This window comes from Vigna umbellata, chromosome 3, assembly GCF_029865625.1.
Source record: "Vigna umbellata cultivar VRB3 chromosome 3, Vumbellata_1.0, whole genome shotgun sequence".
Taxonomy (NCBI): Eukaryota; Viridiplantae; Streptophyta; class Magnoliopsida; order Fabales; family Fabaceae; genus Vigna; species Vigna umbellata.
Window position 1 is genome coordinate 33,560,327 of NC_142167.1, and position 60,948 is coordinate 33,621,274.

The following is a 60,948-nucleotide window of genomic DNA, read 5'->3' on the forward strand; positions in this document are numbered from 1 at the left end:
AGATTGCTTGATTTTTTGTAACCTTGTTTTCATCCTAATCTTTACAGAGCAACTGGAGTTTGTTCGGTATGTTTTCAATTGAGCAGTGTTATTAATTCGAACTGCTCTCTCACTCATCTCACTGCATGACCCACAAACTACTTGAGCCAACACAAACTTTTAAATGGCTCAGATTCATCAAAATCTCACCATTTTGTTTTAATAACTTTAGTAGAAAATATCATTTTTTTTTGGAAGCCAAGAATATAAAGCAAATAAAAACAAAATCCAGCTGCTTATGTCTCATCTTTGTCTCCCTTTTGTCTCTGCCATAGATTGACCTGAGGATGGAATACGTCAGGCCAGAAGGACTTCGACTGGATGGTCGCAGACCCATGGAGGTACAGCTATTATTTTTTTCTTGGGCTTTTTTTTTCCTCCTTTTTTCTTCACTTAATATTCATTCCAAAAAAGGTTCCTTTAGATCTTTCAAGAATACTCATGAAGCGTATGAAATGCGGAGTATTAATAAATAATAATATCCTACATGAATTCTTACATAGTCATGAATCACTGAAGCTTTATGTTAATTAGTATATATAAGATCTGCAGATAATTCTGCATATGGGTTATACATAGATGAGTGATGGACAAATTTGTAAGCACCAAAATATGATGTCACAAACTTGTTTCACAATCGGCAAGTATGACCGAATCGTTCAAGTAATAAACTTGGTAAGACCAAGTATCGTTCTTCCCAAAGGACTCACGGCCTAGTTTAGTTATGTGATTTGTTGATTAGCTAAGACTTACAAACAAAATAATTGGATTTTAATATGCAAGACGAAAAATAAACATGTATGCATGAAGTTTGATCAATGGCAAAGACAAAAGATAAACACTTTCAATGGAATATATGAATATGTTGTTGGGGGTCAATTTCATCTCATCCACTCTCATACATTTTAGGAATTCAACATTCAAATCATCATTGTTAATGCCACTCTCTAAAGTACCATTCTAGATGGCTTCTCCCTAATCACGAGTTCATACAATTCCTAGCATTCCTAATGATTAGTTCATAAGCGCAGGAGCTTAACGACAACCAATATAATATTGGGAGAAATTCCCCGAATCTAGACTTCCCCGTACGTGCCCGTATCGACAAAACCAATAATCATGCATTAGAATGAGTTAAACAATGCAAGCATTAAGCAAAGAGGAAAAACCCTAACTAATGATGAAAGAAAGCATATATCTTAATTCAAAGATGCAAGCATAAATTCCATATATGAGAGCTTCAAGAGATTACATTGATTCCCCAACAAACATACAAGGTTTAGTTCACCATATTCATGGTGAACCTAGATGAATTACAATGAAAGTATGAAAGAATAAACCCAATAAAGGTGAAGAGGTAGCCTGAGCATCCAAGATCCTCCTTCAAAGGGGTGGAAGAGAGAGTGTTTGCCTTGTTTCTGCCAAAGATGTCTAACCCTAGGACGTGCAAGTCCTTATATACTATTCTAGAATTACAAAAGATTACAAAAGCCCAAGTCCATAAAAGTGCCGCTCAGCGGTAAATACCGCTCAGCGGTGGTTGCGCTTCACGTTTCTTCCCCTCAGCGGCCAGTTTGCCCCTCAGCGTGACTCCCGCAACCTCCTGAGTGCCGCTCAGCGGTAAATTGCCGCTGAGCGGTGCCTTCGGCTTCTACTTTTGCACTCTTTCTTGTCTTTTCTAATGTCATCTCTCTCCTTCTTCACTTCTTTCACCAAATTCACCTCAAAACCTGCACAAAAACACTTAAATCAAGCATAAACCTGTCCAGCTCTCTTATTTCTGAAAATATGGATAAAAGGCATGATTTCAAGCTAGTTTCTAAGTCTAAAGGTTGCTTTTAGTATCAATTTTAAGCATGAAAATAACAGTTTTTCAACTGTTATCACAACCCCAAACTTAGAACTTTGCTTGTCCTCAAGCAAACAAAATGTAACTCCATCTCCAACCAATTCATATGATGGTTCACTCATTCAAAATTCTCTTTTGAAGATAAGTAACAACTTCACTCAAACTTATGACCAAGAGTTCAATTAAGATGTGCACATGCTTTAGTGTTTCACAAAGTCATCTAGATTCCAACAAATGCTATTTTTCATGAATGATCAATCAATTAAGCATGGATGTTCATGTACTTATGGAATATTTCCTCACTAGGTAAAGTGTTTCACTCAACACACAAGTGTATAAGAGGTAAAGTGTTTCACTCATTCACTCTACTATCACAATGTCACATGAATCAACTTTGCCTTTCATTTTACCACAATCAAAAACATTCACAAGCATGCATCATCACAAGGACTTTTCAATGGCTTATAACGTGGCTGGGCTAACAAGAAAATTGGTTTTTCTGGATCACAAAATCCTTGAGTTAAGAGAATCATAACAACACAATCATCTTATTCATTCCCAACTTGCCTTTTTGCTTTTGCATTTGCATTTGCATTGAGCTTTACTTCTTTTTCTTTTCTTTTCTTTTTCTTATTCTTTTCATATTCTTACTTTTTAGCTCTTAGCTCAATGCTTTTCCTTTTTCATGTTTCCCCAACAACCCCAAACTTGAACATTTAACAATACCACATAAGATCTTCTACTTAACTCAAGGTAAAGATTTTCAATCAAGGGTGTTCAGTGTATGTTCAAGGCTTTGGGTTCAAAGGATAGAACACAAAGTGTTCTCTTTTAGTAGGCTAACTTTATGAATTTGGCCAATAAAAAGGGTTTTAAAAACACGGCCTTGATCACATGATGCAAAACAAGCAATTGATTCAATCATAGAAAACCTGGGCAAAATCATTCATGCTTTCAAAGTAATAGCATTCAACAATAACAACTCTGGAGCTCAAAACCTCACATACAAGCTCATTCACATTTGACATACACATCCTGCTTAATTTCACAATCACAATCATGATATCATGCATTTGTTCACAAAGCTTGTGAATCACCTGTATAAGCATTTAATGTGCACATCATCTCAACATCAATCAGTCAATAAGCATCATCAAGCATTACTCATCAAACAATCACAGTTAATAGCAAACCATCATAATAAACCAGATGTTCAATAGAGTACATCAAACCCTAATCTAAAAACAAAAACAAATAAGTTCAGAAAACTTAAACCACAAAAGCATAATCATATGATAGCATTCATCAGTAAATGCTATCTCAGCTCCTCATCAGTCTGAGCTGTCCTCTGTATCTTCCTCTTCCTCTTCATCATCATCATCATCAAATGCATCCTCCTCCTCAGCTTCATCTTCTTCCATATCTCCTGCTGAAGCTTCAGCTGCTCCAGCTCCTCCATGTACTGGTTCTTCTGGCCACGCTACCACATTATGGAATTCATCCATAGTCCACCTGTGGGTTGGAGGTGTATCATACATCCCCACTATCATTTCAGCAGTGGCCACCTGCCCTCTGTGGATGGACTGCAACTGAGCACCTATAAGAGACATATACATGTCCCTCATCTGGAATGGTTCTGCTTCATGTGTATCAGCAGATGTCTGGCTCTGTGCTGATCCTCTCTCTCTACGAGCTCGGCGTGGTGGAACTGGCTGAGCTACATCCTCACCTCCACAGTACTGTCTGTAATAGGCCTCATCAATAGCTTTTCTTGGCCTCTCAAATGGTGGAGCAGAAGTGTCCACCCCAGCTAGTTTGCAAAGGTGAGTGATCAAAGAAGGATGTCCTAGTGGTGCTTTGTTGTTTGAGGTATTCGCGCACACACTAATTTCATCAGCTATCACCTGCCCAACATTAACATTTAAGTTCCTGATAGCACAGTATATGAATAGTGCCCTGCTGAGAGTAATATCTGACACATGTGAACATGGCTGAATGTTGGCATGAGAAAACGCCATCCAATACTTTGCAAGAGGAGTCAAATCTGTCCTCCTAATGTTAACCACTGCGCCAGATCTATTCCTTTGGAAGTGTCCTCCAGGTATACACAACACTCTCTCCACATCCTCAAAATCAGCACCTTCCTCCATGCTAAGAGCAAACTGGCATTGCTCACCAGCCCACACAGTATCCAGGAAGTTGTTGATAGAATCAGGATCATACCTAATAGCATGGCCTCTGACATATCCCAAATAATTCTCAGCTGGATAGTCACCAATCTTCTTTGCATTGGTGTAGAATTCCTTCACCACAGCTATGTTGGCAGGTGCTGGATAAGTGGCTAGCTTTCCCCAATCATTCCCTAACACTTGCTCTCCAAATTGCGGAGCAAAGTTAGGTATCATTCCAACCTTTCTCTCCATTAGAAGTCTCCTGTCCTGAACCACCCTAAAGTGCTTCTCATGTTTCCTAGAGAGGAACCTGCTAGAGTGGGGTTGCTCTGGTTCCTTTTCCTTCCTCTTGGTTGCCATGGTTTTCAATCTCTTTCCTGAAGAGGATGCCATTCCTGCATTCAGACATAAATACAAAACCACAGAACATGATGTTAATCATTAGTATAACACAGAACACAACTCCTTTCGAAGCTAAACCACCGCTGAGGGCTAGAATTTCCCCTCAGCGCCACCAGTGCCACATACCAACACGCAACAAACCAGAAAAATCAAATCTGGCAGAGTGCCGCTCAGCGGTAACTGCCGCTCAGCGGTGATCTGCAGATTTTTGAAAATCTCGTTTTAAAACTGTCCTAACTCCACCCAAATGCAATTTTCAGTTTTCCAGTTCATAATCATGCAGTTTAATCGGTTCAAACATCAAATATATAATCAAATCATGCATAGAAATCAAAACCCCTAAATATTCATGCTTTGACAATCACATTCAAATTCAAGAACCCTAGAATGAACAAAATGCATTTACTTACTTGGGTGGAGATGCTAGATGCTATGAGAATGCTTCCAAACTAGATTACTCTCTTCCAACCCCAAACTTTGATGGCACACTAGTGAAAAAGTGAGTGAAAGAGAGATTTTCTAAAGAGGGAAGAGTGAAAAGATGTGGAAAACCTAAGAGAAGATGTGTGGAAGTGTTTGTGCAGAGAAGAGCTTGAAAGAATGAAAAATTGCGCAGCTTAGGGTTTAAAAATACCCTAATGGGCTCGGGTTCCGCTAAGGGGAACTTAAGCCCAACTGCGATAGTACCGCTCAGCGGTAATTGCCGCTCAGCGGCACTTTCGTGAAGTGCTCCTCTCCTTCTTTTCTTAACCTACGTGCCTTCCCTACATGCCCCTCATGGGTTCCCTGCAATTCAATGTTAAAAATGCTTATGCAAATCCTAACTAAAATAAAACAAACAGAAACAATCAATCAACTGGGTTGCCTCCCAGGTAGCGCTTGTTTAACGTCACGAGCCTGACCCAAAATCCACCAACACCCATCAGTAGGTGTTTCAAACTTACCAGCACCCGTCAGTAGGTGCAAAATTTTCTCACCAACACCCATCAGTAGGTGTTACAAACCTAGTATCCTTCAGTAGATACTTAACCACCTAGCATCCTTCAGTAGATGCTAGATTCAACAAAATAATGTCCAGAATAATGTTCACAGATTAAAAGTTACAAAACCAAAACAAATCAAAAGTTTGTAAATCCACTGGGTTGCCTCCCAGCAAGCGCTCCTTTAACGTCATTAGCTTGACCTTGTTAAAGCTCATGTTCCATCTTCTTTATAGTTGATGTAGTCCTTCCACCAACCTTTCAACTGCTTCCTTTGGACTGTTTTGGATCCTCTAGAATATGGAGACTCTATCTCTATCATCTCCTTCTCTTTAAAGCCTTTTATAACCCACAACTTGTTCTTGAGTCTTACAGGTGTGCCAAGTTGGAGTCTTATTTTCTTCCAGTCTCTAGGAACTTCTTCTCCTTTTCCAATCTCTTCTACCTTGTTTACCTGAAAAAACAAACAATGGTTATCTAAAACTTCAAGATTTTCATCCTTACCTCTAGTCATGGGTGCATCTCGAAATGCAGCTTTGTAACTAGCCTCTTCCTCCTCTGCTTGTTTTTCATCTTTGAAGACATCCACCACCACTCTCTCCTCTCTGTCTTGGAGAACCACTATACCTTCATTCACATCTATGATAGCCCTGGCCGTTTTCATAAACGGTCTTCCAAGTATAAAAGGTATCTTCTCGGTTTCCATCTTCATCACCACAAAGTCTGCCAAGAACTGAAGTTTGCCCACACAAACTACAACGTCTTCTGCAATCCCACATGGCTCTTTTGAAGATCCATCGGCCATTACTAAATTAACCTTTACAGGTTTCATTTTAACTTTGCCAATTTGCTCCAATAGAGAATAAGGCATCAAGTTAACACTTGATCCTAAATCAAGGAGAGCTTTCTTTACCTTTTTCTTCCCTACAATGCAAGGGATAGAAAAACTACCTGGATCTGCTGCTTTTGGTGGGAATGACTCTTTCTTAACAGTTATACACTTTTCTTCCTCATCATCTCTACGTCTTCTTTTTGTAGAGGTTCCTTCATCAGATTTTGTATAAACTGCTATTTTCTGTAGAATTTGTTCCCAAGGTGCTTCATTATCAACCATTCTGAATAAATCTGTGAAGTCCATTGGTTTCTCTTGATTTATTGGGAAAAGAAAAGTGTTTCTTCTTTCTACTTCTCTTCTCTCTTCTGTTTCTTCTTCTTCTAACTCAATTATCTCTTCATTCACACTCTTGACTACTTTGCACTCTTCTCTGGGGTTAACCTCAGTATTAGCCCCAAAATTTCTGTTTGGCCTTTCTTCCAATTGCTTGGTAATCTGACCCATTTGAATCTCCCAATTCTTTATAGCAGCTTCAGTGCTCTTTTGAGAGGATTCAGTTTTCTGTATGAATTGCTGAAGAGTTTCTTCCAACCTTGTTGATCTTTCATTAAGCATAGCTAACTGTTGCCACAAGGTTGGTTGCTGCTGCTGCTTATTATATTGATTAGCCTGCCCAGTTTGACCTTGGCCAATGCTTGGATGTGGTTTCCATCCTTGATTATAATTTCCTTGACGGTATGGAAACTGATTAGCCATGAAATTAACATCTTCCACGGCTTCCACTGGAAAAGCACACTGGCCATTGATGTGATCACCTCCACATAATTCGCACAACTGGGTTTGTATCTGTGCAGCAGATTTCAACTCTTTAGGTAATTGAGCCAAAGTTTTAGTCAGAGTTTCCAGCTGTTGAGTTAGAATCTTATTCTGGGCTAGCAAGGCATCATGTGTTTGCAATTGAAGAACCCCTTTTTGTTGCATAGGAGTTCCTCTTTCACTGTGCAGCTCATTATCACTTGTAGCCATGTTTTCAATTATTTCAGTTGCTTCCTCTGGAGTTTTCCATTTGATATTGCCTCCAGCTGAGGCGTCCAGCATCATCTTGGTTTGTGAACCAAGCCCTCCAAGGAAAGTTAAGACTACTTCTTGATCTTCAAAGCCATGCGTGGGAGTTTTACGTAACAAGCTTTTATACCTGTCCCATGCATGCCCCAGTGATTCTTCCATGCCCTGCTTGAATGAAGAAATCTCTTGCTTGCCCTTAGTTACCTTAGATTGTGGGAAGTATTTATTTAAAAATTTTGTAACCACTGCTTCCCACTCTGTGAAACTTTCTTCTGGAAAAGAGTTCAACCAAAGCTTAGCATTGCCTCCCAATGAGAAAGGAAACAAGCTAAGTTTGATAGCTTCGTCTGGCACCCCATTAATTTTGACCGTGTTGCAGATCTCATTAAAGGTAGTAAGGTGCTCATATGGGCTTTCGTGAGATAACCCATTAAATTGATTACTCTTCACCAATTGAATTAATGCTGGCTTGACCTCCATATTGGCTGCATTGACTCTAGGTCTAGCTATGCTGTTGAAGTGCTGAGGTCCAGCAAGATTAGTGTAATCTGCAAGAGTTCTTCTAACATTATTATTGTTCTCCATACTCCCTGTGCTATGAACAGAACCTTGTGGTGATGATTGTAGGAGAGTTTCTGGAGAAGGGAAAAGTTCTCTAGACGTTCTGATTCTTCTCCTCCTTCTACTCTCGTCTAGACCTTCAAGAAGTGGTTCTGTTGTTTTCTTACTTCTAGTTCGAATTGCTTCCTGCATACACAAGAAAACAAAACCCTAGAAAAGATTTGTTAGCACAAAAAGATATAGAAGAAAAGATATATTCAGAAGAAAAAAAAAATTTAGAAGATAGAATCAAATAAGATAGAATAAAATAAAACCTAATCTAAAAAATAAAATCTTACCTAATCTAAAAGATAAAATAAAATAAAATCTAATAAAATCTAACCTACTCTAAAAGATAAAATAAAATCTAACCTAACCTAAAAGATAAAATAAAATCTAATCAAATCAAATCTAAAATAAAATCTAATCTAATCTAAAAAGATAAAAAGATAGAATAAAATAAAAACAGAAAAATAAAAACAGAAATTCAAAATTAAAGTCAAAGATAATCAATAATCACACAAATTAACCAGTTAAACCACGAGTCCCCGGCAACGGCGCCAAAAACTTGATGGACAAATTTGTAAGCACCAAAATATGATGTCACAAACTTGTTTCATAATCGGCAAGTATGACCGAATCGTTCAAGTAATAAACTTGGTAAGACCAAGTATCGTTCTTCCCAAAGGACTCACGGCCTAGTTTAGTTATGTGATTTGTTGATTAGCTAAGACTTACAAACAAAATAATTGGATTTTAATATGCAAGACGAAAAATAAACATGTATGCATGAAGTTTGATCAATGGCAAAGACAAAAGATAAACACTTTCAATGGAATATATGAATATGTTGTTGGGGGTCAATTTCATCTCATCCACTCTCATACATTTTAGGAATTCAACATTCAAATCATCATTGTTAATGCCACTCTCTAAAGTACCATTCTAGATGGCTTCTCCCTAATCACGAGTTCATACAATTCCTAGCATTCCTAATGATTAGTTCATAAGCGCAGGAGCTTAACGACAACCAATATAATATTGGGAGAAATTCCCCGGATCTAGACTTCCCCGTACGTGCCCGTATCGACAAAACCAATAATCATGCATTAGAATGAGTTAAACAATGCAAGCATTAAGCAAAGAGGAAAAACCCTAACTAATGATGAAAGAAAGCATATATCTTAATTCAAAGATGCAAGCATAAATTCCATATATGAGAGCTTCAAGAGATTACATTGATTCCCCAACAAACATACAAGGTTTAGTTCACCATATTCATGGTGAACCTAGATGAATTACAATGAAAGTATGAAAGAATAAACCCAATAAAGGTGAAGAGGTAGCCTGAGCATCCAAGATCCTCCTTCAAAGGGGTGGAAGAGAGAGTGTTTGCCTCGTTTCTGCCAAAGATGTCTAACCCTAGGACGTGCAAGTCCTTATATACTATTCTAGAATTACAAAAGATTACAAAAGCCCAAGTCCATAAAAGTGCCGCTCAGCGGCAAATACCGCTCAGCGGTGGTTGCGCTTCACGTTTCTTCCCCTCAGCGGCCAGTTTGCCCCTCAGCGTGACTCCCGCAACCTCCTGAGTGCCGCTCAGCGGTAAATTGCCGCTGAGCGGTGCCTTCGGCTTCTACTTTTGCACTCTTTCTTGTCTTTTCTAATGTCATCTCTCTCCTTCTTCACTTCTTTCACCAAATTCACCTCAAAACCTGCACAAAAACACTTAAATCAAGCATAAACCTGTCCAGCTCTCTTATTTCTGAAAATATGGATAAAAGGCATGATTTCAAGCTAGTTTCTAAGTCTAAAGGTTGCTTTTAGTATCAATTTTAAGCATGAAAATAACAGTTTTTCAACTGTTATCAATGAGCCATGCCATGGGTAATGGAAATGTGTAAGGGCACATTTTGAACTGCAAAAAAGCATATAAACAGATTAGAAGCAGTCAATAACCTTAGTTCTGATAAACATTAAAATCTATCATGATGGACGAACGCCCGAGGAGAGGTCGATTGAAGCTGCGCGAATACAAACCGGACCTCCTCGAAGCTTCTCCGACGAAGAATACACAACGGAAAATGACAAAAACAGAGGGTTAAACTCGATAGAAACCCTAGAAATGGAAGGAAACCCAATATGAACCGATTAATCGGTTCAAAATGAAGATTGAACGGTGGAAAAGGTTTCGAACGAATCAAAAGTAATTTTAATCGGCTAAAATCAGAGAAAATGATGAAGGATGAAGAAACCCTAGACAAATGTGCAGATGATTTGGTGACAGTGGAAGAAAGATGAAGAAACTTGTGAATCTGATACTTACGGAGGAGAAGAGATGGATTTGTGATGAAGAATGGCTGGCGACGAGGAAACTCTTGAGTGGAAGAACGAGATGTGGTTCTGCGAGATGGAGAAAAAGCTCTCACGAAAGAGAGAATGTGGCTGTGCGTGTCTGATGTGTGAGAAGAAAAGCAAATGATGTGGAATGAGGTAGCGGACGCGTGGCTGAAGAAGGAATTGAAAAACGCTGACGCATGCGAGGTGGCAGCGAAGGAGAGGTGGCGTGGAGGAATGAGTAGCACCGTGGAATTTTGGAGAAATGGAAAAATGAGAGTGTGCTTGGAAGGTGGCTAGAGGGAGTCTTTGGACTCTCTAGCCTATGACTTTCAAGAGAGAATTATTCTGATTTCAGAAATATAATTCTCATTCAGCTCAAAAGTGACAATACAATAGAGGAGCTGGGTATTTATCTTGAGTTAATTGTTTTCTTAAAGATAAGAATAACTCAAGATTTGAATTGTCATATTTTGAAAATGTTTTCATGACAATTGGTTTGAAAGAGAAGTCAAAAATTGAAAAGTAATCAATTATTGGAAAAGAAGTAAAGATTTGGAAACCTTCCCTTGTTTGTTCCACAGTCTTTGAAAGAATAGGATTTGTCATCAGTAACGATTTCTCCTTTTCTTTCTTCTCTCTTTCTTGCCTTTCTCTCTTTTCTTCTTCTTTTCTCTCTTCTTCTCTTCTTAATTCCTCTCTTCTTCTCTCTTTTCTTTTCTCTATTTCTTCTCTTCTTAATTTCTCTCTTTTTCTCTCTTCTCTTTTCTCTATTTCTTCTCTCTCTCTCTCTTCTCTTCTTCTTTCCTTTCTTCCTTTTCTTTTCTCTCAATCTCTCTTTCTCTTTTCTTATCCTTGATCTCCTTAAGTCTTGCCCCAAATTCTAATTCTCTACGAAGAAACCCATGATTATTTAAACTCTCAAGAAATAATTTTCCATCATTAATGCAATCCCTAATTAGTTCTAGGTTTCTTTTAATGCTTGAAGGCACAAACTTTCTTCTCATGCAAGCTTTTAAATCACGCCAATCACGTATGGAGGACTTTCTACCTTTCCTAACATGATATTGTCTTTCATCCCACCACTCACTTGCATTTTCTTCTAACTTAGAGAGATATATACTAAGAACATAATATTCACTCTCTTCACAAAACCAAGGATTTATTTTATCAATTTCTTTTTCCCAAGCTAGGTATGTTAATGCACCTATATCTTTACCAAAGGATGGAAGATTCCTAGCTTGTTTAAACATTTCATCAACTTTATCTAACCTAGAAGACCTATATGAACCATAAGACATCTTTGTTTTTAAAAGTTTTCTTAATCTAAAGGGTTCAAAACTTTCACTTAGACAAGTCCCAGGTAAGAGAGGTGAGCTAAAGAGCTGCTTAAGTACCAAATCTTGCCTTGCCAGAAATGTCTTAGGCTACTAACTAATTACCCCTTAAACTAAAATCACCTTTAGAAACAAAGTACACAACTCAAACAATTAATCACAAATAAAAGACTAGACTCTCGGACTCTAATGTGAAAAGGCTTAGAGTTTAATCCCTTTTAGCCTAATCAACCCTAAACGTGAACACAAAATCAAAGATACAAAAACACTAAAGAAACCAGCGGACTCTAATGACCCCTACGAGATACACAAATTAAGTCAATATTAAAGTCTACTCCTATGGTGAAGCTTGTAGCTTTGGCTAACAAGACACATTCACCTGTCTAGCTATGCTAAAAATAAAAGCAAATAAAGTTGCCAAGAGTTTGAAAGAGCACCAAGGACTCTTCCTAAACACTTGGACTTTATAAAAGGCCCTTTTACAAAACAAAAGCTAAAGCTAAGAGTAGGCTAACACAAGCCTATTACAAACAAATTGAAGAAAATAATTACAAAAGAAAAACTATACTAGGCTGCTACGGTCCTGGTCCTGGTCCACTTCATTCATTTTGATGCCAAGTCCTTCTGCCAAAAAAAAATGTACACTCCTGTTGCTGGTTCGGCCAGCTTTGGCCCCTTTTCTAGCTTCTGGTTTATCCTATAATCACAAATCACAATTGGAATCAATGTGCCTTATCTACACACAGATATCAAAAGGATTAAATTCACACAATATAAAAGATTCTTCCCTTTTCTCCTAGTCTCGTACACTTGATGCAGCTATATAAATTTCTGTTGCTCTCAAATGACAAACTGCAATCAAAGATTCACAATCAGTTCAGCAGAGTAACCATCAATGCTATCAATTTCCAGCTAAGACAGAAATAATTAAGTAATCCAGAGGCAACAAAATTAAACAACTCCCCTAATTAAATGGTTGGTCTATCTTGCTGTAAACTCTACTGATATTCTGCTACTGCTTAAAATTCTTGACTCCAAATGTTTATCAACTCTGCACACAACAACATCAAACCAGATTCCAATTCAGCAAATCACATCATCCAACAAATTGCAAGCTATAACACAAACAGTTAAACAAATAGAAGTAATATAGCTAAGCAACTTCCCTGATTAATGCTATTTCTAGTTGTTGGTTTTAGTGGACTTTGTTGTAGGTTCTTCCTTGTGCTCAACTAATCAGCAGATTCATTCTTCACTTTTTCCCTGCACTGATTCGTTTCAGATCTGCTCACAGAAATTGCACCAACTCCAGCAAAAATACACAAGGACATAGATATTAAACCAGATGCAATGGGTGTAATTCAAAGCTGAACTAAACTGATTTAAACAATCATTCAATTCTAATTTAAATTCTGATCAATCCAATGGGTAAAAGAATTATGTGCTTAATTCAACCACAACGTCAGAATTGGAAAGTAAGTGCTTTAGTCACTTCTTCAAATGGAATGATGCTTTGGCAATTAAAACAAGTTCATGCACAAGACTAATTACTCCAAGCAAATCAATTCATGCATAAATCAGTCCATGAACAACTAACTAGGTGGCATGCAAGGTATTCAATCAATCAATCTGAATAAAACTGAAATCTGCATGTGATTAATACCAGGAAAATATTTTCTATATGCATTTGGAAAAATTGATCTCAACAACGAAAGAATGATGGTGCTAATAAGTATTCAACAGATTTCAACAATTGTAAGCAAACCATGAAATCAGTAATCACATTCAGACATATAATATCTCAATGATTTCAGCAAGCAGTTTATAATCCAAAATGAATGCAATGTCAGTTTAAGCAAACCACAACTGATCCAATCTAATTGATCCAATTTCTTTTCCTGCACAATGAACAATCACAAAACAGTTAGATTAACAATGAATTCTCTATTTCAAAGTGCCAAGGAATTAGGCCAAATCAGCCTTACAAAACTCACAACACTCAGGCTTCTTTTTAAAAGCTTAAAGCACTCAAAATGTAAAGGTTTGGAAGGGAGATTCTCCCTTGGCAGTACACAGCTGGAGAGTATTCCAGACCACCACCACCTAAAATGCTACCAAGCACACAAACCTTCTTTCAATTTCCAGAAATCCAGAGTGAAAAAGCTTCTCAAGTAATAAAGAAATGGCTAGGCAAAGATCAAAGTAATGGACAGACAGGTAGAACAGAACAGGACAACCACTAAAGCAAAAGAATTTACAGCACAACAGAGAAACTGACTCAAGATCAGATTATGAAAGCAAACAAAGCTCAAATTAGAACAGCTGAACAGATTTTACATGTAATGTAGACAAAACTAAGACATTCAACAATGACAAGCAAGAAACAAAGCTTTTGATCACAGTAAGCACTCAAACAGGATCCTAAGATCAGTTCTAGAGTAGATTTCAAAAGCAATAAAAGATCAAGAACAAATTGTAGAATTTTTGTAAACAAATGTTCAAACTGATTCACTTTATTTCAGACTTGTAGTGCAACATTTAACATTGTTAATTTCAGCCTTATGCACTGTTTTACAATGAAATCAGTAGAATCAACTCCAATTACAAGTGTTACTGCTAGGTTCAAATTCAAATCACAGATTTAGTGGTTGTTTTGTACAAGATTACAAGTACTGCTGATGTGATGCAGATTTTTGTGGACTTAATCATCAACCACTTACAAATTTTAAGCCAGAACAACTTTGACACAAAGGTGCAGTAACACAAGTCAAATCAAATTTAATTCTGCAGAAAAGAAATTAAAGCACTCAGACACAATGACTCTAGGATGTACTGATGTTAGAACTTAGTAATGATCTAATACTAAGTAGAACAAACACACACTCAAAACATTAACACAGACTTCAAAGAACAACCAGTTCGGTGTAGCTGGCCAAATGAAAGACTGATGCTGCTGTAAGCATCTTGCACCCAAGCTCAATGCAACATTTCATAGCTTAATTGGTGTGCATTTGCTATCCACAAGCAGATTCAACTTTCAGCTCACAGAATTTCAAAAGTGCAATACAAATTACATGTAATGGTCAGCATCAAAAACTCAAGACAGCTTCAGATAAATGAAATGAAATTAAACTGCTGTTGAAGTCTGCATCAAGCTCATTCAATTGAATTTCACTGCTTATGATGATGAACAGATCTTACTCAAAGCAAAAAAAACTCAATTGAATCACAGTTAAACTCAGATTTAATTGACAATTAAAACAAAATAACATGACATAGACAAAACAGAAATGGATTTAGAAATTAAAATACTCAAACAAAGACTTGCACCGAAATAAAATGAAATAATACTCATATAATGACTCAAAGGCACAGAACAAGAAAGCTTAAACAAATAAGTAACACTCAACTTGAAAACCTAAACGCAGAAATTGAGATCCAAGAACGAACAAACATATTTGAATCTCATACAGAAAAAACAACACATACTGAAACTGAATCAAGGCAAAACACTTTGAGAATTCCATGACGAACAAAAGTTAAACACAAGACAGTAAAGAAATTAACTAAGAACGCGAAAATGGAAGAATAAACTCAGAATCAAGACAGAATCAAAACACAAAACTAGAACAAAGACAGAGACACGAATCAAACTGAAACAAGAATCGAAACAACTCAATAATGGAAGAAAACTCAGAACAGAGACGAACCGAGATACTTACCTCTGAAGCGTGTTCGAACCTGGCTCTGATACCACTTGATGGACGAACGCCCGAGGAGAGGTCGATTGAAGCTGCGCGAATACAAACCGGACCTCCTCGAAGCTTCTCCGACGAAGAATACGCAGCGGAAAATGACAAAAACAGAGGGTTAAACTCGATAGAAACCCTAGAAATGGAAGGAAACCCAATATGAACCGATTAATCGGTTCAAAATGAAGATTGAACGGTGGAAAAGGTTTCGAACGAATCAAAAGTAATTTTAATCGGCTAAAATCAGAGAAAATGATGAAGGATGAAGAAACCCTAGACAAATGTGCAGATGATTTGGTGACAGTGGAAGAAAGATGAAGAAACTTGTGAATCTGATACTTACGGAGGAGAAGAGATGGATTTGTGATGAAGAATGGCTGGCGACGAGGAAACTCTTGAGTGGAAGAACGAGATGTGGTTCTGCGAGATGGAGAAAAAGCTCTCACGAAAGAGAGAATGTGGCTGTGCGTGTCTGATGTGTGAGAAGAAAAGCAAATGATGTGGAATGAGGGAGCGGACGCGTGGCTGAAGAAGGAATTGAAAAACGCTGACGCATGCGAGGTGGCAGCGAAGGAGAGGTGGCGTGGAGGAATGAGTAGCACCGTGGAATTTTGGAGAAATGGAAAAATAGAGTGTGCTTGGAAGGTGGCTAGAGGAAGTCTTTGGACTCTCTAGCCTATGACTTTCAAGAGAGAATTATTCTGATTTCAGAAATATAATTCTCATTCAGCTCAAAAGTGACAATACAATAGAGGAGCTGGGTATTTATAGTAACCCATGCTCCTTAAGAGATAAACTATAAAAAGTAAAAAAATACAAAAAGAGGACTACTGATAACAGTTGAAAAACTGTTATTTTCATGCTTAAAATTGATACTAAAAGCAACCTTTAGACTTAGAAACTAGCTTGAAATCATGCATTTTATCTATATTTTCAGAAATAAGAGAGCTGGACAGGTTTATGCTTGATTTCAGTGTTTTTGTGCAGGTTTTAAGGTGAATTTAGTGAAAGAAGTGAAGAAGGAGAGAGATGGAATCATAAAAGGAAGCAAAGAGTGCAAAAAGAGAAGTCGAAGGCACCGCTCAGCGGCATTTTACCGCTGAGCGGCACTCAGGAGGTCACGGGAGGTCCGCTGAGGGGCAAACTGGCCGCTGAGGGGAAGAAAAGTGAAGCGTGGTCACCGCTGAGCGGTATTTACCGCTGAGCGGCACTTTTTGGGCTTGGGCTTTTGTAATCTTTTGTAACTCTAGAATAGTATATAAGGACTTGCACGTCCTAGGATTAAGTATCTTTGGCAGAAACGAGGCAAACACTCTCTCTTCCACCCCTTTGAAGGAGGATCTTGGATGCTTAGGCTACCTCTTCACCTTTATTGGGTTTATTCTTTCATACTTTCATTGTAATTCATCTAGGTTCACCATGAATATGGTGAACTAAACCTTGTATGTTTGTTGGGGAATCAATGTAATCTCTTGAAGCTCTCATATATGGAATTTATGCTTGCATCTTTTCATTAAGACTTATGCTTTCTTTCATCATTAGTTAGGGTTTTTCCTCTTTGCTTAATGCTTGCATAGTTTAACTCATTCAATGCATGATTATTGGTTTTGTCGATACGGGCACGTACGGGGAAGTCTAGATCCGGGGAATTTCTCCCAATATTATATTGGTTGTCGTTAAGCTCCTGCACTTATGAACTAATCATTAGGAATGCTAGGAATTGTATGAACTATTTGATTAGGGAGAAGCCATCTAGAATGGTACTTTAGAGAGTGGCATTAACAATGATGATTTGAATGTTGAATTCCTAAAATGTATGAGAGTGGATGAGATGAAATTGACCCCCAACAACATATTCATTCATATATTTCCTTGAAAGTGTTTATCTTTTGTCTTTGCCATTGATCAATTCATGCATACATGTTTATTTTCTGTCTTGCATAATTAAATCCAAATATTTCGTTTGTAAGTCCTAGCTAATCAACAAATCACATAACTAAACTAGGCCGTGAGTCCTTTGGGAAGAACGATACTTGGTCTTACCAAGTTTATTACTTGAACGATTCGGTCATACTTGCCGATTGTGAAACAAGTTTGTGACATCATATTTTGGTGATCATAAATTTGTCCATCAAGTTTTTGGCGCCGTTGCTGGGGACTCGTGGTTTAACTGGTTAATTTGTGTGATTATTGATTATCTTTGACTTTAATTTTGAATTTCTGTTTTTATTTTTCTGTTTTTCTGTTATTTTATCTTTTTAGATTAGATTTTATCTTATTAGATTAGATTAGATTAGATTATATTTGATTTTATTTGATTAGATTTTATTAGATTTTATTTTATTAGATTTGATTAGATTTTATTTTATTTTATCTTTTTAGATTAGGTTAGATTTTATTTTATTCTATCTTATTTTATTCTATCTTCTGAATCTTTTATCTTCTGAATCTATATCTTCTTCTCTATCTTTTTGTGCTAACAAATATTTTCTAGAGTTTTGTGCCTAATGCATGCAGGATGCAATTCGATCAAGAATTTAACTATATGGGCACTCAATTCTTCCAAGGTCAACAAAGGAAAGTAAGAGATCTCATCTTTCAGGCAAGGCATGGAGGAATCACTAGGTCATGCATGGGACAGATATAAAAGCCTATTAAGAAAGACTCCCACGCATGGATTTAACGAAGGAGAAGTAGTCCTAATCTTCCTTGGAGGCCTTGGTTCACAAACCATGATGATGCTTGACGCCTCAGCTGGAGGCAATATCAAATGGAAGACTCCAGAGGAAGCCACAGAAATAATTGAAAGCATGACTACTAATGACAATAAGTGGAACAGTGAAAGAGGAGCTCCTATTCAACAAAAAGGAGTTCTACAGTTGCAATCCAAATATGCCTTGATAGCTCAGAACAAGATACTAACTCAACAATTGGAGAATCTCACAAAGATACTTGCACAACTACCCAAAGAGTTGAAGACTGCTGCACATGTACAATCCCAGTTGTGCGAATTATGTGGAGGCGACCATATCAATGGTCAATGTGCCTTTTCAGTAGAAGCAATAGAGGATGTAAACTACATGACCAATCAATATCGTCAAGGGAGTTACAATCAGGGGTGGAAACCACACCCAAGCATTGGTCAAGGGCAAACTGGGCAAGCGGGTCAATATAATAAGCAGCAGCAGCAACCCACCTTATGGCAACAGTTATCTATGCTTAATGATAGGTCCATGAGGATGGAGGAAACTCTCAACAATTTCATACAGAAAACTGAGTCTACCCAAAAGAGCACTGAAGCTGTTATCAAAAATTTGGAGACTCAGATGGGGCAGATCACCAAACAGGTGGAAGAAAGGTCAAGTAGAAATTGTGGGGCTAATACTGAGGTTAACCCCAGGGAAGAGTGTGAAGTGCTAGTGAGTGTAAATGTTGAAAAAGTTGAGTTGGAAAACGAAGAGAGAAAAGAGAGAGAAGAGAAAATTTGTGTGAAGATTGAGAAAGTGAGTAGAAAAAGAAAAGAAAAAAAGAAAGTGAGAGAAAAGAAAAAGAGGAGGAGAGAAAAAAAGAAAGAATCATATGAAAAACCTCTTCCTCATCCAAAGAAGTATCATAGGAAGAAGGAATTTGAGCGCTTTATGGAAATCTTCAAGAAATTGGAGATTAAAGTTCCTATGATTGAGACACTGCAACAGGTTCCCGGTTTGATCAAATTTCTGAAGAAGTTCAGTAGAAAGAAGAAAAAGAAGAAGGAACTTGAGCTTACTGGGTCAAGCTAATGACGTTAAAAGAGCGCTTGCTGGGAGGCAACCCAGTGGATTTAAAAACTTTTGATTTTGTTTTGTAACTTTTAATTTGTGGACATTATTTTGTAAATATTTTGTTGGATACAGCATCTACTGAAGGATGCTAGGTGGTTAAGTATCTACTGAAGGATACTAAGTTTGTAACACCTACTGATGGGTGTTGGTGAGAAAATTTTGCACCTACTGATGGGTGCTGGTAAGTCTGTAACACCTACTGATGGGTGTTGGTAAGTTTGAAACACCTACTGATGGGTGTTGGTGGATTTTGGGTCAGGCTCGTGACGTTAAACAAGCGCTACCTGGGAGGCAACCCAGTTGATTGATTGTTTTTGTTTGTTTTATTTTAGTTAGGGTTTGCATAAGTATTTTAAACATTGAATTGCAGGGAACCAGTGAGGGGCATGTTTAGGAGGCACGTAGGTTAAGAAAAGAAGGAGAAGAGCACATCACGCAAGTGCCGCTGAGCGGTATTTTACCGCTGAGCGGTACTCTCGCAGAATGGGCTTTAGTTCCCCTTAGCGGGACCCGAGCCCATTAGGGTATTTTTATACCCTAAACTGCGCATAAGCTTCTATTTTCAGGCTCTTCTCTGCACACACATTCCCACATACCTTTTCCAAGGTTCTCCACATCTTTTCCCTATTCCCTCTTAAGAAAATCTCCCTTTCACTCACTTTCTCACTAGTTTTCCATCTAAGTTTGGGGTTGGGAGAGAGCATCATTGAAGGGGATGATTTCTTCATTGTGGTTTACTAATGCTTAACAATGTATCTGTTGGTTTTGTGAATTATGTTTGATGCAGGGATGGCCTCCTCATCGGGCAAAAAGAATCAAGACTATAAGATCCAAGAAGAAGGAAGATACAGAGGACAGCTCAGACTGATGAGGAGCTCAGATAGCATTTGCTGATGAATGCTATCATATGCTTATGCTTTTGGTGGTTTAAGTTTTCTGAACTTATTTGTTTTTGTTTTTAGATTAGGGTTTGATGTACTCTATTGAACACCTGGTTTGTTATGATGGTTTGCTATTAACTGTGGTTGTTTGATAAGTAATGATTGAATGATGCTTATTGATTGATTGATGTTGAGATGATGTGCACATTAAATGCTTATACAGGTGATTCACAAGCTTTGTGAACAAATGCATGATATCATGATTGTGATTGTGAGATTAAGCAGGATGTGTATGTCAAATGTGAATGAGCTTATATGTGAGGTTTTGAGCTCCAGAGTTGTTATTGTTAAATGCTGTTACTTTGAAAGCATGAATGATTTTGCCCAGGTTTTCCATGATTGAATCAATTGCTTGTTTTGCATCATATGATCAAGGCCGTGTTGTTAAAACCCTTTTTATTGGCCAAATTCATAAAGTTAGCCTACTAAAAAGAGAACACGTTGTGTTCTATCCTTTGAACCCTTAGCCTTAAACATACACTGAACACCCTTGATTGAAAATCTTTACCTTGAGTTAAGTAGAAGATCTTGTGTGGTACTGTTAAATGTTCAAGTTTGGGGTTGTTGGGGAAACATGAAAAAGGAAAAGCATTGAGCTAAGAGCTAAAAAGTAAAAATATGCAAAGAGAAAGAAAAAGAAAAGAAAAAGAAGCAAAGCTCAATGCAAATGCAAAAGCAAAGGCAAAAGAAAGTTGGGAATGAATAAGAAAAATTGTGTTGTTATGATTCTCTTGACTCAAGGATTTTGTGATCCAGAAAAACCAATTTTCTTGTTAGCCCAGCCACATTATAAGCCATTGAAAAGTCCTTGTGATGATGCATGCTTGTGAATGTTTTTGATTGTGGTAAAATGAAAGGCAAAGTTGATTCATGTGACATTGTGATAGTGGAGTGAATGAGTGAAACACTTTACCTCTTATACACTTGTGTGTTGAGTGAAACACTTTACCTAGTGAGGAAATATTCCATGAGCACATGAACATCCATGCTTAATTGATTGATCATTCATGAAAAATAGCATTTGTTGGAATTTAAATGACTTTGTGAATAATAAAGCATGTGCACATCTTGATTGAACTCTTGGTCATTAGTTTGAGTGAAGTTGTTACTTATCTTGAAAAGAGGATTTTGAATGAGTGAACCATCATATGAATTGGTTGGAGATGGAGTTACATTTTGTTTGCTTGAGGACAAGCAAAGTTCTAAGTTTGGGGTTGTGATAACAGTTGAAAAACTGTTATTTTCATGCTTAAAATTGATACTAAAAGCAACCTTTAGACTTAGAAACTAGCTTGAAATCATGCATTTTATCTATATTTTCAGAAATAAGAGAGCTGGACAGGTTTATGCTTGATTTCAGTGTTTTTGTGCAGGTTTTAAGGTGAATTTAGTGAAAGAAGTGAAGAAGGAGAGAGATGGAATCATAAAAGGAAGCAAAGAGTGCAAAAAGAGAAGTCGAAGGCACCGCTCAGCGGCATTTTACCGCTGAGCGGCACTCAGGAGGTCACGGGAGGTCCGCTGAGGGGCAAACTGGCCGCTGAGGGGAAGAAAAGTGAAGCGTGGTCACCACTGAGCGGTATTTACCGCTGAGCGGCACTTTTTGGGCTTGGGCTTTTGTAATCTTTTGTAACTCTAGAATAGTATATAAGGACTTGCACGTCCTAGGATTAAGTATCTTTGGCAGAAACGAGGCAAACACTCTCTCTTCCACCCCTTTGAAGGAGGATCTTGGATGCTTAGGCTACCTCTTCACCTTTTTTGGGTTTATTCTTTCATACTTTCATTGTAATTCATCTAGGTTCACCATGAATATGGTGAACTAAACCTTGTATGTTTGTTGGGGAATCAATGTAATCTCTTGAAGCTCTCATATATGGAATTTATGCTTGCATCTTTTCATTAAGACTTATGCTTTCTTTCATCATTAGTTAGGGTTTTTCCTCTTTGCTTAATGCTTGCATAGTTTAACTCATTCAATGCATGATTATTGGTTTTGTCGATACGGGCACGTACGGGGAAGTCTAGATCCGGGGAATTTCTCCCAATATTATATTGGTTGTCGTTAAGCTCCTGCACTTATGAACTAATCATTAGGAATGCTAGGAATTGTATGAACTATTTGATTAGGGAGAAGCCATCTAGAATGGTACTTTAGAGAGTGGCATTAACAATGATGATTTGAATGTTGAATTCCTAAAATGTATGAGAGTGGATGATATGAAATTGACCCCCAACAACATATTCATTCATATATTTCCTTGAAAGTGTTTATCTTTTGTCTTTGCCATTGATCAATTCATGCATACATGTTTATTTTCTGTCTTGCATAATTAAATCCAAATATTTCGTTTGTAAGTCCTAGCTAATCAACAAATCACATAACTAAACTAGGTCGTGAGTCCTTTGGGAAGAACGATACTTGGTCTTACCAAGTTTATTACTTGAACGATTCAGTCATACTTGCCGATTGTGAAACAAGTTTGTGACATCATATTTTGGTGATCATAAATTTGTCCATCAACTACGTCAAGTACGATTCCATCATATCACTTAAAAGCTACAAATGTTGTAGTTTGCCAAATGATAAAAGTAAGAAAATGGAGGGTTCTAACCCTAAGGATGTCTAACCAACCTTTTTTAGTGAGATATATGAACTTGGTCCTATGACAAAATGAGCTAATTGAAAGCAGCATTTTAAGGTCTGGCCTATGGAATTCAGTCCTATTTAACAGCTGTGATTTGGACATGATTTTGGGATTCGACTATTTAAAATGAGGAGATGCACTTTAGAGGATAAGGTGAAGTTATTACTATTTATTAAAAATTTAGTATTTAAGAGTGTGATAAAATATATGTACATGTATAAGAAACTATGAAGTTATTAAAATCTCAATGACTATTACTGCAGTTTATCCTCTAAAGTGTTATTCCTTCACTGCAGAGGATCTAAATCTATGATTTTATATTTCTTTCTCTACTGATCTTTTGCCTTTAACTTTTTCTCCTCTCTTTATGGTATATTGTAGATGCGACAAATTGGTGCAGAAATTGGTGCTGTATCCAAAGCAGATGGGTAAATGAATTTTAGCTTTTTAGAAAATTAAGTTGTGATATCATTTGAAGCATTTGACCATAAAGTTTTTTTGTTTTGAAAACAGTTCTGCCATGTTTGAGATGGGTAATACAAAAGTTATTGCTGCCGTCTATGGCCCTAGAGAGGTACTGTTTAATTATTTACCTTGCTAATGAAAATTTGTCTATGTAATTTAAGGATTGTTAACTATCCTTTTTCAGTGTTAGTTGGTTTAGACATTTAAAAAACTTTGATGTTGTAGTTGAGCTTTAGATGATTTGCTGTTTTTCTTTAGTAACTTCTCTGCATTTCAGGTGCAAAATAGAAGCCAAATAACCAACCATGCTCTGGTAGTTTTTTTTTTCTAAGTTATGTTGTCTGTATTTATATGAATTGTAACAAAAACTTAATTGTTGCTTATGTGCAATGTATGTCTATAGGTTCGGTGTGAGTACAGCATGGCTAATTTTAGCACTGGAGATCGCATGAGGAAATCAAAGGGTGACAGGTTTTGCTCATTTACTTGCTTTTGTTTAACTTCCTATTCTTTTTGACCTTTCACTTATTTTTTATATATTCGTAGTTTTATACTTATCAAAATGGTATTGGAGCATAGACTACTAGGATGATAGTGAATGTTGCATTAGTAGAATCTATCTTAAAAGTGCCTTGTAATTTGTAAATTGGACTTTTTGATCTTTTTACTGAGGTAAGAATTTAATAGCAATGGTGGTAATGCATGTTTAGACTTTTAGAGTATAAATTTTGATTATTAATTAGTAATATATATATTATTAATTAGTAATATATATATATATATATATATATATATATATATATATATATATATATATATATATATATATATATATATATATTGCATTTGTTCATGTGATACAGTATAATTTTTTTTTAATCTTGCATTCATAATTTTCTATGTAACAACTATCTTGCTATCCACTAACGTATTGTAGTGTTTTTGGGGCTGGCTGCTCCATGCCTTTGATATAGCTGACTACAGGCTCAACAATGGGTTATGTATCATAAAACAATGAAAAGCTTAACCCCATGCACCCTTTTACTGCCTTTTCTCATTTTTAATCTTTTTTGCAAGCTTTGACTTTTTTGAGTAATCTTTGGCCAAAACTCACTGAATAGTTTTGAATGGCTTAACCATCAATGTTTGCAGATATAAATGTTATCCTGTTTTGCTTTTCCTTCATAGTTTTAATATGGTTCTCATTGTAAGGTTCTCTTACAGAAGGATAATAGGATCACTTCTTATTTTTTACTACGTGATTTGAAGTTCTCATTCTACAGGAGATCAACTGAAATTTCCCTAGTTATTCGACAAACGATGGAAGCATCTATATTGACACATCTATTGCCTCGATCTCAGGTTTTATCCCCATCTCTTTGAGAGCACGTCTTAATTTTCGAGGACGAAAATTTTTGTAGTTGGGGGGAATGTCAGGCCTCAGAAAAAAAAAAAACGTGGCAGTCTGAGAGCGCGCCACCTCAGCGACACACGTGGAGACAGCAGCGTCTGTCGGATGCCAGGGTGTGAACGTGCGTCCAATGGTAGTGGAAAACACGTGGCAACCTCAGAGTGGACGACCGTCCAGCATGGCCGACAGGAGCGTGGTGGAGTGCCCTGGCAGCATGGGAATGTGTCTGCCAAAGTGGGAACGTGCGCTGGCTGCCAGACTGGACGTGCGCTCGAAAGGGGGTGGGAACAAATCTGAGATCTGAATTTATTCCCCACTCCCACTGCACGCCCCCTCTTTCCTTCATTTCTGAGAAATTCTTTCTCTCCTCCTTCTCTCTAAACTCTCTGCACCCTCTCTCTAAGACACACCACCGTTTCATCCCCTCCAATTCTGTATTCCAGCACCGTAGAAGGACGCTCGGCGTCAAGGACTTCCAGAGAAGAACGTTCGGTTAGTGAAGCTGTGTGGATAACAAGCGTTGGCGGTAGGAGAAATTGTAGTGGAGAATTGTAATTTGCGCATCTGTGGACGTTCGTTCATTTTCCAAGTAAGGGAAGCTTATTTGATTTAATTCATGTGGTGTGCCTTGTATGAACGTTCGTTAATTTACTGCATGAAATTAATGCATGATGTATGATACGTATGAAATGTTTGAACGATCGTTATTTGCTGGATGAGTATAATGCATGATGTTAATGTGCTTGAGATGCATGAACGTTCGCTAATTTGGTGAAATGAAATATATGAATTTACATGATATGAGTCGTATTAACTGTGAAAGTTAATGATGATATGAACTGGAATGAGAATGGATTGTAAGAGAATTTCCCATAAATATGTACGTTCCTACTGCACGGTCATTGACCGTTCGGTTTTCCAGTAAGTAACAGTGAAATGTTGATTCTCTCATTTAAATAGTAATCTAGTGGAGGACGAGCGTCCTCGTGTCAAAATACTCTGATTGAGCGTTCGTCCTTTAGGGTGCTCGGTTTTTATGATGAGCGCTCGTCCTAATTGGTGTTCGGTCTGATACCGAACGCTCGCTCAAAATGGCGCTCGGTTTTGAACTGAGCGTTCGTCCAGCGCTCGGTTTTGAATTGAGCGTTCGTCCTAATGGTCTCGGTTTTGAATTGAGCGTTCGTCCTAATGTTCTCGGTTTTGATTGAGCGTTCGTCCTAAAGGGTGTTCGGTTTATATTGAACGCTCGTCCTAATGGTGCTCGGTTTTGAAAGGAGCGTTCGTCCTAAAAATGGGGCTCGGTCTTACACTGAGTGCTCGCTCAAAATGGTGTTCGGTTTTATTGAAAAAGCGTACGTCCAATTTCAGATTATCCACCGTTTGGTTATTTATTTAAAATTCACGAGCGTCAGTTCATTTAAATATTCTCAAGGTAAATAACGTTCGTCCAAATAGCCATTCGCGTTCGTCCAAATGAACAGTGTATTTTTCAGCCATTCGTGTTCGTCCAATAAACAGTATAATATGTATCCCAGTACGTCATTGAAATTCAGCCGTTCGTACTCTGATTCGAACGAGCGTCTTTTGGGTCTCGCTCACAGCGTTCGTCCTCGGTTTTATTGGGGATAGAACGTTCCGTTTTTTTTTGGTTTCATTATGAATGATGAAAATGATTATGGAATGATGAATAGTGAATGATGTACAGTATATGAAATGAAATGAAAGTATGAATATTGAACGAGCGTTCCGGGGAGGAATGACTCATGGATGATTATAAGAATTTTGTAAAGTATGACTGTGGATAGTTAATGCTGGCTGTTCGATCCTGATATTCCGTGACTACTCGTCCTCACATAGAGGGGTATGTCATGCGTGGGAATGGCAGGAGTTCCCCGTCACATAACAGTAATTTGGGCGGAATCGTTACATAACAGTAATTTGGACGGAACGGACTAACCTCGGGTGGCAGCTGATGAGAATGCCAGTTACCACACCACCCGGGTGCGTGAACGCCTGTAACTACGCAGAATTCATACAGTCCGGACAGTCAGTCGTGTATTGAGTTTTATGTTGAGCGTGCGTTGAAATAAGGACGTATGTTGAATTGTTTACTTGAATTGATGTGTTGATGCATGAATTAAATTACATAAGCTTACCCTTGCGTTTTCCTTGTGTTGTCTCGTTTTGTACGTCCGTCCTGTCATTGCAATGATCATCCGTGTGGATGTGAGCAGAGGGAGACGAGCGTTTGGAGGATGTTCTGAACGAAGAGAATCTGGTTGAAGTTGAAGTGAAGACCGAGCAGTAAGAGGTTCGGCTAGTAGTGTAGCAGTGTGCTATAATGGTTGTTCGATCACTTAGCTGTTTGCTTTTGGTTTGTACGACCGTTCGGTAATTTCCGTGTAAACCGTTCGGTCAAGTTTTAATTGTACGTTCGGCTGAAATTTGTAACTCTTGTGAGGACGTGCGGCTTTGCGCGTTCGTTCGTTATTGATGTAAGACTGTACTCAAGGACGTTTGTCCTTGAGCTTTCGTTTGTTCGATTTTATTTTTAGTAATAAAACTGTACTGTTTTATTATTAACTGTGATTTTCTAATTATATGGTTTATGACTGTATTTTTGGGATGTCACAACCTCCAACCGAATAAACATGCTCAATCACGAAGTCATACATATTCTCAATAATATGTATAACTAATCGAATATTGGATCAAGGAAATAACCCACAATTCTCAATAATTGCTTCAAAATACTCCCACGGATTCATGCATTGCCGAACGTTATTTCCAACTCCGATACTATCTGAACGAACGTTCTGAAATCAATCCTCATCAAAAGCCGAACGCTGCCGATGAACACCAAACCTAACCGAGCTCCAAGGACGAACGCTCACAGACCAAGGACGAACGTTCACAAATTAAAGGACGAACGTTCACAAATTCAAGGACGAACGTTTAAGATCCACACCGAACACTTAAAACCGAACGCTCACTTATATCCAAAAACCGAACGCTCATTATACCCAAAAATCGAGCGCTCACTTACACTCAAAAACCGAGCGCTCACTTACACTCAAAAACCGAACGCTCACTTATACTCCAAAACCGAACGGTCGTTAAACCCAAAAGCCGAACGCTCATAATTACCACAAGGCCGAACGCTCAATTACTGAGCCGAACGCTAAGATCCATCACTCTGGCCGAACGCTAAACCATTGGACACTTTGGACGAGCGCATAATATCAGACATCTTCAAAGAACGAACGCTCTTTATAACCTATGGACGTTCGTCTTGAGACTAAGGCCGAACGTTCAAGATTACTCCACCAAAATACTAAGTTACGGACGAACGCTCATAATTCACTGTTTAAATACCACTTGGACGAGCGTCCCATATATTATGACGAACGAACGCGGACGTTCGTTCAGAACCGAACGCTCAGCAATTTGGACGAACGTCCAATTTCACCAGAATTGGACGAACGTTCAGAAGTTGGCCGACCACTATTTGGTCGAGCACTGTTAGGACGAACGTCCAATTTTGACTCCCCAAAATTGGACGAACGCGCATTCTGCAGAAATTCTGCAGAATCGCACCAGAGTCCAGAAAGCCCAGAAAACCTCCATTTTCATTCCTTCTTCCCAGATTTTACCCAGTTTTGCATCAAACACTAATAACTCAAAAATCAAGGAAATAAATCAAGCTCCCCTTACCTCTTGAAGACTTCCTTGTAAGTTTTGGGATCAATCTCCTCCTAGACGTGCAGATCAAGATCTCCTAGCAACTTCAACAGCTCTCCACTTCCTCTCCCAGATCTTGGTGCAAGAACTCCACCCTCACAAGATGCTCAACCCAGATCCTCCTCTCAGTTCTTCTAAAATTGGTACTGCTTCCCTTGGGTGCTCTTGGACGGTTGAAAAAGGGAAGAAAGGATTTCCTTCCTCTGGGTTGTTCTCCTGTTGTGGCAAGCATACACCAAAGCACTAAGTTTTGGAATAAAGGAGAGGACTTCCGAAAGCATCCAGCAGCAGCGTGAAGAAAGCTTCACGGCCTTTACAAGAAATTATAGTTTGGAAGCAAAGAAGAGAAGTCCAACACACCAGCAGCTGCAACCGTGAATGAAGAAGAAGTACATGGCCATGGCATCCGAGAGTAGATGCCCCTACTGAGACCATTCCCCCCTCATTCTCCCATTCCTATCATTGCACTCCAATAATGCACTCCCAATAGTCAAAGAGGTGGGTGACCACCATGCCCCCACCATGTCCCCCACCATCCAAAATTTACGGGTCTTACAAAATTCATACAAGATAATTATAAACAATTAACAATAATAAAATATTACTGTAAATGGTCATATAAGAATACAATATTTGACAATCATAAAAATAATCCTAATATAAAAATTCATGGGGAAACAAGAAGTTGAATCTGGCAGAGCCGGTTAGACAACTTCTAATCCATCCAAAAATACAATATAATTAAATAACAAGAACAATAACATGTATGGGGAAATAAGAAGTTGAATCTGGCAGAGCCGGTTAGACAACTTCTAATCCTTCCAAAAATGCAATAAAATAAATAAGTAAAGCAATAAATAGTTTGGGGAAACAAGAAGTTGAATCTGGCAGAGCCGGTTAGACAACTTCTAATCCTTCCAAAATGCAATAAAATAAATAAGTAAAGAAATAAAACGTTTGGGGAAACAAGAAGTTGAATCTGGCAGAGCCGGTTAGACAACTTCTAATCCTTCCAAAATACGATAAAAATAAACAAGGAAAGCAATAAAATGTTTGGGGAAACAAGAAATTGAATCTGGCAGAGCCGGTTAGACAATTTCTAATCCTTCCAAAATACAAAAATAAACAACTAATAACATACAAATGGCATAACATAATCAATATCACGTTTTACAACTATCACACTTGGATATCAACACAAAAGCATACTCTCATTTAAATTCAAAATCATACAGAAACAAAATACTCCATATTCAAGATTTAAGATCAGACAAAAGCAAAATATAGCATATTCAAGACTCAAGATAATACAAAAGGAGATACTCAAGGTTAGCTCCCCTTACCTCTATTCCAGACTTAGTTTCCTCTTCTCAAACCGTTCTCCGGAAACTTCCAGAATTTCCCCTCTTCAACTAGAATTTCCTCCAACTCTCTTCTCTCACAATTTCTCTAGAATTTTGGTGCAAATCTTCAGCCTCCCCCCCTTGGCTATTTATAGCCAAAAAATTTTTTTACTATTCATTTTTACTATTTATTTTTACTATTCACTTTTACTATTCATTTTTACTATTCAAATATTATTTTTTATTCACCATTCTTATCTCTGAATGATTAATTCTACGTGGAGTGTTCTCTTCCACAATTTATTTTAATATTTTTTTTTAACTATTCACTATTCACTATTTACTATTTACTATTTACTATTCACTATTCACTTTTCTTAAAAAAAATCCTAAATAAGTTATCAAAAATTTGAAACTCTCCCTCTAGAATTACTATAATTTTATATCCAAAAATTTACATTTTTCTATCCATTAAAATTATTATTACTAATAAAATGCTAAAATTTACTATTATAAATATTTTTTCATGGGTCTTACAAATTAAGCTACCAAAATTTCTTATTAATCTTTCCACATTTTATAAACTTATATATTTTCCATTCACAAAGAAATTTATTACTACTAGTAATAAAATTATTATTATTAAAGTAAATATTTTTCATGGGTCTTACACTTTCCTTTACCATAGAAATAATCCTAAAATTCTCTTGATCATTAACTTTCAGGTTAACTTTTTCTGTGAAATTTTTTTCCCAGAAAAATTAACATTTTTCCATACAATATTATTACTTCAAATACTTTTTTTTCTTCTAAATCTGTATTAGTGATGTTTCAAACTTACTGTATTCAACTCTACAAAAAAACTTCAGTATTCCGCTCTAGCATACGTATTTAAAAGAAATAAAAAAATGTTAACTTAATTAAACTACTTTATATTTACCAGGATTTAGAAATTACTATAAATTATTTACTTTTTATATTTACATAATTAATCAGTTTAACTCGCTATATCAAGACTTTAACTGCAATACAAACATTTAACACCAAAGCTGTCTTTATCAAACTGTATCGTACCCAAAAAGGAAATTTAGGAAACTAACCATTGAAATTAGTTAGCAATTAAATTGTCAATACTGATGTCATTGCTTTTTCTGAGGATGCAATCACCATGTACACACACTCCACCAACCCACTGATTATTTTGATTCTAACTTCAATCATTAATTCTTCATTCGTTGAAGTGTCAGATCATTAGTTCCATTCTACACGTCTTATTTTGGGGGATTGGTGGAAATTCAGAAAGTGGTCCCAAAATAAATCATAATTTTGCTACCTTTTATTCATGGTGATAAGGTGACAGAAATGAGAAACGAATTCTACAACAATTTTCCGTTTTATTCAGCACCGTATGCTAAAAACAAAATTGTTCCACGTAAATACAAGAGAATTCTCCTCCATAACCAAAAAAAAGCACAAATGCTGAAAGAACGGACCTACAAATCTGGAAAACCGTGACCACAGGTAATAATAATCATAGCATCATTTCTGCTATAAAAACTATACACCTCGTCGATATTCCAGTTGCTTTGTGTTCTCCAGCAAAATCTGCCAGCCAACAAAGAAACAGGATTTAAGCAGTGAAATTAATGTAAAACTTGTTTGGACTCCTCTTAGTATAATCACAAAAGTGTCAGCAGGTTCTTACTTCTCGAATGTAGTTTGCTATTGCTTTGCAGCCTTCGATTGCCAGTTGCATAACATTTTCCAAAATGTCAATTGGTAGTTTAGAATCCATCTATAGACAGTAACAACAGAAATTAGTGCAAATAAAATTAAACTAGGAGCTTTTCCATTCTAAACTACGGAATATGGCAGGGAGTGAACGAATGAAATAAGCTGGATGAGAAAAGAAAAGCATTGCATGCTTTTCATAATAATGATAGTAGTAAATTTCTGATTAAAACTTTGAAGGTTCACAATCTCAACCAGCCTTTACATAGTGGCACGTGTTCGAAACAAATTTAACTCCATAATATCAATCTAAGAATGGGAGCAATAAACTGACTGATAAACTGTCATTGGAAAAAATCTATGCCAGCCCCACCAAATGAAGTTACCCTCCCTCTCTGTTTTGTGGACCATACATGAATTTCATCCTATAATAAGGTGGCGGAAAGAATATATCAACTATATTTCTTCAGTCAAAATTTAAAGTATCAACAAAAGATCTGCAACTAAAAAAGTAAAAGATGCTGAACTGGAATTCCAAATAAAGAGTTACCAAGTATGATACTAGTGAAAATTAAGTTACACTTGATCAAACATTAACTCAGACTAAAAAGAAGATTTGTCATGACATAACTCCATCAAAGGGTACAACAGCAAATCACTCTATCAGGAACCTTCGTAAGAAGTATCTGTTGATTAAAAAACAACTGATATTTGAAAAAAGATTCATGTGTACAGCAAACTATTAAGTTGTTAAATCTGAGGCGAGCTTAGATAAGCTTCTTTTGGGGATTTCCGAACATGCACCTATTCCCTCGAGTAATCAAGGGTTAAAACTCTACTGTTCTCTCCAAAATCTCGAATAACAAGAACAGTTTTTGAAGGAAGAGGAATTACAGCTTCAACACCACCAGACTCTTTACTACGTGAGTACCAATGACTGAGAGAGCAATAAAAAGTTTTCCTTTCTGTGGAACTAATTTACCTGGTTGACTACACAATAGATACAGAGAAAATAACAAGACATGAATTAACCTGAAGCAGTGTTACTTTATCCAACTTTGGCAGAATTCCTAGGGTTACATCAGGACCTCCAGCACTGTCTTCTACACAGTTCAAATCTGTACACATTCAGAAACCTTTAATAATTAGGGCAGCCCGTGCATCAGAAGTAGACAGAAACAAAACAGACATACCACACTTGTATTTAGCCAGTTCAAATTTAGAGTAAAAACAGATATGTACCAAGCAGACTTGTGCTGTTAAGGTATCCGGCACTGCAGGATGTTACAAGATCACGCATAGGGATCCCAGCATCGGCAAGGGCCAAAGTTGCAGCATTTATACAAGCAGATCTAGTTCCTATAAAAGACATGTCAACATCACCCAAAATTAATGTACATATTAAATGAGTAAAGAGAGAAAATAAAATGGCAATGACAGAAGAGAATCACAAGATCCCATTATCAAGTCTTAGTTACCTCCATCTGCTTGGAGAACTTGGACATATATATCTATCTGCAAATTTAATAAGTAAAACATTAGGGAGGACTAGGGGAAAGCAAAGCACATGACAAAATAAGTTCTTAATGTGTAATAAAACCTGAGATCGAGGCAATAGATGTGTCAATATAGATGCTTCCATGGTTTGCCGAATAACCAGGGAAATTTCAGTTGATCTCCTGTAGAATGAGAACTTCAAATCACATAGTAAAAAATAAGAAGTGATCCTATTATCCTTCTGTAAGAGAACCTTACAATGAGAACCATATTAAAACTATGAAGGAAAAGCAAAACAGGATAACATTTATATCTGCAAACATTGATGGTTAAGCCATTCAAAACTATTCAGTGAGTTTTGGCCAAAGATTACTCAAAAAAGTCAAAGCTTGCAAAAAAGATTAAAAATGAGAAAAGGCAGTAAAAGGGTGCATGGGGTTAAGCTTTTCATTGTTTTATGATACATAACCCATTGCTGAGCCTGTAGTCAGCTATATCAAAGGCATGGAGCAGCCAGCCCCAAAAACACTACAATACGTTAGTGGATAGCAAGATAGTTGTTACATAGAAAATTATGAATGCAAGATTAAAAAAAAATTATACTGTATCACATGAACAAATGCAATATATATATATATATATATATATATATATATATATATATATTACTAATTAATAATCAAAATTTATACTCTAAAAGTCTAAACATGCATTACCACCATTGCTATTAAATTCTTGCCTCAGTAAAAAGATCAAAAAGTCCAATTTACAAATTACAAGGCACTCTTAAGATAGATTCTACTAATGCAACATTCACTATCATCCTAGTAGTCTATGCTCCAATACCATTTTGATAAGTATAAAACTACGAATATATAAAAAATAAGTGAAAGGTCAAAAAGAATAGGAAGTTAAACAAAAGCAAGTAAATGAGCAAAACCTGTCACCCTTTGATTTCCTCATGCGATCTCCAGTGCTAAAATTAGCCATGCTGTACTCACACCGAACCTATAGACATACATTGCACATAAGCAACAATTAAGTTTTTGTTACAATTCATATAAATACAGACAACATAACTTAGAAAAAAAAAACTACCAGAGCATGGTTGGTTATTTGGCTTCTATTTTGCACCTGAAATGCAGAGAAGTTACTAAAGAAAAACAGCAAATCATCTAAAGCTCAACTACAACATCAAAGTTTTTTAAATGTCTAAACCAACTAACACTGAAAAAGGATAGTTAACAATCCTTAAATTACATAGACAAATTTTCATTAGCAAGGTAAATAATTAAACAGTACCTCTCTAGGGCCATAGACGGCAGCAATAACTTTTGTATTACCCATCTCAAACATGGCAGAACTGTTTTCAAAATAAAAAAACTTTATGGTCAAATGCTTCAAATGATATCACAACTTAATTTTCTAAAAAGCTAAAATTCATTTACCCATCTGCTTTGGATACAGCACCAATTTCTGCACGAATTTGTCGCATCTACAATATACCATAAAGAGAGGAGAAAAAGTTAAAGGCAAAAGATCAGTAGAGAAAGAAATATAAAATCATAGATTTAGATCCTCTGCAGTGAAGGAATAACACTTTAGAGGATAAACTGCAGTAATAGTCATTGAGATTTTAATAACTTCATAGTTTCTTATACATGTACATATATTTTATCACACTCTTAAATACTAAATTTTTAATAAATAGTAATAACTTCACCTTATCCTCTAAAGTGCATCTCCTCATTTTAAATAGTCGAATCCCAAAATCATGTCCAAATCACAGCTGTTAAATAGGACTGAATTCCATAGGCCAGACCTTAAAATGCTGCTTTCAATTAGCTCATTTTGTCATAGGACCAAGTTCATATATCTCACTAAAAAAGGTTGGTTAGACATCCTTAGGGTTAGAACCCTCCATTTTCTTACTTTTATCATTTGGCAAACTACAACATTTGTAGCTTTTAAGTGATATGATGGAATCGTACTTGACGTAGTCCTCTTTTTGTATTTTTTTACTTTTTATAGTTTAGCTCTTAAGGAGCATGGGTTACTATAAATACCCAGCTCCTCTATTGTACTGTCACTTTTGAGCTGAATGAGAATTATATTTCTGAAATCAGAATAATTCTCTCTTGAAAGTCAGAGGCTAGAGAGTCCAAAGACTTCCTCTAGCCACCTTCCAAGCACACTCTATTTTTCCATTTCTCCAAAATTCCACGGTGCTACTCATTCCTCCACGCCACCTCTCCTTCGCTGCCACCTCGCATGCGTCAGCGTTTTTCAATTCCTTCTTCAGCCACGCGTCCGCTCCCTCATTCCACATCATTTGCTTTTCTTCTCACACATCAGACACGCACAGCCACATTCTCTCTTTCGTGAGAGCTTTTTCTCCATCTCGCAGAACCACATCTCGTTCTTCCACTCAAGAGTTTCCTCGTCGCCAGCCATTCTTCATCACAAATCCATCTCTTCTCCTCCGTAAGTATCAGATTCACAAGTTTCTTCATCTTTCTTCCACTGTCACCAAATCATCTGCACATTTGTCTAGGGTTTCTTCATCCTTCATCATTTTCTCTGATTTTAGCCGATTAAAATTACTTTTGATTCGTTCCAAACCTTTTCCACCGTTCAATCTTCATTTTGAACCGATTAATCGGTTCATATTGGGTTTCCTTCCATTTCTAGGGTTTCTATCGAGTTTAACCCTCTCTTTTTGTCATTTTCCGCTGCGTATTCTTCGTCGGAGAAGCTTCGAGGAGGTCCGGTTTGTATTCGCGCAGCTTCAATCGACCTCTCCTCGGGCGTTCGTCCATCAAGTGGTATCAGAGCCAAGTTCGAACACGCTTCAGAGGTAAGTATCTCGGTTCGTCTCTGTTCTGAGTTTTCTTCCATTATTGAGTTGTTTCGATTCTTGTTTCAGTTTGATTCGTGTCTCTGTCTTTGTTCTAGTTTTGTGTTTTGATTCTGTCTTGATTCTGAGTTTATTCTTCCATTTTCGCGTTCTTAGTTAATTTCTTTACTGTCTTGTGTTTAACTTTTGTTCGTCATGGAATTCTCAAAGTGTTTTGCCTTGATTCAGTTTCAGTATGTGTTGTTTTTTCTGTATGAGATTCAAATATGTTTGTTCGTTCTTGGATCTCAATTTCTGCGTTTAGGTTTTCAAGTTGAGTGTTACTTATTTGTTTAAGCTTTCTTGTTCTGTGCCTTTGAGTCATTATATGAGTATTATTTCATTTTATTTCGGTGCAAGTCTTTGTTTGAGTATTTTAATTTCTAAATCCATTTCTGTTTTGTCTATGTCATGTTATTTTGTTTTAATTGTCAATTAAATCTGAGTTTAACTGTGATTCAATTGAGTTTTTTTTGCTTTGAGTAAGATCTGTTCATCATCATAAGCAGTGACATTCAATTGAATGAGCTTGATGCAGACTTCAACAGCAGTTTAATTTCATTTCATTTATCTGAAGCTGTCTTGAGTTTTTGATGCTGACCATTACATGTAATTTGTATTGCACTTTTGAAATTCTGTGAGCTGAAAGTTGAATCTGCTTGTGGATAGCAAATGCACACCAATTAAGCTATGAAATGTTGCATTGAGCTTGGGTGCAAGATGCTTACAGCAGCATCAGTCTTTCATTTGGCCAGCTACACCGAACTGGTTTTTCTTTGAAGTTTGTGTTAATGTTTTGAGTGTGTGTTTGTTCTACTTAGTATTAGATCATTACTAAGTTCTAACATCAGTACATCCTACAGTCATTGTGTCTGAGTGCTTTAATTTCTTTTCTGCAGAATTAAATTTGATTTGACTTGTGTTACTGCACCTTTGTGTCAAAGTTGTTCTGGCTTAAAATTTGTAAGTGGTTGATGATTAAGTCCACAAAAATCTGCATCACATCAGCAGTACTTGTAATCTTGTACAAAACAACCACTAAATCTGTGATTTGAATTTGAACCTAGCAGTAACACTTGTAATTGGAGTTGATTCTACTGATTTCATTGTAAAACAGTGCATAAGGCTGAAATTAACAATGTTAAATGCTGCACTACAAGTCTGAAATAAAGTGAATCAGTTTGAACATTTGTTTACAAAAATTCTGCAATTTGTTCTTGATCTTTTATTGCTTTTGAAATCTACTCTAGAACTGATCTTAGGATCCTGTTTGAGTGCTTACTGTGATCAAAAGCTTTGTTTCTTGCTTGTCATTGTTGAATGTCTTAGTTTTGTCTACATTACATGTAAAATCTGTTCAGCTGTTCTAATTTGAGCTTTGTTTGCTTTCATAATCTGATCTTGAGTCAGTTTCTCTGTTGTGCTGTAAATTCTTTTGCTTTAGTGGTTGTCCTGTTCTGTTCTACCTGTCTGTCCATTACTTTGATCTTTGCCTAGCCATTTCTTTATTACTTGAGAAGCTTTTTCACTCTGGATTTCTGGAAATTGAAAGAAGGTTTGTGTGCTTGGTAGCATTTTAGGTGGTGGTGGTCTGGAATACTCTCCAGTTGTGTACTGCCAAGGGAGAATCTCCCTTCCAAACCTTTACATTTTGAGTGCTTTAAGCTTTTAAAAAGAAGCCTGAGTGTTTTGAGTTTTGTAAGGCTGATTTTGCCTAATTCCTTGGCACTTTGAAATAGAGAATTCATTGTTAATCTAACTGTTTTGTGATTGTTCATTGTGCAGGAAAAGAAATTGGATCAATTAGATTGGATCAGTTGTGGTTTGCTTAAACTGACATTGCATTCATTTTGGATTATAAACTGCTTGCTGAAATCATTGAGATATTATATGTCTGAATGTGATTACTGATTTCATGGTTTGCTTACAATTGTTGAAATCTGTTGAATACTTATTAGCACCATCATTCTTTCGTTGTTGAGATCAATTTTTCCAAATGCATATAGAAAATATTTTCCTGGTATTAATCACATGCAGATTTCAGTTTTATTCAGATTGATTGATTGAATACCTTGCATGCCACCTAGTTAGTTGTTCATGGACTGATTTATGCATGAATTGATTTGCTTGGAGTAATTAGTCTTGTGCATGAACTTGTTTTAACTGCCAAAGCATCATTCCATTTGAAGAAGTGACTAAAGCACTTACTTTCCAATTCTGACGTTGTGGTTGAATTAAGCACATAATTCTTTTACCCATTGGATTGATCAGAATTTAAATTAGAATTGAATGGTTGTTTAAATCAGTTTAGTTCAGCTTTGAATTACACCCATTGCATCTGGTTTAATATCTATGTCCTTGTGTATTTTTGCTGGAGTTGGTGCAATTTTTGTGAGCAGATCTGAAACGAATCAGTGCAGGGAAAAAGTGAAGAATGAATCTGCTGATTAGTTGAGCACAAGGAAGAACCTACAACAAAGTCCACTAAAACCAACAACTAGAAATAGCATTAATCAGGGAAGTTGCTTAGCTATATTACTTCTATTTGTTTAACTGTTTGTGTTATAGCTTGCAATTTGTTGGATGATGTGATTTGCTGAATTGGAATCTGGTTTGATGTTGTTGTGTGCAGAGTTGATAAACATTTGGAGTCAAGAATTTTAAGCAGTAGCAGAATATTAGTAGAGTTTACAGCAAGATAGACCAACCATTTAATTAGGGGAGTTGTTTAATTTTGTTGCCTCTGGATTACTTAATTGTTTCTGTCTTAGCTGGAAATTGATAGCATTGATGGTTACTCTGCTGAATTGATTGTGAATCTTTGATTGCAGTTTGTCATTTGAGAGCAACAGAAATTTATATAGCTGCATCAAGTGTACGAGACTAGGAGAAAGGGGAAGAATCTTTTATATTGTGTGAATTTAATCCTTTTGATATCTGTGTGTAGATAAGGCACATTGATTCCAATTGTGATTTGTGATTATAGGATAAACCAGAAGCTAGAAAAGGGGCCAAAGCTGGCCGAACCAGCAACAGGAGTGTACATTTTTTTTTGGCAGAAGGACTTGGCATCAAAATGAATGAAGTGGACCAGGACCAGGACCGTAGCAGCCTAGTATAGTTTTTCTTTTGTAATTATTTTCTTCAATTTGTTTGTAATAGGCTTGTGTTAGCCTACTCTTAGCTTTAGCTTTTGTTTTGTAAAAGGGCCTTTTATAAAGTCCAAGTGTTTAGGAAGAGTCCTTGGTGCTCTTTCAAACTCTTGGCAACTTTATTTGCTTTTATTTTTAGCATAGCTAGACAGGTGAATGTGTCTTGTTAGCCAAAGCTACAAGCTTCACCATAGGAGTAGACTTTAATATTGACTTAATTTGTGTATCTCGTAGGGGTCATTAGAGTCCGCTGGTTTCTTTAGTGTTTTTGTATCTTTGATTTTGTGTTCACGTTTAGGGTTGATTAGGCTAAAAGGGATTAAACTCTAAGCCTTTTCACATTAGAGTCCGAGAGTCTAGTCTTTTATTTGTGATTAATTGTTTGAGTTGTGTACTTTGTTTCTAAAGGTGATTTTAGTTTAAGGGGTAATTAGTTAGTAGCCTAAGACATTTCTGGCAAGGCAAGATTTGGTACTTAAGCAGCTCTTTAGCTCACCTCTCTTACCTGGGACTTGTCTAAGTGAAAGTTTTGAACCCTTTAGATTAAGAAAACTTTTAAAAACAAAGATGTCTTATGGTTCATATAGGTCTTCTAGGTTAGATAAAGTTGATGAAATGTTTAAACAAGCTAGGAATCTTCCATCCTTTGGTAAAGATATAGGTGCATTAACATACCTAGCTTGGGAAAAAGAAATTGATAAAATAAATCCTTGGTTTTGTGAAGAGAGTGAATATTATGTTCTTAGTATATATCTCTCTAAGTTAGAAGAAAATGCAAGTGAGTGGTGGGATGAAAGACAATATCATGTTAGGAAAGGTAGAAAGTCCTCCATACGTGATTGGCGTGATTTAAAAGCTTGCATGAGAAGAAAGTTTGTGCCTTCAAGCATTAAAAGAAACCTAGAACTAATTAGGGATTGCATTAATGATGGAAAATTATTTCTTGAGAGTTTAAATAATCATGGGTTTCTTCGTAGAGAATTAGAATTTGGGGCAAGACTTAAGGAGATCAAGGATAAGAAAAGAGAAAGAGAGATTGAGAGAAAAGAAAAGGAAGAAAGGAAAGAAGAAGAGAAGAGAGAGAGAGAAGAAATAGAGAAAAGAGAAGAGAGAAAAAGAGAGAAATTAAGAAGAGAAGAAATAGAGAAAAGAAAAGAGAGAAGAAGAGAGGAATTAAGAAGAGAAGAAGAGAGAAAAGAAGAAGAAAAGAGAGAAAGGCAAGAAAGAGAGAAGAAAGAAAAGGAGAAATTGTTACTGATGACAAATCCTATTCTTTCAAAGACTGTGGAACAAAAAAGGGAAGGTTTCCAAATCTTTACTTCTTTTCCAATAATTGATTACTTTTCAATTTTTGACTTCTCTTTCAAACCAATTGTCATGAAAACATTTTCAAAATATGACAATTCAAATCTTGAGTTATTCTTATCTTTAAGAAAACAATTAATTCAAGATAAATACCCAGCTCCTTTATTGTATTGTCACTTTTGAGCTGAATGAGAATTATATTTCTGAAATCAGAATAATTCTCTCTTGAAAGTCATAGGCTAGAGAGTCCAAAGACTCCCTCTAGCCACCTTCCAAGCACACTCTCATTTTTCCATTTCTCCAAAATTCCACGGTGCTACTCATTCCTCCACGCCACCTCTCCTTCGCTGCCACCTCGCATGCGTCAGCGTTTTTCAATTCCTTCTTCAGCCACGCGTCCGCTCCCTCATTCCACATCATTTGCTTTTCTTCTCACACATCAGACACGCACAGCCACATTCTCTCTTTCGTGAGAGCTTTTTCTCCATCTCGCAGAACCACATCTCGTTCTTCCACTCAAGAGTTTCCTCGTCGCCAGCCATTCTTCATCACAAATCCATCTCTTCTCCTCCGTAAGTATCAGATTCACAAGTTTCTTCATCTTTCTTCCACTGTCACAAAATCATCTGCACATTTGTCTAGGGTTTCTTCATCCTTCATCATTTTCTCTGATTTTAGCCGATTAAAATTACTTTTGATTCGTTCCAAACCTTTTCCACCGTTCAATCTTCATTTTGAACCGATTAATCGGTTCATATTGGGTTTCCTTCCATTTCTAGGGTTTCTATCGAGTTTAACCCTCTGTTTTTGTCATTTTCCGTTGTGTATTCTTCGTCGGAGAAGCTTCGAGGAGGTCCGGTTTGTATTCGCGCAGCTTCAATCGACCTCTCCTCGGGCGTTCGTCCATCATGATAGGTTTTAATGTTTATCAGAACTAAGGTTATTGACTGCTTCTAATCTGTTTATATGCTTTTTTGCAGTTCAAAATGTGCCCTTACACATTTCCATTACCCATGGCATGGCTCATCTATGTATAACCCATATGCAGAATTATCTGCAGATCTTATATATACTGATTAACATAAAGCTTCAGTGATTCATGACTATGTAAGAATTCATGTAGGATATTATTATTTATTAATACTCCGCATTTCATACGCTTCATGAGTATTCTTGAAAGATCTAAAGGAACCTTTTTTGGAATGAATATTAAGTGAAGAAAAAAGGAGGAAAAAAAAAGCCCAAGAAAAAAATAATAGCTGTACCTCCATGGGTCTGCGACCATCCAGTCGAAGTCCTTCTGGCCTGACGTATTCCATCCTCAGGTCAATCTATGGCAGAGACAAAGATGAGACATAAGCAGCTGGATTTTGTTTTTATTTGCTTTATATTCTTGGCTTCCAAAAAAAATGATATTTTCTACTAAAGTTATTAAAACAAAATGGTGAGATTTTGATGAATCTGAGTCATTTAAAAGTTTGTGTTGGCTCAAGTAGTTTGTGGGTCATGCAGTGAGATGAGTGAGAGAGCAGTTCGAATTAATAACACTGCTCAATTGAAAACATACCGAACAAACTCCAGTTGCTCTGTAAAGATTAGGATGAAAACAAGGTTACAAAAAATCAAGCAATCTGAACTTTGAATGAATATCATATAGACAACAACAAACATTTACCCAATAAGTGGGGCACTAGGTAAATAATATTGCAGAAATAAATATTAGAAATCAGCAAACAACAAAATAACAACGCATTTGAAGAAAATAAATCTGGTCGTGTCCCTACCCTTTTAAACATTTAAGTTTGCTCTTAATCTTACTGCAAGCAAAGAAAAAGAGGAAAGTACACCACGGACAGAAAGATATTGTAAAGGGGTGGTTCTCGAAGCAAATTCAATCTGCATACTGTTATTATTTTTATTTTATTCTAGCACTCTCCGAATTTCAACAAATTTCTAAAGGAGAATGAGCAGGCTTTTAGTTTAATAGTTACAGAAGAAAGATTTGGGTCAATTATATATGAGAAGGACAGTGTTCCCTTCCCACTTAATAAACTAACAACACAGAGCAATGATTTTAGTGACTCGGTTATGCTATAGATCAATTTTATGGTTGAGTGGTATGCAAGTTCAAGATGTAGGATTTTTAAGAAGAGTTTTTGTGAGATCGATACAAAGGGCAAGGAAGGGTTATAAGTTTGATTGAGAGAACGATATAGTATAGGAGTAATTGGTTATCAAGATGTTCAATGTTTGAAGCTTATACAAAGCTGTCGTAAACTCCATTTTTCTTGGTTGTAAATGTTGAATTGATTAAATTAGAAAAGCATAGCAACTTTTACGAGTTTAACAGAAAATAGGGATTGGGTGGTGAGTGGTGACACTGCAAGGCACTACACATGACAACGCAAACATTGAAAGGGTTTGAACTTTGATGACCAGAGAGAGAGAAAAGGAAAAGTACCTGACTGACGACGAGATTTGTCGGTGGCTGTTACGCTCTGTGTGGCGACGGCGAGAACGGAAGTTGGTCCGCGCACTGCAAACGAGCCTAGTCTAGGCAGGGTTCCGCTGTTCGGTGTTTAAATTTGATTTTTCTAGAAAAAAAAATAGGACCTATTAAACCTATTTAGTGACCTATTTAAACACCGAACAGCGGAACCCTGCCTATACTAGGCTCGTTTGCAATGCGCGGACCAACTTCCGTTCTCGCTGTCGCCACACAGAGCGTAACAGCCACCGGCAAATCTCGTCGTCAGTCAGGTACTTTTCCTTTTCTCTCTCTCTGGTCATCAAAGTTCAAACCCTTTCAATGTTTGCGTTGTCATGTGTAGTGCCTTGCAGTGTCACCACTCACCACCCAATCCCTATTTTCTGTTAAACTCGTAAAAGTTGCTATGCTTTTCTAATTTAATCAATTCAACATTTACAACCAAGAAAAATGGAGTTTACGACAGCTTTGTATAAGCTTCAAACATTGAACATCTTGATAACCAATTACTCCTATACTATATCGTTCTCTCAATCAAACTTATAACCCTTCCTTGCCCTTTGTATCGATCTCACAAAAACTCTTCTTAAAAATCCTGCATCTTGAACTTGCATACCACTCAACCATAAAATTGATCTATAGCATAACCGAGTCACTAAAATCATTGCTCTGTGTTGTTAGTTTATTAAGTGGGAAGGGAACACTGTCCTTCTCATATATAATTGACCCAAATCTTTCCTCTGTAACTATTAAACTAAAAGCCTGCTCATTCTCCTTTAGAAATTTGTTGAAATTCGGGGAGTGCTAGAATAAAATAAAAATAATAACAGTATGCAGATTGAATTTGCTTCGAGAACCACCCCTTTACAATATCTTTATGTCCGTGGTGTACTTTCCTCTTTTTCTTTGCTTGCAGTAAGATTAAGAGCAAACTTAAATGTTTAAAAGGGTAGGGACACGACCAGATTTATTTTCTTCAAATGCGTTGTTATTTTGTTGTTTGCTGATTTCTAATATTTATTTCTGCAATATTATTTACCTAGTGCCCCACTTATTGGGTAAATGTTTGTTGTTGTCTATATGATATTCATTCAAAGTTCAGATTGCTTGATTTTTTGTAACCTTGTTTACATCCTAATCTTTAGATAGCAACTGGAGTTTGTTCGGTAGATTGTAACGTCACAGGGACCGTCGACTGCCCCCACAGATCACCACTAGGCTTTCTAGTGTGCTTTGTCCTCACTCGCACACTTTCCGGGAAAACTTCCCAAAAGGTCACCCATCCTAGAATTACTCTAGGCTAAGCACGCTTAACCATGGAGTTCTTATGAGTCGGGCAACCGAAAAGCAAATGCATTTGGTGATATGAGTAGTCAAATCAATTCCTTTAAGCTATCCTTCAATGGTATAGTCCCATACCTATATAGTCTCCAGATCCCTCTCATTCCGGTGTATGTTCGATTCATCCATGTACCCCTTCCACCGGAAGCCTTGCCAGGAGCCGCTCCTTGTCTATGCCCCCTGCACCATGCTACCTGCACCGGCGTCACTCCCCGCACTCTCATCAGTGCCCGGGTGTCACATGCTGACATCCCAAAATATATAACAATGTATATATGTAGAATGCAGCGATTATAATAATAGAAAGCAGTTAAGAGTACACAATAGATAGAATTAAGGAGTACAGTTATCCAAGTCTGGCTGGGAAACTTTAAAACTTAAGTACAAGTTCATAATTCTCCAAAACACAGATCATGCTAAAATGAAGGCTAGAAGTCTTTCAAAATAAAGAGTTGTTTAGCTAGTAGAAATCCTAAGCACTAGGGGCTGGGTCTTCCTCAACTTCCAAAGCTTGCTCCAAAGGTACATCATCACCTACTGCTCACATCCAAAGGATTGGATGATCATCGCAAGGGGAAAGGCAAACACATGCAACACATACAATTCATTTTCAATCAATCTAGCAGTTACCAGAATATCCATACACATATAAACACCTTAGTCATCATAAACATAAGCATTCATTTCATAAAACTCATCAAGACAAGCATCCTATCATGTTAAGACTCTAGACACGTCCGGACATAGAATGTATGTAGAGCTGGGGCGGGTTGTGCACTTGTGATGGCCTCTACTGCTTTGCAAAGCCATTGCCGAGGGGTTCCACCCGACCATACACAAGGCTAGTCCGTTACCGCGGAATAGACCTCCAGTGATAGCGTCTACCCTAGGACCTCCCACTACTCCCACCACACGCGTCAATCCTCTCTAAGTGAGAATGAAAGACCGTTGGAGTGTTAGGGATAACCCCCATATGGAAGCCTCTTACATTCATTCAATACACTAACTGATCCCACCGAGAGATCTAAATTTCCGATTCAATCCTACCATTTTAAATCTTATGATATTCCTTTTGGATCAACAATGTACATCATAAACCACTTATAACCATACACTTTCAACCAATCTGGATCACATGAAGATGCATTCATAAATTGTAACCGAAATATTTAAATAACATAACTTATTGGAATGAGAGAAAACATAACAGAAAATATCACCACTGGACGAACACTATTTGGACGAGCGCCAAGAGCCCTTGGGAGGACACTGTTTGAACGAACGTCCAAAACCCATTGGTCGGACACTGTTTGAACGAACGTCAAAATCCCTTGGGCGGACTTTGTTTGGACGAACGCTCAACGATCAAACATGAAGACCGAGCGCTAGCGATCACTAACCAATATCAAGACCGGACGCTTAAGATTCAACCCTAAGAATACAAACTTAAGGCCGAACACTCACAATCGCAACTAAACCAAGGCCGAACGCCACCAACATGAACGCTCGCTATTACTTATGGACGCTCGCTACTAATTCAACCTCTGACCGAACGCTAATTAAACCATCAACTGAACGAACGCTACTAACCAACACCTGAGCGATCGTTACTAAACCATAACTTGAGCGATCGTTATTTAAACCAATGACCGAACGTTGTTAATATCATCCCCTAAGACCGAACGCTCCCCAGACAAGGACGAACGCTAATCAAACCAACATTTGACCGAACGTCACTCAGCACATGGCATGACCGAGCGTTCAAATCCGACATGGACGAACGGTCAGTTTGCGCATTCTGCAGAATTCTGCAGAATTCTGCAGAATTATGCAGAATTCTGCATAATGGTAACAGAACCTCCCTTTGACCATTTCTAACCACTTTTCTCAACTTCTTAGACTCTTAATTCTCATTTTAGACTTAATTAAACTTGTCCAACTGATTCTAAGCATTCCTACTACCATTTTTAAGTGATTAAAGTTCACTTTCAGCTCCAAAACACTAACTTCAACAACTTAGGGACCCAAATTTGATTCTACTACTTGGAACATGTTTCCGACCACTCTTATGTTTCTAACAAGTCACAATGGACTTGTCTAGGCTGCCCAAATAGTCCAGGAACACTGCAGCCTTCATTTACTCAAAATCCCTACCTCACTTCCTCTAAAATGGCCTAAAATTGACCCTAAAGACACTTTATTTCCTTTCTAACAGCACTACCACAGAATTTTCACGCTAAAACAGTTCCAACATACACAATTCCATCATTCTAAGTCATTCCAAACAGTTTATAGACATCAATCACCAAATACACATAACACACACTTTCATACATGCATTTCAAGTTTAGCTAGAACCAAGTTCATGCTTCCACCACAAACCACTACAAATTTTATCATGCATTCACTCCACACAGTAAAATCAAAAGTAGAACTAGCTCCCCTTACCTCTAGTGTAGACAACCAAGCTCAAGTAGGAACCCTAGACCACTTGCTTGCACTCTCAAAATGTTAGAATCACCTATAAATCATCAATTGATGATAGAAAACGAATCTTAGAACCCAATAGAAGCTAGATTACGGAAGAAAACGAAATGGGTTGCATGCAACAAGTTCAATCACATGCTTACAACCCTAGGGCACATGAGAAAGGGGGTTTTCTTACCGGTTCTGATTAGAGAAATTGATCGACTAAGAGCAAGACCCGCTACTTTGTGATCGTTGGGGCAGCACCTAATCGAGAATTTAATGGTTCAGTGTGAAGAAGGGAAAGGGAGAAGATATAGGGGGAGGAGAGAGCTTGCAGGAAGAGGAATGGTTTCTCAGACAAGAGGAATGAGTTAAAAATCAATGTTTCAAAACTAATGTAATTTTATTTTAAAGTACTCAACCTCTCATCTTTTCCACTTGTCATCCCCTTTTTGCTGACTCAAATCCAAGTCCTTACACAGATTCTGCAAAATCTCACCATTTTGTTTCAATAACTTTAGTAGAAAATATCATTTTTTTTTGGAAGCCAAGAATATAAAGCAAAATAAAACAAAATCCAGCTGCTTATGTCTCATCTTTGTCTCCTTTTTGTCTCTGCCATAGATTGACCTGAGGATGGAATACGTCAGCCCAGAAGGACTTCGACTGGATGGTCGCAGACCCATGGAGGTACAGCTATTATTTTTTTCTTGGGCTTTTTTTTTCCTCCTTTTTTCTTCACTTAATATTCATTCCAAAAAAGGTTCCTTTAGATCTTTCAAGAATACTCATGAAGCGTATGAAATGCGGAGTATTAATAAATAATAATATCCTACATGAATTCTTACATAGTCATGAATTACTGAAGCTTTATGTTAATTAGTATATATAAGATCTGTAGATAGTTCTGCATATGGGTTATACATAGATGAGCCATGCCATGGGTAATGGAAATGTGTAAGGGCACATTTTGAACTGCAAAAAAACATATAAACAGATTAGAAGCAATCAATAACCTTAGTTCTGATAAACATTAAAACCTATCACTTAAAAGCTACAAATGTTGATGGACGAGTGACTCCGAGAAGTGACCAAAGGCGCGACGCGGACTCCTCGAAGCTTCTCCTACGAGTGAAGACGCAGCGGAATGGAGAGGGAGCTCTAAATCGAAGAATGACTCTCAGGAAATCTAAGGAAACTGAGAGTGCACACAACGAAACTCTAGACCTAGGTTTAAACGGTGGAAAATGAATTTTAAACGGTGACAAAAGGTGTTTAATCGGTGGAACATGATAAACAAGGTGAGGAGAGGTTTTTAATCGATCCAGAAGCTAGATCAAACGGTGAAAATGAAGAAATGGTGAAAAGGATGTGAATCTGTGAAGAGAATAAGGTTTATAGTTGATGAAGAGGTGAATCTGTGAAGAGAGAAATGGAACCCTAGCAGATGCGTTTCAGAGGAAGAAACCCTAGCAGATGCGTGAGTGGAAAAATGGAAAATGATGCGTTGAAGATGATCTGACATAAAACGCGTGGCTGAAGGAACTTTGACGCGTGCCGGCAGCAGATTGGAGGAGAAGTGATTATGCGTGGATGATGAGAGAGAAACACCGTGAAAGTTGGAAAATGAAAGTGAGAGAGGTGCTTGGAAGGTGGCTAGAGGGAGTCTTTGGACTCTCTAGCCTATGACTTTCAAGAGAGAATAGTTTCTGATTCAGAAAACTCAATTCTCATTAATCTCAAAAGTGCCAATACAAGAGAGGAGTTGGGTATTTATAGTAACTCATACTCCTTAAGAGCTAAGCTAGGAAAAGTAAAAAAACAAAAGGAAGACTAAGCCCAGTAGGATTCCATCATGCCCTCCCTCTTAAGAAAAGATTTGTCCTCAAATCTGGCAATCGCCTTATGAAGAAGCTCCACACCATCTTTGGGAGCATGGCCATCTTAGAATGACCTTATTCTTTTAGATCTAGTTTTCTTCCTCCTGGATCAAACACGAATCTGCAATACACATCAAATATATCTTCGGTTAATATCAATCCAAGAAAGAATTTTTCTTTAAAAACAAGAGAATAAGAACTTCTAATACTTTGATTAGTAATCTTTGAAAATCTTAGAAGTCCAAATTCAATTTTATCTTGAGTTAATTGTTTTCTTAAAGATAACAATAACTCAAGATTTGAATTGTCATATTTTGAAAATGTTTTCATGACAATTGGTTTGAAAGAGAAGTCAAAAATTGAAAAGTAATCAATTATTGGAAAAGAAGTAAAGATTTGGAAACCTTCCCTTTTAGGTTCCACAGTCTTTGAAAGAATAGGATTTGTCATCAGTAACAATTTCTCCATTTCTTTCTTCTCTCTTTCTTGCCTTTCTCTCTTCTCTTCTTCTTTCCTTTCTTCCTTTTCTTTTCTCTCAATCTCTTTTTCTCTTTTCTTATCCTTGATCTCCTTAAGTCTTACCCCAAATTCTAATTCTCTACGAAGAAACCCATGATCCTTTAAACTCTCAAGAAAAAGTTTTCCATCATCAATGCAATCCCTAATTAATTCTAGGTTTCTTTTAATGCTTGAAAGCACAAACTTTCTTCTCATGCAAGCTTTTAAATCATGCCAATCACGTATGGAGGACTTTCTACCTTTCCTAACATGATATTGTCTTTCATCCCACCACTCACTTGCATGCACTTCTAACTTAGAGAGATATATACTAAGAACATAATATTCACTCTCTTCATAAAACCAAGGATTTATTTTATCAATTTCTTTCTCCCAAGCTAGGTATGTTAATGCACCTATGTCTTTACCAAATGATGGAAGATTCCTAGCTTTTTTAAACATTTCATCAACTTTATCTATCCTAGAAGACCTATATGAACCATAAGAAGACATCTTTGTTTTTAAAAGTTTTCTTAATCTAAAGGGTTCAAAACTTTCACTTAGACAAGTCCCAGGTAAGAGAGGTGAGCTAAAGAGCTGCTTAAGTACCAAGTCTTGCCTTGCCAGAAATGTCTTAGGCTACTAACTAATTACCCCTTAAACTAAAATCACCTTTAGAAACAAAGTACACAACTCAAACAATTAAGCACAAATAAAAGACTAGACTCTCGGACTCTAATGTGAAAAGGCTTAGAGTTTAATCCCTTTTAGCCTAAATCACCCCTAAACGTAAAACACAAAACAAATCAATATTAAAGTCTACTCCTATGGTGAAGCTTGTAGCTTTGGCTAACAAGACACATTCACCTGTCTAGCTATGCTAAAAATAAAAGCAAATAAAGTTGCCAAGAGTTTGAAAGAGCACCAAAGACTCTTCCAAAGAACTTGGACTTTATAAAAGGCCCTTTTACACAACAAAAATGAAACTAACAGTAGGCTAACACAAGCCTATTACAAACAAATTAAAGGAAAGCTGACACAAAAAACCTATTACACATAAAAATGAAGAAAACAATTTACAAAAAGATTCAAACAGCTGCCACGGTCTGGTCTGGGTCAGCTACAATCCACTTTTAATGCCAAGTCTTTGTGCCAAAAAATGTACACTCCTCCTGTTGCTGGTTCGGCCAACTTTGGCCCCTTTTCTAGTTTCTGGTTTATCCTATAATCACAAATGCACAAACTGCTGTGAGTATTCACTTAGTTAAAACAGATTGCAAAAGAATATACAGGGCAGTAAGAACTTCCCTTTCTCATGGCTGCACAATCTTTCTAAACTTTCAATTAAAATTCTGCGGCTGCTCAATTAAAATTGTACATAAATTGAATTCCAATGAAAGCAAATCTGCACAGATAATTCACACTAAATCAGCAGATCATGCAATCCAACAATGAACAATTTAAGTCCAAAACAGTTTAAACAGTCAGAAGCAATTAAACTAAATAATTCCCTTTAGTTCAAAGCTTCCACATTAAGTGCTTAGGTTGCTATTTTCTCAGTAAATTTCTGCTCAAGCTAAACTCTCAAGTATCAGCTCTGCACACATTAAAATCAAACCAGATTCCAATTCAGCAAATCACAACATCCAACAAATTGCAAGCTATAACACAAACAGTTTAAACAAATAGAAGCAATATAGCTAAGCAACTTCCCTGATTAATGCTATTTCTAGTTGTTGTTTTTAGTGGACTTTGTTGTATTTTCTTCCTTGTGCTCAACTAATCAGCAGATTCATTCTTCACTTTCTCCCTGCACTGATTCGGTTTAGATCTGCTCACAGAAATTACACCAACTCCAGCAAAATACACAAGGACATGGATATTAAACCAGATGCAATGGGTGTAATTCAAAGCTGAACTAAACTGATTTAAACAACCAGTCAATTCTAATTTAAATTTTGATCAATCCAATGGGTAAAAAGAATTATGTGCTTAGTTCAACCACAACGTCAGAATTGGAAATTAAGTGCTTTAGTCACTTCTTCAAATGGAATGATGCTTTGGCAGTTAAAACAAGTTCATGCACAAGCCTAATTACTCCAAGCAAATCAATTCATGCATAAATCAGTTCATGAACAACTAACTAGGTGGCATGCAAGGTATTCAATCAATCAATCTGAACAAAACTGAAATCTGCATGTGATTAATACCAGGAAAATATTTTCTATATGCATTTGGAAAAATTGATCTCAACAACGAAAGAATGATGGTGCTAATAAGTATCCAACAGATTTCAACAATTGTAAGCAAACCATGAAATCAGTAATCATCACATTCAGACATATAATATCTCAATGATTTCAGCAAGCAGTTTATAATCCAAAATGAATGCAATGTCAGTTTAAGCAAACCACAACTGATCCAATCTAATTGATCCAATTTCTTTTCCTGCACAATGAACAATCACAAAACAGTTAGATTAACAATGAATTCTCTATTTCAAAGTGCCAAGGAATTAGGCCAAATCAGCCTTACAAAACTCACAACACTCAGGCTTCTTTTTAAAAGCTTAAAGCACTCAAAATGGAAAGGTTTGGAAGGGAGATTCTCCCTTGGCAGTACACAGCTGGAGAATCTTTCAGACCACCACCACCTAAGATGCTACCAAGCACACAAACCTCTTTCAAACTCCATAAACCAAAGTGTAAAAACTTCTCAATTTTATACAAGGCTATGCTAAGGCAAAGTAATGGACAGACAGGTAGAACAGAACAGAACAGCCACTAAAGCAAAGGAATTGACAGCACAATACAATAACCACTGTAGACAGACTCTAGATTAGATTATGAAAGCAACAAAAGCTTCAAATTAAGAACAGCAGATCAGAGTTCACATGCATTGAGACAAAACCAGGAAATTCAATTAAGACAAACAAGAAACAAAGCTTTGATCAAAGTAAGCACAACAAATAGAACCTAAGGAATAGAACTAGAACAGATGAGTAAAGCAAGAAAAGGGACTTAAGTTGAACCAATACTGAACAGATTTGATTTATAAATTGGCATACCAAACTGTTTGACATTGTGCCTCAGAGAAACTTGTTTTATTTTTCATATTCGATGTTATGAATTAGAGGCAGCTATTGTGAATTGCACTAAGTCCTTCAACTCTTTTTTTTTTTTTTTTAACTTGTAACAGTAGGATTAATCCTTAATTGCTTCAAATGTTATTGACTTACAGCTCTTGCTACAATCCACAATAGACTAATATCAGATTAATGGTTCAACTTAATAAAAAAGAAAACACATAATTGGTTTCATTGATAACTTTTGACTCTAGCATCAAATTTCACTCTTAACCAAAACTGTAGAAATTGAACTTGAATAACAAAACAGCAAACACAAATGACTCTTGAATATGATTGAACTAGAAGCTTAGCAATGAACTAATACCAAGCAGAACAAACACACACTCAAAACATTAACACAGACTTCAAAGAAAAACCAGTTCGGTGTAGCTGGCCAAAAGAGAGGCTGATGCTGCTGTAAGCATCTTGCACCCAAGCTCAATGCAACATTTCATAGCTTAATTGGTGTGCATTTGCTATCCACAAGCAGATTCAACTTTCAGCTCACAGAATTTCAGAAATGCAATACAATTACATGTAATAGTCAGCATCAAAAACTCAACAGCTTCAGATAAATGAAATGACATTAAAACTGCTGTTGAAGTCTGTCATCAAGCTCATTCAATTGAATGTCACTGCTTATGATGATGGACAGATCTTACTCAAAGCAAAAATTCAATTGAATCAGTTAAACTCAGATTTAATTGACAATTAAAACAAAGTAACATGACATAGACAAAACAGAAATGGATTTTCAAATTAAAAGACTCAAACAAATTGGATTCACCGAATAAAATGATAAAAAAAACATTGACTCAAGGCACAGACGAACACAAAATCAGAAAATGAGTTCAACATCAAACCAGAAAACACCTGGAATTGATTCAATGAAGACACAAACCAGATCACAAGACAGTAATAGAAAATGATGAACAAATCAGAAATTAAAAGAACAGCACAAATTGCTCAGAATCAAAAGCAAACCGAGACAAAATAAGATGAATGAACACCACGTAAATGAAGAAAAACGCAACAGAGATGCGAAACAGAAAAAGAAACTCAGAATCAAGATATCACAGACACAGATTCAACAGAAGACTTGAATCAACATTTCGTGAATCAGAGAAAAAAAATGAATCACAAACAAGAACAAACCAAAAACAAACAAACGCAAAGCAAATGAGAAAAAACATTCAGAACAGATAGAACAACTTATCTGTTGACGCGTGCTCGAACCTTGCTCTGAATACCACTTGATGGACGAGTGACTCCGAGAAGTGACCAAAGGCGCGACGCGGACTCCTCGAAGCTTCTCCTACGAGTGAAGACGCAGCGGAATGGAGAGGGAGCTCTAAATCGAAGAATGACTCTCAGGAAATCTAAGGAAACTGAGAGTGCACACAACGAAACTCTAGACCTAGGTTTAAACGGTGGAAAATGAATTTTAAACGGTGACAAAAGGTGTTTAATCGGTGGAACATGATAAACAAGGTGAGGAGAGGTTTTTAATCGATCCAGAAGCTAGATCAAACGGTGAAAATGAAGAAATGGTGAAAAGGATGTGAATCTGTGAAGAGAATAAGGTTTATAGTTGATGAAGAGGTGAATCTGTGAAGAGAGAAATGGAACCCTAGCAGATGCGTTTCAGAGGAAGAAACCCTAGCAGATGCGTGAGTGGAAAAATGGAAAATGATGCGTTGAAGATGATCTGACATAAAACGCGTGGCTGAAGGAACTTTGACGCGTGCCGGCAGCAGATTGGAGGAGAAGTGATTATGCGTGGATGATGAGAGAGAAACACCGTGAAAGTTGGAAAATGAAAGTGAGAGAGGTGCTTGGAAGGTGGCTAGAGGGAGTCTTTGGACTCTCTAGCCTATGACTTTCAAGAGAGAATAGTTTCTGATTCAGAAAACTCAATTCTCATTAATCTCAAAAGTGCCAATACAAGAGAGGAGTTGGGTATTTATAGTAACTCATACTCCTTAAGAGCTAAGCTAGGAAAAGTAAAAAAACAAAAGGAAGACTAAGCCCAGTAGGATTCCATCAAATGTTGTAGTTTGCCAAATGATAAAAGTAAGAAAATGGAGGGTTCTAACCCTAAGGATGTCTAACCAACCTTTTTTAGTGAGATATATGAACTTGGTCCTATGACAAAATGAGCTAATTGAAAGCAGCATTTTAAGGTCTGGCCTATGGAATTCAGTCCTATTTAACAGCTGTGATTTGGACATGATTTTGGGATTCGACTATTTAAAATGAGGAGATGCACTTTAGAGGATAAGGTGAAGTTATTACTATTTATTAAAAATTTAGTATTTAAGAGTGCGATAAAATATATGTACATGTATAAGAAACTATGAAGTTATTAAAATCTCAATGACTATTACTGCAGTTTATCCTCTAAAGTGTTATTCCTTCACTGCAGAGGATCTAAATCTATGATTTTATATTTCTTTCTCTACTGATCTTTTGCCTTTAACTTTTTCTCCTCTCTTTATGGTATATTGTAGATGCGACAAATTCGTGCAGAAATTGGTGCTGTATCCAAAGCAGATGGGTAAATGAATTTTAGCTTTTTAGAAAATTAAGTTGTGATATCATTTGAAGCATTTGACCATAAAGTTTTTTTATTTTGAAAACAGTTCTGCTATGTTTGAGATGGGTAATACAAAAGTTATTGCTGCCGTCTATGGCCCTAGAGAGGTACTGTTTAATTATTTACCTTGCTAATGAAAATTTGTCTATGTAATTTAAGGATTGTTAACTATCCTTTTTCAGTGTTAGTTGGTTTAGACATTTAAAAAACTTTGATGTTGTAGTTGAGCTTTAGATGATTTGCTGTTTTTCTTTAGTAACTTCTCTGCATTTCAGGTGCAAAATAGAAGCCAAATAACCAACCATGCTCTGGTAGTTTTTTTTTCTTCTAAGTTATGTTGTCTGTATTTATATGAATTGTAACAAAAACTTAATTGTTGCTTATGTGCAATGTATGTCTATAGGTTCGGTGTGAGTACAGCATGGCTAATTTTAGCACTGGAGATCGCATGAGGAAATCAAAGGGTGACAGGTTTTGCTCATTTACTTGCTTTTGTTTAACTTCCTATTCTTTTTGACCTTTCACTTATTTTTTATATATTCGTAGTTTTATACTTATCAAAATGGTATTGGAGCATAGACTACTAGGATGATAATGAATGTTGCATTAGTAGAATCTATCTTAAGAGTGCCTTGTAATTTGTAAATTGGACTTTTTGATCTTTTTACTGAGGTAAGAATTTAATAGCAATGGTGGTAATGCATGTTTAGACTTTTAGAGTATAAATTTTGATTATTAATTTTTTTTTTAATCTTGCATTCATAATTTTCTATGTAACAACTATCTTGCTATCCACTAACGTATTGTAGTGTTTTTGGGGCTGGCTGCTCCATGCCTTTGATATAGCTGACTACAGGCTCAGCAATGGGTTATGATAAAACAATGAAAAGCTTAACCCCATGCACCCTTTTACTGCCTTTTCTCATTTTTAATCTTTTTTGCAAGCTTTGACTTTTTTGAGTAATCTTTGGCCAAAACTCACTGAATAGTTTTGAATGGCTTAACCATCAATGTTTGCAGATATAAATGTTATCCTGTTTTGCTTTTCCTTCATAGTTTTAATATGGTTCTCATTGTAAGGTTCTCTTACAGAAGGATAATAGGATCACTTCTTATTTTTTACTACGTGATTTGAAGTTCTCATTCTACAGGAGATCAACTGAAATTTCCCTGGTTATTCGGCAAACCATGGAAGCATCTATATTGACACATCTATTGCCTCGATCTCAGGTTTTATTACACATTAAGAACTTATTTTGTCATGTGCTTTGCTTTCCCCTAGTCCTCCCTAATGTTTTACTTATTAAATTTGCAGATAGATATATATGTCCAAGTTCTCCAAGCAGATGGAGGTAACTAAGACTTGATAATGGGATCTTGTGATTCTCTTCTGTCATTGCCATTTTATTTTCTCTCTTTACTCATTTAATATGTACATTAATTTTGGGTGATGTTGACATGTCTTTTATAGGAACTAGATCTGCTTGTATAAATGCTGCAACTTTGGCCCTTGCCGATGCTGGGATCCCTATGCGTGATCTTGTAACATCCTGCAGTGCCGGATACCTTAACAGCACAAGTCTGCTTGGTATATATCTGTTTTTACTCTAAATTTGAACTGGCTAAATACAAGTGTGGTATGTCTGTTTTGTTTCTGTCTACTTCTGATGCACGGGCTGCCCTAATTATTAAAGGTTTCTGAATGTGTACAGATTTGAACTATGTAGAAGACAGTGCTGGAGGTCCTGATGTAAACCTAGGAATTCTGCCAAAGTTGGATAAAGTAACACTGCTTCAGGTTAATTCATGTCTTGTTATTTTCTTTGTATCTATTGTGTAGTCAACCAGGTAAATTAGTTCAACAGAAAGGAAAACTTTTTATTGCTCTCTCAGTCATTGGTACTCACGTAGTAAAGAGTCTGGTGGTGTTGAAGCTGTAATTCCTCTTCCTTCAAAAACTGTTCTTGTTATTAGAGATTTTGGAGAGAACAGTAGAGTTTTAACCCTTGATTACTCGAGGGAATAGGTGCATGTTCGGAAATCCCCAAAAGAAGCTTATCTAAGCTCGCCTCAGATTTAACAACTTAATAGTTTGCTGTACACATGAATCTTTTTTCAAATATCAGTTGTTTTTTAATCAACAGATACTTCTTACGAAGGTTCCTGATAGAGTGATTTGCTGTTGTACCCTTTGATGGAGTTATGTCATGACAAATCTTCTTTTTAGTCTGAGTTAATGTTTGATCAAGTGTAACTTAATTTTCACTAGTATCATACTTGGTAACTCTTTATTTGGAATTCCAGTTCAGCATCTTTTACTTTTTTAGTTGCAGATCTTTTGTTGATACTTTAAATTTTGACTGAAGAAATATAGTTGATATATTCTTTCCGCCACCTTATTATAGGATGAAATTCATGTATGGTCCACAAAACAGAGAGGGAGGGTAACTTCATTTGGTGGGGCTGGCATAGATTTTTTCCAATGACAGTTTATCAGTCAGTTTATTGCTCCCATTCTTAGATTGATATTATGGAGTTAAATTTGTTTCGAACACGTGCCACTATGTAAAGGCTGGTTGAGATTGTGAACCTTCAAAGTTTTAATCAGAAATTTACTACTATCATTATTATGAAAAGCATGCAATGCTTTTCTTTTCTCATCCAGCTTATTTCATTCGTTCACTCCCTGCCATATTCCGTAGTTTAGAATGGAAAAGCTCCTAGTTTAATTTTATTTGCACTAATTTCTGTTGTTACTGTCTATAGATGGATTCTAAACTACCAATTGACATTTTGGAAAATGTTATGCAACTGGCAATCGAAGGCTGCAAAGCAATAACAAACTACATTCGAGAAGTAAGAACCTGCTGACACTTTTGTGATTATACTAAGAGGAGTCCAAACAAGTTTTACATTAATTTCACTGCTTAAATCCTGTTTCTTTGTTGGCTGGCAGATTTTGCTGGAGAACACAAAGCAACTGGAGTATCGACGAGGTGTATAGTTTTTATAGCAGAAATGATGCTATGATTATTATTACCTGTGGTCACGGTTTTCCAGATTTGTAGGTCCGTTCTTTCAGCATTTGTGCTTTTTTTTGGTTATGGAGGAGAATTCTCTTGTATTTACGTGGAACAATTTTGTTTTTAGCATACGGTGCTGAATAAAACGAAAATTTGTTGTAGAATTCGTTTCTCATTTCTGTCACCTTATCACTATGAATAAAAGGTAGCAAAATTATGATTTATTTTGGGACCACTTTCTGAATTTCCACCAATCCCCCAAAATAAGACGTGTAGAATGGAACTAATGATCTGACACTTCAACGAATGAAGAATTAATGATTGAAGTTAGAATCAAAATAATCAGTGGGTTGGTTGAGTGTGTGTACATGGTGATTGCATCCTCAGAAAAAGCAATGACATCAGTATTGACAATTTAATTGCTAACTAATTTCAATGGTTAGTTTCCTAAATTTCCTTTTTGGGTACGATACAGTTTGATAAAGACAGCTTTGGTGTTAAATGTTTGTATTGCAGTTAAAGTCTTGATATAACGAGTTAAACTGATTAATTATGTAAATATAAAAAGTAAATAATTTATAGTAATTTCTAAATCCTGGTAAATTTAAAGTAGTTTAATTAAGTTAACATTTTTTTATTTCTTTTAAATACGTATGCTAGAGCGGAATACTGAAGTTTTTTGGTAGAGTTGAATACTGTAAGTTTGAAACATCACTAATACAGATTTAGAAGAAAAAAAAGTATTTGAAGTAATAATATTGTATGGAAAAATGTTAATTTTTCTGGGAAAAAAATTTCACAGAAAAAGTTAACCTGAAAGTTAATGATCAAGAGAATTTTAGGATTATATCTATGGTAAAGGAAAGTATTTTGGTGGTTGAGTTTGTTTTCAACTAATACCAGACTTCATTAAAAAATATATTATAATACTAACTGTAACGTCCCAAAAATATACATCATGCATATATAATAAAGAGTCATCATACATAATATAAGAAAGCAGTCAAGAGTAATTTAAGGATTACAGTCATCCTTAGAATAGTGCGGAATTGACAACAAGAGTATTTAGAATTTCTCCATGAAAATCACAGAGAATTTAAAACTTAAAATACACACGAGTTATTCCAAACATTAAGAATTATGAAATAAGACTAGCTAATCTAGGCTGCAGCACTGCCGTCTTCATCAAGAGTTGCTTCCAAAGTATTCTCCTCGCCATCTGCTCCCATCCAAGTGGATGATCATCGCCAAAGAAACATACCCAAACAACACACAACACAAACAATGCAAGGGTGAGCTAGATATAAAAAACATGTTATACAATCCAACATGATATGCAAAAGTCACTCATACATGGTAAACTAACATCACAAGACTTGTTACATTAAACCCCGACTTGTTACTTTATAGACCGACTCGTCCGGACCAGAATGATTACCGAGCTATGGCGGGTTATGCACTCGTGGTGGCCTCTACTGCTTTGCAAAGCCATTGCCAATGGGTTCCACCCTACCACCCTCACGAGGTTAGTCCGTTTCGCGCCCTGGAGCATACTGGAAGCCTCCAAGACTAGGACCTCCTGCTACTCCTCACCACATGGATCAATCCTCTCTACTTGAGAATGAAAGACCATTGGAGCGTCAGGAAAACCCTCAAGAATGAGCTACCATGAAATCATTCTGTACACCCCAAATCACCACCATATATCCTCTCCTTGAGGATCATGGAATTACGTCCACCACCATGTATCCTCTCATGAGGATCATGGAATTACGTCCCTGAATCATATTGTTACTCCCGAATCACCAGATATCCATTTTATCACAGTAAATCCAACACACCTCATACATTCACATAAATCACTTCACAGTATATATTTTCCAAACCTTGCACGTAATTCAATTCAAGAGAAAATGAATTTAAAATCCAACATTTGCAGAATACTATTTGGACGAGCACTGTTCACCGAGCACAGTGGACGAACGTTACTGAACGAACACTACCTTCCAACCACTAGGCCGAACACTATTTGGACGTACGTTCGTTATCAATCACCAGGCCGAACGCTGTTGGACGAACGTTATCAAATCCTACACTATCAGGCCGAACGCTAAACCATCGAACACCAATACTAAATTCAACACTTGGACGAACGCGCAACGCTTGGAACCTAAGAATACTACTCAAGGCCGAACGCTCAATATTGCTATCCGAAAATACAATGTTAAGAACGATCGCTCAAACTCACTAATATTATAAGGCCGATCGTTAAAGATTTCAAATTATAATATCCAATTATGGCCGAACGCTCACAATCACAAATATCCATGAACGAACGCTTATGATCCAAACTAAGGAATCCAAATTAAAATCGAACGCTCAGAAGCGAGAATACCTTATCAAAACCGAACGTTCAACAGAATAAGACCGAACGCTCAAAATTCCAAAACTTAAAACTATCAAGCCAAGACCGAACGCTCACAATTAGAATCAAGGAAAGACCGAACGCTCACAATCAGAATTAAACCAAAACCGAACGCTCACAATGAGAATTAAACTATGACTGAACGGTCAAAATCCAATCCTAAGAATACCAACTAACGGCCGAACGCTGACTAATACACCGAAACCGAACGTTTAGAGATCCAAACTTAATAGTATCAACTTAAGGTCGAACGATCAAGATTAAACTTAAGAATCCGTTAAGGACGAACGACTGCAATTTCTATTACCAAATACCGAACGCTCAAGATCACGTAAATATCAATTTAGGGACGAACGCCTAAAATTACTAATTCCTGTATACAGTTGGGACGAACGTCTAATATATCACTGCAAACGAACGAACGCTCGTTAACACAAAACCGAACGCTCATGCTATTTTGGCCGACCACTAATTGGTCGAGCCATTTGGACGAACGTCCAATTTGGCTCACCAAATTGGACGAACGCGCGATCTGCAGAATTCTGCAGAATCGCACCAGATTTCCGGAGAGAAACCAGAAACCCCATTTTCATCCCCTTCTTCCCAGATTTGCTTCAACAACAATATTCTACCATCACTCATACAGATTCATACACAACAAAGTCACTCTAAGTACGAAATTTGTTCATCAACGACACTATATTATAGATTTCACAACACACATACATGGTTCATAAAATCCAGAAAAAAGGATCTAGCTCCCCTTACCTCTTGAAGACCTCCTTG

The 60,948-nt window shown here is 36.8% G+C and overlaps 3 protein-coding genes across 5 annotated transcripts; 2 read left to right on the forward strand and 1 right to left on the reverse strand.

Moving 5' to 3' along the window:
• The first annotated feature begins 23,155 nt into the window (after positions 1-23,155).
• On the forward strand, positions 23,156-24,622 carry LOC148202301 (exosome complex component RRP41 homolog). The gene is made up of 4 exons (XM_088109585.1): positions 23,156-23,202; positions 23,288-23,348; positions 23,643-23,710; positions 24,523-24,622. Exons 1-4 carry the CDS (start codon positions 23,156-23,158, stop codon positions 24,620-24,622), a joined length of 276 nt encoding a protein of 91 aa, XP_087965711.1.
• Positions 24,623-31,291: 6,669 nt separating this feature from the next.
• On the reverse strand, positions 31,292-41,634 carry LOC148202302 (exosome complex component RRP41 homolog). Of its 2 annotated transcripts, none has more exons than XM_088108286.1 (11): positions 41,581-41,634; positions 34,411-34,457; positions 34,265-34,325; positions 34,061-34,096; positions 33,903-33,970; positions 33,066-33,144; positions 32,944-32,980; positions 32,708-32,824; positions 32,498-32,568; positions 31,440-31,529; positions 31,292-31,339 (listed from the first exon to the last, which is right to left on the reverse strand). In XM_088108286.1, exons 1-11 carry the CDS (start codon positions 41,632-41,634, stop codon positions 31,292-31,294), a joined length of 708 nt encoding a protein of 235 aa, XP_087964412.1. The 2 variants fall into 2 exon arrangements, with proteins under 2 accessions (XP_087964412.1, XP_087964411.1); XM_088108285.1 differs by having other exon boundaries at positions 32,498-32,583.
• A 5,615-nt stretch (positions 41,635-47,249) lies between these two features.
• On the forward strand, positions 47,250-57,718 carry LOC148202303 (exosome complex component RRP41 homolog). 2 transcript variants are annotated; one of them, XM_088111026.1, is made up of 11 exons: positions 47,250-47,303; positions 54,629-54,675; positions 54,761-54,821; positions 54,990-55,025; positions 55,118-55,185; positions 55,866-55,944; positions 56,030-56,066; positions 56,186-56,302; positions 56,427-56,512; positions 57,481-57,570; positions 57,671-57,718. In XM_088111026.1, exons 1-11 carry the CDS (start codon positions 47,250-47,252, stop codon positions 57,716-57,718), a joined length of 723 nt encoding a protein of 240 aa, XP_087967152.1. The 2 variants fall into 2 exon arrangements, with proteins under 2 accessions (XP_087967152.1, XP_087967153.1); XM_088111027.1 differs by having other exon boundaries at positions 56,442-56,512.
• The last annotated feature ends 3,230 nt before the right edge of the window (positions 57,719-60,948 follow it).

Bases quoted from the DNA above. Each gene is read 5' to 3' on its own strand.
- LOC148202301 (XM_088109585.1), top strand. From the start codon at position 23,156: ATGCGACAAATTGGTGCAGAAATTGGTGCTGTATCCAAAGCAGATGG. The intron at 23,203-23,287 runs GTAAATGAATTT...TTTTGAAAACAG, and splicing joins GCTGTATCCAAAGCAGATGG to TTCTGCCATGTTTGAGATGG. The intron at 23,711-24,522 runs GTTTTGCTCATT...CTCATTCTACAG, and splicing joins AGGAAATCAAAGGGTGACAG to GAGATCAACTGAAATTTCCC.
- LOC148202302 (XM_088108285.1), bottom strand. From the start codon at position 41,634: ATGGAATACGTCAGGCCAGAAGGACTTCGACTGGATGGTCGCAGACCC. The intron at 32,584-32,707 runs GTACATATCTGT...GAATGTGTACAG, and splicing joins TAACAGCACAAGTCTGCTTG to ATTTGAACTGTGTAGAAGAC. The intron at 31,530-32,497 runs GTTAATTCATGT...TACTGTCTATAG, and splicing joins ATAAAGTAACACTGCTTCAG to ATGGATTCTAAACTACCAAT.
- LOC148202303 (XM_088111026.1), top strand. From the start codon at position 47,250: ATGGAATACGTCAGCCCAGAAGGACTTCGACTGGATGGTCGCAGACCC. The intron at 54,676-54,760 runs GTAAATGAATTT...TTTTGAAAACAG, and splicing joins GCTGTATCCAAAGCAGATGG to TTCTGCTATGTTTGAGATGG. The intron at 55,186-55,865 runs GTTTTGCTCATT...CTCATTCTACAG, and splicing joins AGGAAATCAAAGGGTGACAG to GAGATCAACTGAAATTTCCC.